General features: G+C 37.5%; 1 pseudogene; it reads right to left on the bottom strand.

The window, feature by feature from the left end:
• Window positions 1-32281: 32281 nt before the first annotated feature.
• Window positions 32282-33145, bottom strand: LOC118854412 (annotated as a pseudogene).
• Window positions 33146-72089: the final 38944 nt, after the last annotated feature.

A 72089-nucleotide genomic window follows, 5' to 3' on the forward strand; every position in this document is an offset into this window, starting at 1 on the left:
AACCAGAGGATAAAATAGAAATTGAAAGAATCCACCAATCACCTCCTGAAAGACATCTCAAAAGGAAAATTCCTAGGAATATTGTAGCCAAATTCCAGAGTTCCCAGATTAAGGAGAAAATATTGCAAGCATCCAGAAAGAAGCAATTCAAATATGGTGGAGCCACAGTGAGGATTACACAGGACTTAGCAGCTTATACTTTAAGGGACTGGAGAGCTTGGATTATGATATTCCAGACATAAAAAGAGCTACGGTTAAAACTGAGAATCACCTACCCAGCAAAACTGAGCACAATGCTTCAGGGAAAAAATGCACATTTACTGAGATAGAAGACTTTCATGGATTCTTGATGAAAAGACCAGAACTGAATAGAAATTTTCATTTTCAAATACAAGACTCAAGAGAAGTATGAAAAGATAAATAGGAAAGAGAAATCATGAGACTTATTAAAATTAAACTGTTTACATTCCCACATAGGAAGATGATATTTGTAACTCATGAGACCTTTCTCAGTATTAGGGTAATTGGAGGGAAGATAGATAGATAGATAGATAGATAGATAGATAGATAGATAGAGATATATAGACAGAGGGCACAGGGTGAGTAGAATATGAAAGGATAATAACTAAAAATAAAATCAAGGGGCGAGAGAAGAATGTACTGGGAGAAGGAAAAAGACCCAAGATCATAGCACCAGAAGGCCATAAATGCCAAGAAGGCACATCAATTTCTTTAGCTATCTAACTGTTCACTCCCTATTTTTTTAAGTGAGAAACTTGAATTTCCACTTTTTGTGTCTTTATTTTATATGTCAAAGGAGCTGCGATTTTGTTCATATATGAATTCTTGGTGTTTGAACACACTCTACCAAAATCAGACTAAAACCTATTACAATTTAATAGAGTTCATTTCTATTAATCTCATGAAAAACTTTAAGTCACCTTTCTGAGTAGCACCTTTTCCTTCCTCATCTGAAAAAAAAAAGATTATGGAGAAAGGTCAAGTTAAATAAATTCCTCTAGGCCCACATAAAATGTCATGATGGTCTCTTTCCAATAAGGAAAGTTATAGAACTATGGCTTAATCTTTTTCAGCCTCCCATTTCTTTTCACCAACTAAACAGAAGTGAGAGATCCAATTTAGAAAGGCTTTGGGAGAAGTTGAGTGAGGAGAAAGGGATTCTATAAATGAAAGGAACTGCTGAATGAAACTTAATTTATTTCACAAGGTAGGAATCCCATCTGCATTTTTCAAAAATTCCTTTTGTCTGACTGATTAATTCCCCCCCAGGTCTATTAGTGGTCAGAGGGAAAGTCTCCAGGATATGAAAAAAAAAAGCTACCTAGCAGAAAGACAAAAGACAAAACATGACAGAATAAACAATCCAGAATGAAGCTTTATAAATTAATTCCTTGAGTAATATTGTTAGTTTCTAATGTTTCCCACTACTATGAAACAGCGTTCTTCTTAGTCAAAAAATAAATCTTTATTAATGAGACTAAAGGATATGGTTATAGTTCTCAGAAACATACCAAGCTCTAGAGCTTTCCAATGGATAAAAAGTAATTATGTTCATTTTAGTTTTAGGAAAAGAAAACAGGAAAGCATATAATATCTATATTGCAATTAAATATCTTTACAAGATGTACTTCTTAAGAACAAATTAATTTCCCTAATATCATATTTTCTTTTTATGACAGATTGATTTGTCAATGACCATGGAATCAAATTCAACATTTTTGCTAGAATATGATTAATGAAAATGAAGCATCTACATTTTGTATAATAGGAAAATACCACTTGGGATAAAGAGTTATGGGAAAATTACTCATGTCGTTTACAAAGAGAAAAAGAATAATAAGATGTTTTTGTTGCCTAAAGGGAATATACACTTAAGAAATAGGAAGCCCAGTCCTGATGAATATCTGGCCACTGGACCCAGATGGCTTCGGGGAGAAAGTGAGGGTGGTGACCTTGTGCAGCCCTCCCTCACTCAAATCAAAGTCAACTGCATGTCATGCCATCATCTCCCTGATGTCATGGTCCTCTTTGAGAACGAAGGAAAAATACAAACTTCTAACAAAAGCTATTTACACTCATTGCCTCACTTCTTCTCCCATTCATTTTTTAACCCTTTGCAATCTAGCTTCTGAGTTTATCACTTGATTGAACATGTTGTCTCTGAAGTTACTAATGATTTCCTAATTACCAAACCTAATGGCCTTTGCTCAGTCCTCATCCTGCAGCCTTTCACACTATTGACCACATTTCTCATGTATATGCTTTACTTTCTGGGTTTTCTTAGCACTGACCTCCTTTTTCTTTATTCTTCTCATGCCTGCCTTACCTCCTTCTGGTAAGTCAACCTTGCTGACTCTTCACCTATATAGTACCCTCTACCTTGGGTGTACCCTAGACCATTGTCTCTCTTTATGCTCTCTCATTTGATAATGTCCTTAGTTCTCAGAGGTTTAATTATCATTACCATGAAGATGACTCTCCAAACTATATATCCAGTCCTACTCTCTCTTCTGAGCAGCAATCTCACATCAACAAGCATTTATTAGACATTAAAAAAAAATAATGTCCCATAGATGTCACAAACTCAACATAATCAAAACAGAAAGCATTATCTTTCCCCACAAATCCATCCCTCTTCCAAACTTAACTATTTCTGTTTAATGTATTGTCCAGTCACACATATTTATAGCCTCAGTATCATCCATGATTCTTTACTCTTACTTACCCCACATATCTGATCAGTTGCCAGAACTTATGATTTTTAACTCCATAGCATCTTTCTCATTCATAGCCCCTTCTATTTAACTACATGCCTCAACCCCAGTTCAAGCATTTATCTTTTACTTGGACCGTTGAAATGGTTTCGTCATTGGCCTTACTGATTCAAGTCTCTTCCAACTTCAACCCATTCTCCACATAGCACCAAAGTGATTTTTCCAAAGGGCAAGTCTGACTATTTTACTCCCCTATTCAGTTAACTGACTCCCTACTGCCTATAGGATTAAATATAAGCCCCTCTGTATGGCATTTAAGGCCCTTAACAACTCAGTACCAGCCTATCTTTTCAACATTTTAAACATTGTTTTCTTTCTTGAACTCTATGGCCCAGTCAAATTGGCCTTCTTAAGATTCCAAATAAATGACACTTCAACTCCCACTTTCTTGTTTTTGTAAAGGCTGCTGCCACTCCTAGAATGTACTTCCTCCTCACCTATGCCTTTTAGAATCTCTAATGTTCTTCAAGACTCAGCTCAAGTACCACCCTCAGCTTTGTAAATATTCTGTAAATGTGTACATGTGGTCTCTTCTGATAGGATGTAAGCCCCTTAAAGGGAGAGAGTGTCTCTTTAAGTATTGACTGATCTCCTTCCTGTCCAAGGGACTCTCAAAAGTTTTCTCCAGCACCATGATTCAAAAGCATTGATTCTATTGCTTTCAACTTTCTTTATAGTACAACTCTCATAGCCACACATGGCTACTGGAAAAACACAGCTTTGACTATATGGACATTTGTTGGCAAGATGATATCTCTGTTTTTTATTGTGCTGTTCAGATTTGCTACAGTTTTCCTTCCAAGGAGCAAGAATTTTTTAATTTCACGTCTGCAGTTGCTGATTACAGTGATGTTTGAGCCCAAGAATGTAAAATATGACACTGCTTCATTTCTTCTTCCTCTATTTGCCAAGAAGTGATGGGACCACTTATCAAGATCTTTTTTATATTAAGCTTCAAGACAGCTTTGACATTCTCCTCTTTCACCCTCATCAAGGGGCTTACTTTTTACCATCAGAGTGGTATCATCTGCATATCTGAGATTGCTGGTATTTCTCCCAGCAACCTTATCTCTGGCTTTTGATTCATCCAGTTTGGTATTTCATAAGATGTACTATGCATATAAATTAAATAAATAAGGTGACAATTTACAGCCTTGTGAAACTCCTTTTCCAATATTAAACCAATCAGCTGTTCCACGTTTGGTTCTAACTATTTCTTCTTGGCCCACATACAGGTTCCTTAGGAAACAAATAAGATGACCTGTTACTACCATGTCTTTCAAGACTGACCACTTTAGTGTAGACAATCAAGCAGAAGTATATTTTTTCCTGAATCTCTTTTGCTTTCTTTATATTCAAACAAATGTTGGCAATATGGTTTCTAGTTCCTCTGTCTCTCTGACCAGCTTGCTCTTCTGGTAATTTTTGGTTCACTTATTGCTGAGGCCTAGCTTACAGAATCCTAAGCATAACCTTTCTGGCATGTGAAATGAGTACAATTCTTCAGTAATTTGAACATTCCTTGGCATTGTCCTTCTTTAGGATTGGGACAGAAACCAATCTTTTCCAATCTAGTTGCCACTGTTGAGTTTTCCAAATTTACTGGCATATTGAGTGCAGGACTTAAACAACACCATCTTTTAGGATTTTAAATAGCTCAGCTAGGATTTCATCCATCACTTCCACTAGCCTTATTGTTAGCAATGCTCCCTTAGGCCCACTTAACTTCATTCTCCAGGATGTCTGGCTCTAGACCAGTAACCACCATGATTGTCAGTGATGTTAAGATCTTTCTTATATACTTCTTTTTGTGTTTTTACACCTCTTCTTAATTTCTTCTGCTTCTGTTAAGGCCCTACCATTTTGTCTTTAATTGTGCCCATTTCTCCATGAAATGTTTCCTTGATATCTCTAATTTTCTTAAAAAGATCTCTTGTCTTTCCCATTCTATCGTTTTCTTCTTTTCTTTGCATTGTTCATTTAAGAAAACTTTCTTATTGCTCCTTGCTATTCTCTGGAATTCTGAGTTCAATTGGGTATATGTTTCCCTTTCTCCTTTACCTTTCACTTTTCTTCTTTCCTCAACTATTTGTAAAGTCTCATCAGATAGACATTTTGCTTTCTTGCTCCTCTTTTTCAATGGTACATACCACAGTGGAAAAAATTAGGAGGTGAAAAACCATGCTAAGAGAAGGCAACTTTCCTAGAAAAAGCCTTTAAAGAGGTCTGGTCAGTCAGACTGAAGGGAAGTTTTCTATCCAAAAATTAATTTAGTGTTATGTACATAGCCAAAATGGACCTTCCCTGGAAATTTGCAAATTTTCTAACATCTTCTGTTTTTACTATACATAATTTTGACTGCATACTATACACAGGTTTAACTACACTGACATATCCCCTCAAACTCTTTCTAAGATCCTGGGAATCTGGAATTGAATTTTAAACAAGCTTACACTAGAAAACAAACTTCAATTTTGGTAATACTAGTTCAGTTCTGAGTGGGATTTGGAGAATGCATAATTTTCTTAGGCAGCTAAACTATTTATTTAAAAAAAATACCTTTTTTACCTTTTATATCCAGTTATTAATAGACACCAGGGGCAAAAATAAAAATTTAGAGGCAATTTGCCAAAGAAATAGAATGACTTATACTTGAAACAGGCACAATTAACTTTCAAGCAACCTTCTTCCCCTGGCTCCTTCCTTCTGATGGATTTAAACAGCTCCCTCAGCCAAAAACAGCTCTGGGGATAGATGGTTCAAGCTCTTCAGAATTTATAGCCCCCACTTTTTGGTCTAGTTTTGTTTGAGCAGCAAGTCTCTAATTAGGTGTTTACCCTAACACCTTAGCTAATACCCTTATCTGAAAGTGCCTTCTGCTATTTCCCACAAAACCCAGGGAGAAATGCCTTGCAGTATCTCCCTGCCAACCTCTATGTCTGGTTCTTTCCTTCTAGTAGCAATAAAAAGATTGTCAGAGGGAGGAAAAATTAGGAAGTCAGGGGAGGAGAGAAGGAAAGACATTTGGAAATGAGGTAAAGTTTCCTTTTACTCTGAGTTTTGATCTAAACCCTGTATATTTTCCCCCATCTAGTATCAATATTTGGTGCTACCAGCATGGCAAATAGCATTTGCAGGTGTCTTCAAATCCCTCCCCTATTTCAACAGGTAACCTTCATTCCCTAACTTCCCCTCCTCATGCCTTGGAGGTTTAAAATAATCTCAGTCTAGGTTCTCTTACTTATTAAACCTGCATTTAAAAAAATAATTAAAGAAACAAAACACTTTTTAACCATTCAAAGTTTAACCTTTACACAAAGTGGCATAGTAAAGTCTGACTTTGACCCCTAGATATTAAAAAGAGCAGCCCCTTTTGTAACATAAGTTTGTAAACAAACTCACTAATTTTATAGATGAGTAAACAGTCCTAGAGAGGATAAATGGCTTGTCTAAAGACATATGTAAGATTCAAGGTGTATTGCTCAAGATTTCTGGAATTCAAAGAAATCAACTTAAATGTGTGTACATATATACATAAACATACATCTGTATGTATATATATATATGTACATATGTGTGTAGATAGAAAGAAAGAGAAAGAGAGAGAGAGAGAGAGAGAGAGAGAGAGAGAGAGAAAGAGAGAGAGAGAGAGAGATGATAGATATAACAGAATCTTAAGGACCTGCTTCAATGCATCCTTCACAAAATGTGATAGGTAGAACTGACTGAATATTTGTGATGTGAGCTGACTAGAGTAGAGTAAAAGAAGTCACTTCCCTAGTCACAGTTACTATGTCTTCTATTAGTGAAGTCAAAATCTTAATATTTTTGCTACCATGTTATAGCAGCTCATTTTGAGCTTGCAGTCCACCAAAACTACCACATCTTTTTATATGCAGAATTGTCTAGCCATATTTCCCCTTCCTATAGTTGTCCAGTTGAGTTTTTGAGCCCAAGTGTAAGGATTTACATTTAGCCCTATTAATTTTGATCTCCTTAGACTCAACCTAACATTCTGTCCTTTTGATCATGTTGGATCCTGACTTTGTCTTCTAATTAGCCCTCTGACATTTTTGAAATCTAAAAATCTGATAAAGATGTATGTGTGTGTGTGTGTGTGTGTGTGTGTGTGTGTTTGATCAAGTCAAACTATTAATAATCAAATAGTATATTAATTAATTAATATAATTAAAACAGTAAAGGGTAAGGGAAAATAACTTTGAACTTCTCCATTAGAGACCTTTGTGTTACAGTCAAGACATCATATAATTTTAGATCTTTCTCACCACCACCACTTCACCCCTCCATCAAAATGAGCTTGTTTTTGTGTCCTACTCCCTTGGTAATTTTTTTAAATTATTCCAACCTTATAGAGATACAGCCTGGTAAATGCCTCTGTAGCCAAAGCTACCGAAAACCCAGAAAAGAAAACTAATCACCAAGTTTCTTAGTGCTGTCCAATGGTTCAGTATCAGAGTCTGATATAATTTTATTGGTGAAAATTCCATTAAAGAAAAGACATTACCATCTGCATTTCTGTTGTACCCTAAGGAATATGAGATCTTTCCAATTCACTTGTTGTCTTTTCCATTTGAATGTGAGTTGCTTGACAGAATGGATTTTCTTACTTTCCTATTTGTATCCGTAGCACTTAGCCCAGGACCTGACACATAGGAAGCACTCAATAAATGTTTATTGATTCCTTATTTGGTTCAAGTTTCAATTAATGAAAAGACTTTCATGTGTTAACCACCCCTATTTAATTCATGTATATTAAAGAATTTTAACAAACTCTGTCCCCTCATATTCATGAATTACACTTTCATGAAAAAAGTGAATGTGAGAGAATTCTTAATACTCCTGCTGTATGCATTCTCTTCAGAAAGAAGGAAAATGTGGAAGAAAGGCATTTGAAAAATATTCATTATAAACATGGCCAATATAAGCATAAAAGATTGATGAAAATTATTGTGTACCCTCTCACTGAACAATGCAATCTTCAAAGCTACATTAACTATAGCTTTATATTTCTTCTTATGTAGCTACATTTTAAAATAACCAAGTATAGCCAAGTCCAATTGTTTTTCTCAATCCTCATGCTCCACAAAATTTCAGCAGCCCTTAGGAGTGTTAACCACTACTTGCTTAAGAATACACTATTCTCTCTTGGCCTCAAACACACTACATTCTTCTGATTCTCCGCCTACCTCAGTAGCCCTTCCTTTTCTGGATCTAATTTCTCCCCCTACCCCCTTAATGTTGATATCTCCTGAAGTTCTGTCTTCCAAACTGTTCCTTATAGTTATATCCCTTGGAATTTCATTTCATTTTGCTACTCCAGCTGTTATCTCAACAGAAATAGATAGGCAAATTATATCCTATCTCCAACCATGATCTTTCTCCCAAGCTTTTACACTCATATTTCCAGCTGTTTACAGAACATTGCCATCTGGATGTCTCACCCCCACCTTGAACTCAACATGTCCAAAATTGAAACTTTGATCCTTTTCCAACCCTGCTCCTCTCCTTTTAGATCATTTTTTTTCCATTAATGACCCATATATCACTACTTGTCCATATCCTACTAGGAATTTTAGTGGCAGACATTCTCTGGTAATTATAGAGCATAGATGTTTTTTTTTCCTTCATACCTTTTGTTATTCAGTATCATTCTCTATTCTTTACTATCATCTCCCAAAACTGATCTGTTGCCAAGTCCTATCAATTTTACTTTCATAACATCTTTCCATAAGTTCCTTTCTCAACTCTAACATTGCCATCAGCCTGGTGCAGGCCCTCATCACATTATCTATGTACTATTTGCAATAGCCTAACAGTTAATCTTCCTGTCACAAGTCTCTTCCCATTCAATCCATCCTTAACTCAACTGTTAAAATGATCTTCCTAAAGTTTGGAGTTATCATGTCACCAACCCCCCCCCCAAAAAAAAAACCACTAGTGCCTCCATGTGACCTCTCAGATTAAATATAAAATTCTGTATTTGGGGGGCGGAGCCAAGATGGCGGCTGGTAAGCAGGGAATAGTGTGAGCTCCGTACAGAGACCCTCCAAAAACTTATAAAAAATGGCTCTGAACCAATTCTAGAATGGCAGAACCCACAAAACAGCAGAGGGAAGCAGGGCTCCAGCCCAGGACAGCCTGGATGGTCTCTGGGTGAGGTCTATCCCACACGGAGCTCGGAGCTGGGAGCTGGGAATGGAGTGGAGCAGAGCCCAGCCTGAGCGGCGTGGACCATCCAGACCAGAAGCCGGGCGGAGGGGGCCCTAGCGCCCTGATTCAGTGAGCTGCGGCAGTTACGAGATTTCTCAATCCACAAACACCAAAGACTGCGAAGAAGGTTACTGGGAAAAGCTGCGGGAGTGGAAGGAGTTCGCGGTTCGGCTTCCAGCCCCGGGGGCAGCAGAGGTGGGGCAGCTACAGCTGTTGTTACTTCTGGCTCCAGGCCCACCTGGTGGGAGGAATTAAGTGGCGGATCAGAGCAGGGGTGCACAGCCTGCCGAAGATCTAAGCCCAGTCCGGATTGGGGGTTCTTGGGGAAGGAGGAGTGCAGGTCTGACAGAGCTGGCACCTCCCCCCCAAACGTGGAACATAGAACTCTGTAATCTACAAGCAGTCATACCCCACTGAAAAACTCAAGGGTCAAGTTAGTTGGCTGGGAATATGGCCAGGCAGCGAAAACACACCCAGATTCACTCTCAGACTTTGCATTCTTTCTTTGCTGACAAAAAAGACCAAAACATACAGACGGAAGAAATTAATAAAGTCAAAGAGCCTACAACAGAAACCTCCAAGAAAAACATGAACTGGTCCTAGGCCATGGAAGAGCCCAAAAAGGATTTGGAAAAGCAAGTTAGAGAAGTAGAGGAAAAATTGGGAAGAGAAATGAGAAGGATGCGAGAAAACCATGAAAAACAAGTCAATGACTTGCTAAAGGAGACCCAAAAAATACTGAAAATACACTGAAGAAAACAACACCTTAAAAAACAGACTAACTCAAATGGCAAAAGAGCTCCAAAAAGCCAATGAGGAGAAGAATGCCTTGAAAGGCAGAATTAGCCAAATGGAAAAGGAGGTCCAAAAGACCACTGAAGAAAATACGACTTTAAAAATTAGATTGGAGCAAGTGGAAGCTAGTGACTTTATGAGAAATCAGGATATTATAAAACAGAAACAAAGGAATGAAAAAATGGAAGACAATGTGAAATATCTCCTTGGAAAAACCACTGACCTGGAAAATAGATCCAGGAGAGATAATTTAAAAATTATTGGACTACCTGAAAGCCATGATCAAAAAAAGAGCCTAGATACCATCTTTCAGGAAATTATCAAGGAGAACTGCCCTGATATTCTAGAGCCACAGGGCAAAATAGAAATTGAAAGAATCCATCGATCGCCTCCTCAAATAGATCCCAAAAAGAAATCTCCTAGGAATATTGTTGCCAAATTCCAGAGCTCCCAGATCAAGGAGAAAATACTGCAAGCAGCCAGAAAGAAACAATTTGAGTATTGTGGAAGCCCAATCAGAATAACCCAAGATCTGGCAGCTTCTACATTAAGAGATCGAAGGGCTTGGAATGCGATATTCCGGAGGTCAATGGAGCTAGGATTAAAACCTAGAATCACCTACCCAGCAAAACTGAGTATCATGTTCCAAGGCAAAATATGGAGTTTCAATAAAATAGAGGACTTTCAAGCTTTCTCAGTGAAAAGACCAGAACTGAATAGAAAATTTGACTTTCAAACACAAGAATCAAGAGAAGCATGAAAAGGTAATCAAGAAACGGAAATTGCAAGGGACTTACTAAAGTTGAACTGTTTTGTTTACATTCCTACATGGAAAGATGATGTGTATGATTCATGAGACCTCAGTATTAGGGTAGTTGAAGGGAATATGCATATATATATATATATATATATATATATATATATATATGTGAATGTGTATGTATGTATGTATCTATGTGTATATGTATGCATGTGTATGTATGTATATGTATGTGTGTGTTTATATATATGTGTGTGTGTATATATATATATATATATATATATATATGTAAAAGAGAGAGAGCAGACACAGGGTGAGTTGAAGATGAAGGGAAGATATCTAAAAGAAATAAAATGAAATTAAGGGATGCGAGAGCAACATACTGAGAGAGGGAGATAGGGAGAGATAGAATGGGGTGGATTATCTCGCATAAATGTGGCAAGAGGAAGCAGTTCTGTGGGAGGAGGGGAGGGGGCAGGTGAGGGGGGATTGAGTGAACCTTGCTCTCATCAGATTTGGCCTGAGGAGGGAATACCATACATACCCAATTGGGTATCTTACCCCACGGGAAAGGAGAGGGAGGAAGATAAAAAAAAAATAAAAGGGGGGGGATGATGGAGGGGAGGGCAGATGGGGGTGGAGGTAATCAAAACAAACACTTTGGAAAGGGGACAGGGTCAAGGGAGAAAATTCAATAAATGGGATGGGTTGGGAAGGAGCAAAATGTAGTTAGCCTTTCACAACATGAGTATTGTGGAAGGGTTATACATAATGATACATGCGTGGCCTAGGTTGAAGTGCTTGACTTCTTAGGGAGGGTGGGTGGGAAGGGAAGAGGGGAGAGAATTTGGAACTCAAAGTTTTAAAAACAGATTTCAAAAACAAAAAAAAAAGTTTTTGTATGCAACTAAAAAATAAGATACACAGGCAATGGGGCGTAGAAATTTATCTTGCCCTACAAGAAAGGAAGGGAAAAGGGGATGAGAGGGGAGGGGGGTGACAGAAGGGAGGGCTGAATGGGGAACAGGGCAACCAGAATATAAGCCATCTTGGAGTGGGGGGAGGGTAGAAATGGGGAGAAAATTTGTAATTCAAACTGTTGTGAAAATCAATGCTGAAAACCAAATATGTTAAATAAATAAATTTTTAAAAAAGAATAAAACCTAAAAAAAAAAATCCTGTATTTGGTTTTCAAAGTTCTTCATAACCTACTCCTGACCTTTGCAATCTTCCTTCACCTTACTCTCCCCTTCCCCCTCGCTACCTCCCTACCTATTCTGAAATCCAGTGACACTGGCTTCCTTGCTTTTCCCAATACAAGACTTAATCTCTCTACTTCAAGCATTTTAACTGACTGTTCTACATACCTGGAATACTCAGCCTCCTCATCTCTGCCTCCTGGGTTCCCTAGCTTCCTTCAAGCCTCACCTATTGTGCCAAAAGAAATAAGGGAAAAGATGTTTTCAAAGAGACACAGAAATATTTGTCCAAAATGATACAATGTCAATTGAGCAGAATTCAAAAAACATTTTATACTTTAACATCAATATTACAAAAACAATTTTGAATACATATAAACTGATGAATAATGAAGTGAATAAAACCAAGAGAATGATTTATACAGTAACAAATAACATCAAGAGATTTGAAACCTTTTACCAAACCAGAGGCTTAATGATGAAGCATCCTTTCTACTTCCTAACAGAGAGGTGGTTGTCTCAAAGCACAAAATGAGATATTTTTTTCCAACACAGCCAATGAGGGTATTTGTTTTGCTTGACAATGCAAATTTGTTACAAGAATTTTGTGTTTTCTCCCATTTTTATCCCAATGAGATGGAGAGTAGAGAGAGATAAAATAGATTTCTGTGAATTAAAAAAAATTATAAAAAAGGAAATTCCGTTTGAGAAAATTCCCCTCCCTGATGCATATCCACAGCCATATTGCAACTTCCAATCTTAAAGAATTTCCTGGGAACAGAAGTTATGCTTTAGCCAAGGTCACACAGTCAATGTGTGTCAGAGATGGTACTTAACCCTAGCTCTTCCTGACATCTAGTCTGATTCCCTATTCACTACATCATACTGCTTCTGAATAGAATATACACTTAATAACTGTATAGTGAGGTGTCATATTCTTACTATGGTTAAGCTCAATTCAGCAACACATTTTTGCACCTAAATTTTGAGATTCTAAATTTAAAACTTTATGAAGGAAACTAGGAAATATAAAATAACATCTATTAGGAAAGATAATCTTTTCACTGTTACAAAAATTTGAGATGGGACTACGTGCTTTGCTACAAAATAACTCTAAAAACCAAGTGGACAACATGTGTTATTTTGGGGGGGGAAGGGGTTGTTCTGTTTTTTTGCCAAAGCAATCTGCAAAATCTACTCACAACTCAGTAAAATGATCAACGGAGGCTTCAAAGTGCCATTCACCCTGCTGTGTAGAAAGATTTCTTTGACGGTCAGACTGTTCTGACACTGCATACTGAGCAAAGGTATCAATGAAATACACATCCAATTTATGGAACTAACTTCCCAACACTGCATGTTGCTTAGAGGCAAAAACCCAGCATTGTCCACCTCTTACCTAAAAATGCTTCCATATATATGCTAAAACAATTACACATATGTTTTGATCAAGGAAAAACAACAGCAAAATTCCCTAGTGTAATTCTTTGAAAATGTCCAGTATTTACAATATTTACTTTTGTAAAGTACCAAACCATAACCCAGGTGTTCCAAACACTATTGAAATCCCACTTTCATGTTTTGTGGCCTTAGGTTGTTTGAAAGCCACAGAACACAAATTCAGGTAGGTTCTTCTAAATTGAAAATGATTCGAGATCAAGCCCAACAAAATTCTAATAGAACATAAGCTCCTTGATGCCAGCAATTATTTCATCGTTGTCTTTGAATTACCAGCACCTGGCTCGTGACCTGGTACAGAACAGGTGCTTGGTGTATGCATGGATGACAAGTATTCTGTTATCCAAGGAACAGTCAGCAAAGTTTCATCATCAGATGGATAGCCTCCAGGTGATGATGATTTTTAAATATCTACTAATGAACCTGAAGAGGCTGTATATCTTCGTATATGATGGGACTAACATACACCACGGATTAGCTTTCCCTGAGAAACTGGAACCTGATTGTTGTCTGCCTCCCTTGACACAGCTTCCTTTTCACCTAAGGGCATGAAAAGTCCTGTCCACGTGGAGGTGAGCCCCTTCAGCTTGGTTGATGTCTGAAGACTATTAGAATCACCACACACCCATTCTTGTTGATCAGACTGTTTCCATGGCCCATGTCTTTAAAAGCCAAATGCCACTGTAACCTTGTTACATATCCTTGCAATAGTCATGGTAAAGGAAACTTTGTGTTAACTGTTCAGTAACTTACAAGGGCCTCTTTTCATCTCCAAATCAATCCTGAAATAACAGGGTACTGGTGTGAGGCTCAACCCTAAAAGCACGGATGAAGGAAACACCCACAGGGATGAAATCAAGGATATGTGAAGTACTGTAAGAAGGACTCACTTATCAAATCTTGAGATTAATGTTTCATCCAATAGCTTTTATATTTCTTTATCCAGGGACTATGGTTGGATTTGACATCAAACTATTAAAGAACTATTTAGATCCAGTCTTCATATAGTTTCAAATCTACCTAACTCTACTACCATATAGTTCATATATCTCCATCTGATCTACAAGGACTGCATGAGAGACTTGGTCAAATGCTTTGTTGAAATCCACATGTACTGCATCTATGACATTTCCCTGATCTATGTCTACCAACCCCATTGCAAAAGAAAACAAGATTAGCTGGTATAAACCTCTTTTTGATGATGTCATGCTGCTTTTTAAAAAGTAATCATTACTTCTTTTTCTAAATGTTCATAAATCATCCCTTTTAAGAATTGTAACAGAAGTAGAAGTCAAGTACGTTCACCTGAACTGGAAGAATTTAATCAATTTTGGAAATCAGGACAACATACATTTTCTGAAATTGTAAGTTCTTAGAATAGAGGAGACCACATATGAAATCCAGTCCTGTTTCAAATTCTTCCTACAAATAAATTATGGTGACTAGGTATATAATCAAAAGAAAATTAGTAAATAGAATGATTTTTAATATGCCAAATTATTCGCTCAAAATAACGTGGGAAGTTGTCATAGCTTCAGAATACATTAAAAGAGATTTTAAATTAATCAAGACATCCTACAATTTTTAATAACTTTCTGTAAATGAGAGACCTCTTCCATCCCCTAACACAATTTCTAAAGTGTTGAAAAACTGTCAAGAAAAACTTCCATATTATCATGCTATGTAAGTATCTAAAGCCAATAGTAGATTTGCTTGTGTGAGCTATTTTAGAATGTTCACAGGTACCATGATATTATATATCAATGAAAAGAGGGAAAGAAAATCAAACATAGCTTAGAATTGAGAATAAAAAGGAATCTTAAAGATCGCCTAGTCCAACTCTATCATTTTTCTGTACAAAAGAAAGAATGAAGTTCCTAAGGGTTGAACTGACTTGCCCAAGGGCACAAAGGAAGGAAAGAATGTTTTCAGGCAAATGCTTCTGCCAATTCAACTAAACAAATGTTTATTAAGCACCTACTATGTGCATAACCCTGGGCTTATAAGATAGATGGACATGATAATGATGATGATGATGATGATAGTAACTCACATCGATATATCACTTTAAGATTTACAAAGTACTCTTCGCATGAGACTTTAAGAGGCAGCTCATTTTAAATTCTATACTGGTAGTCAGGAAGACCAGAATTCAAATCCCATCTCTGCCACTTACTAGCTGGGTGACAACAGAACAGTTATTTATCCTCTCTGAACACCCATTTCTATATTGGTAAAACAAAAGATAACAATATTTGCATTATCTATCTAAAATGGTCATTATGAAGTTAAATGAGATAATGTATGCAAAGTACTTTGTCAACTTAAAACTTCTTTACCTGTCTGTTATCATGATCATCATTCAGTAAGTTGGCCAAGGCCATCATGGAGTAAGTAACATCTTCTTTTGTACCTTCACATTGGCTGGGATAGTTGTTATTTTTTTATTTCTCCCCGCCCCCCCCCCCCGCCAAAAATAAAAGGTCATGAAACTATCTTGGAGACTTACATGGTACAGGACACTAAGGCTCCTCCCCTTTACATAGTTTTGGGTCACCTAAGTACAAAAGCCAAACCCACAAGGCATCAGGAACTCCTCAAGCTTCTAACTGGCAAGACCCCATGGCGAATTCAAAGGAAGAGAAGGTACAGCCAATTTAAGCATGGTTACATTTTTGCCTCATCTCCGTTCCCTGTTACTGTCATATGAACTTCATTTGCTTAAATTAACCTCATTTTGTTAGGTGTTTGATCATCTGACCTAACTTTGTTCCATTCCCAAACCTGAACCACTAGATAGGCCCAAGTCAGGCTTGGCCCAGAACAGCAAGTAACTAGTAAGTGTCAGGGCCAGACTTGAACCTAAGTTTTCTGATACCATGTCCATCGTCCTTTCCACTACACCATGCTGCAAAGACAGCACTATATAAATGTGAGAAATATGAACTGTTATTATTTGTAACTTTATTGCTTTTCTCACTCCTAGAGGGAAGAGGGAAATATTCCCAGCCACATGTCTGCTACTGAAGCAGTCCTAGAGGGTCCTTGGGGAAGTTGTTTGCGAGGGACAGGAACAAATAATGCTTCAGGAAATGTACATGTCTATATTCACTCCCTCTGGCAACACCACTTGGGATACATACAAATATAGGTATATTTCAGAAGGACTTCCTATAAACACTGAAGTAGATGGTATCCTTCTAGACCTTGTTAAATCATTCCAGGGAAGAAAATCCAAGTATGCTTTGCTGGGCACTTAGGCCAAGATCTTGGCTTTAAGGTAATTTGTCCCTAGCTGTATTTCAGTTATAATTCTAGCCAGCATCAATTGTTCAGTTATTTCTCCAGCTTTTCTATGCTATTATCATTGAATAGATTTTTCTTTTATCTGTGGGGAGAAAAAGCAGGTGTTCCTCTTCATTATAATTTCAGTCAAATACACAGGGGCTTAAATTAAGGAAAAGACTTTTATAAAATGGAAACTTTTTCTTAGTCCTCTAAAAAATCTTAAGGTTAAACCCAAATGGCTTCAATGCAAAAGTGATTTTTTTTCCTTTGAAAAGTTAAAGAGAAAGCAATTGAATTCCAGACATCTGGATAAGTCATACTCTAGGTTGTTGAGTTGTGTTTGGCTCTTTGTGACCCCATTTGGGGTTTTCTTGGCAAAGATATTGGCGTGGTTTGCCCTTTCCTTCTCTAGCTCATTTTACAGATGAGGAAATTGAGGCAAACAGAGTTAAGTGACTTTCCCAAAGTCACACAGCCAGTAAGTGTCTGAAGCCAGATTTGAACTCAGGAAGATGATGAGTCTTTTGGACTTCACTCTCAGCAGTCTATCCCCTGTACCACCTACATACTCTGTAACATGAGTTTTAATGCTGGTGCCAATGCCAAGTTTCAAACTGACCCATTCCTCCACTTTTCTAGTCCGGGATACCCAAGCACAACACTCAGGAGCTGAAAGATAAGTGGAGTTGACATTCTTCTCTCTGAATGAGGTTCAGAAGCCTGAAGAATGCTTAAATATGTGCTACTGAAGTAAAAGTAATCGAAGTTAGAATATATTTGGGGGAGATGAGAAGGGTAAGTAGTATGTACATACCACCCTAACCTTAGCATCTTCTTAGTTCAGGTTTGAGGTTGGGACAAAATAGATCACTTCAAGTCACTGAACATTAAACAAAGTAAGAGGTTTTCTTTGCCCTAACACAGCATGGATACATCACTCATGTCTATCTGGAAACTTATCTGACCAGTCCACCGTCACAGTAGGGCAACTAGGCACCCCCAAATCTGAGAAGCCATGACTACACTTGTCTCAGGTCCTTTATTTTCCCACCTGGAAGCTGAAGCCAGTCAGGGTTTCTCAGAGGGAGGAAGCTGTGTCAGGGAATACCAGAAAGCTGTGTAACGAAAATGCTGGTACCAGCCCAAGGAGATCAGGAAATAAGTTTTAATCATTATAAATTCTACCTCAAGCACACCTGTTCTCGAAAGTGTTGTTCAAGAACCCCTGAGACCCTTTCAAGTGAGTCTGCAAGTTCAAAACTATTTTCACAATAATACTAAAATATTTTTATTTCTAAGACATTGCAATTCAATAACTATAACCCACAGAAACAAAAGTTTTTAAGAGGCGTCTTCAATAATTTTAAGAGTATAAAAGGAACTCCTGCTCTATAACATCTGTCACATACATCTCCTTTCTATGAACTCAACCACCACCCCTAGTTAAGACACTTATCACCTTTCTCCTGGGCTATTGTAATAGCCTCCTAAATTATTTCTGACCTCAAGTTTCTTTCTTTTCCAATCCATCGTCTACAAAGCAACTAAACTGATTTTTTTTTAAATGCAATTTATTTATTTAACATATTTGGTTTTCAGCATTGATTTTCACAACAGTTTGAATTACTAATTTTCTCCCCATTTCTACCCTCCCCCCCACTCCAAGATGGCATATATTCTGGTTGCCCTGTTCCCCAGTCAGCCCTCCCCTCTATCACCCCCCTCCCCTCTCATCCCCTATTCCCTTCCTTTCTTGTAGGGCAAGATAAATTTCTACGCCCCATTGCCTGTGTATCTTATTTTTTAGTTGCATACAAAAACTTTTTTTGTTTTTGAACATCTGATTTTAAAACTTTGAATTCCAAATTCTCTCCCCTCTTCCCTTCCCACCCACCCTCCCTAAGAAGTCGAGTAATTCAACCTAGGCCACACATGTATTTTTATGTATAACCCTTCCACAATACTCATGTTGTGAAAGGCTAACTACATTTTGCTCCTTCCCAACCCATCCCATTTATTGAATTTTCTCCCTTGACCCTGTCCCCTTTCCAAAGTGTTTGTTTTGATTACCTCCACCCCCATCTGCCCTCCCCTCCATCATCTCCGCCTTTTATTTTTTTTTATCTTCCTCCCTCTTCTTTCCTGTGGGGTAAGATACCCAACTGAGTATGTATGGTATTCCCCCTCAGGCCTAATCTGATGAGAGCAAGGTTCACTCATTCCCCCCTCACCTGCCCTCTCCCCTCCTCCCATAGAACTGCTTCCTCTTGCCACCTTTATGCGAGATAATCCACCCCATTCTATCTCTCCCTATCTCCCTCTCTCAGTATGTTACTCTCTCATCCCTTAATTTCATTTTATTTCTTTTAGATATCTTCCCTTCATCTTCAACTCACCCTGTGTCTGCTCTCTCTCTTTTACATATATATGTATATATACATATATACATATATATAAACACATATATATACACATACATACATATACACATAGATATATACATACATACACATTCACTTATATATATACATAAACATATATATACATATATATATGGATATTCCCTTCAACTACCCTAATACTGAGGTCTCATGAATCATACTCATCATCTTTCCATGTAGGAATGTAAACAAAACAGTTCAACTTTAGTAAGTCCCTTGCAATTTCCGTTTCTTGATTACCTTTTCATGCTTCTCTTGATTCTTGTGTTTGAAAGTCAAATTTTCTATTCAGTTCTGGTCTTTTCACTGAGAAAGCTTGAAAGTCCTCTATTTTATTGAAACTCCATATTTTGCCTTGGAACATGATACTCAGTTTTGCTGGGTAGGTGATTCTAGGTTTTAATCCTAGCTCCATTGACCTCCGGAATATCGCATTCCAAGCCCTTCGATCTCTTAATGTAGAAGCTGCCAGATCTTGGGTTATTCTGATTGGGCTTCCACAATACTCAAATTGTTTCTTTCTGGCTGCTTGCAGTATTTTCTCCTTGATCTGGGAGCTCTGGAATTTGGCAACAATATTCCTAGGAGATTTCTTTTGGGATCTATTTGAGGAGGCGATCGATGGATTCTTTCAATTTCTATTTTGCCCTGTGGCTCTAGAATATCAGGGCAGTTCTCCTTGATAATTTCCTGAAAGATGGTATCTAGGCTCTTTTTTTGATCATGGCTTTCAGGTAGTCCAATAATTTTTAAATTATCTCTCCTGGATCTATTTTCCAGGTCAGTGGTTTTTCCAAGGAGATATTTCACATTGTCTTCCATTTTTTCATTCCTTTGTTTCTGTTTTATAATATCCTGATTTCTCATAAAGTCACTAGCTTCCACTTGCTCCAATCTAATTTTTAAAGTCGTATTTTCTTCAGTGGTCTTTTGGACCTCCTTTTCCATTTGGCTAATTCTGCCTTTCAAGGCATTCTTCTCCTCATTGGCTTTTTGGAGCTCTTTTGCCATTTGAGTTAGTCTGTTTTTTAAGGTGTTGTTTTCTTCAGTGTATTTTTCAGTATTTTTTTGGGTCTCCTTTAGCAAGTCATTGACTTGTTTTTCATGGTTTTCTCGCATCCTTCTCATTTCTCTTCCCAATTTTTCCTCTACTTCTCTAACTTGCTTTTCCAAATCCTTTTTGAGTTCTTCTATGGCCTGGGGCCAGTTCATGTTTTTCTTGGAGGCTTTGGTTGTAGGCTCTATGACTTTGTTGTCTTCTTTAGGCTGTATGTTTTGGTCTTCTTTGTCACCAAAGAAAGAATCCAAAGTCTGAGACTGAATCTGGGCGTGTTTTCGCTGCCTGGCCATATTCCCAACCAACTAACTTGACCCTTGAGTTTTTCAGTGGGGTATGACTGCTTGTAGATTACAGAGTTCTATGTTCTGCGTTTGGGGGGGAGGTGCCAGCTCTGTCAGAGCCGCACTCCTCCTTCCCCAAGGACCCCCAGTCCAGACTGGGCTTAGATCTTCAGCAGGCTGTTGCACTCCTGCTCTGATCTGCCACTTAATTCCTCCCACCAGGTGGGCCTGGAGCCGGAAGTAACAACAGCTCACTCCCGCAGCTTTTCCCACTAACCTTCTCCGCAGTCTTTGGTGTTTGTGGGTCGAGGGGGTCTGGTAACTGCCGCAGCTCACATATTCAAGGCGCTGGGGCCCCCTCCGCCCGGCTTCTGGTCTGGATCGTCCACGCCGCTCAGGCTGGGCTCTGCTCCACTCCGTTCCCAGCTCCCAGCTCCGTGTGGAATAGACCTCACCCAGAGACCATCCAGGCTGTCCTGGGCTGGAGCCCTGCTTCCCTCTGCTGTTCTGTGGGTTCTGCCGTTCTAGAATTGGTTCAGAGCCATTTTTTATAGGTTTTTGGAGGGACTCGGGTACGGAGCTCACTCTAGTCCGTGCTTACCAGCCGCCATCTTGGCTCCGCCTCCCAACTAAACTGATTTTTAAAGCACAAATCTTAACATGTCACTCTCTACCCAATAAAAACTGGAGGATCTCTATTACCTTTAGAATTGAGTACAAAATCCTCTGTCTGGCATATAAATTTTTCTACAAACTCATTCCAACCTACCTTTCCAGGCTTATCATGCACTACTCCATTCCTATAATCTAATCTGTGAGCCAGCAGAACTTGGCCAAGGTTGGTCATGATTCATTCAGTTATGTATTGTTGTTGTTGTTTTCTTTCTATTTACATTGTTTTGAGGTTTTTTATTTTATTTTATTTGTTTTATTGAGCCTGAGTGGGTCTCCCTGTCTCTCAGGCAGTGAGCGAAGCAGCTAGTGATAGGCCCAGCCTTATTACCGACTGGCTTATGAAAGCTTTGACCCACTCCATTTCCAGCATTGGCTACTTCATTCCTCCATTAGACAGTCTGGGACCTTCCTCCCCATTGCTGCAAAATCACCATATTGGTGCCAGAGCTACTACAGAAACCTTCAACTTAGCCCACTGTACCTCAGAACTAGAGAATTCAAAAGATCTACCAGCTTCCAAAAATTAGAGATATACGTCACCATGCCCATCCCATTTTCATTGCTATAGTCATTTTATACATGTTTTCCAAGTTACCCTGATATCATTTTGCATCACTTCATGCTTCTCATGCTTCTTTGTATTCTTCATAGGTGTCATTTCTTATTGGCATAGCATTATATCACAGCATTCATGTGCTACAATTTTTTTTCAGCCAAAATAATGGGCTGATTTTCTTTAAACAAAAAAGATTACTCAACTGATTTTGGGTTTGCCTAGACTTCCATTCAATTGTATAGGGGACGACTAATGAGGAAACTCCCTTGTCTAATGCAGATCAGCATCCGTTATGCAACTTACAGTCTAAGAGGGTTGCCTAGGGACTTGGAAGTTAAGTGACTTGGTCATGGTGACAAAACTAGTAAGACTTGAACTCAAACCTTCCTGATTTCTATACCAGTTCTTTCTCTCTCTACCATTCCTCATTTCTTTTCCATTCCACACTAGATCAGGGAATGCCATAGACATCATGTGTTTGAATTTATCCAGCCCCACACACAAACTAGCTTTGTGACCCTAGTTAAGTCACTTACTGCCTCGGTTTCCTCATTTGTAAAATAAGAATAATGATAGGACCTACCCTCCAGGGTTGCTATGAAGAATAAAAGAGATAATATTTATAAAGTTATTTGCAAACATTAAAGCAATTTTTAAATGATGGTTATTATTATCATTACCATTATTAGTTCAACAACACATTTGACAAAAGTCTGAGAAATATTCACTTCTGTTTGTGTACTTATGTACTCAGTATGAGCTTTGAAGGAAATATAGGCAGGATGGTAATACTGGAGTCAGTAGGGACCTGGGTTAAAATTCTGCCCCTAATCCTTGCTCATTCTGTTACTGTGGCCAAATTATTTCACCACTCAGCCTTAGATATTTGGCCAAGGTGACAAAGCTATGAATCCAAATCTTCCTTCTAAACCAGCTCTCTCTCCACCATTCCATAATGCCTTTCATATTACAGTAGATCAGGGAAAAGCTGTAGACATTAAATATTTGAATTTATCCAGCCTGTTTTCCCATCTGTAAAATGGGAGTAATGATACTTGCAGGATTTACCTTGTAGGGTTGTTGTAAATATTAAATTGGATAGTATAGAAGGAATTAGAAACCTTAAAATACTGTCTAAATATTTATTTTATCATTATTATTATTATTATTAGTTAGTGAAGCTGTTCTATCACCTCTCATGTGTTTCCATCAAAACTAGACCTTTGTAACAGTCACAGTTTTTGGCAACTGTGTTCAAGCCACGATGCTGTATTAGGCTAAATATAACTATGTTTCCCTAAACAATTAAGTTACTGGCCACTAACCAGTCTGATGGACTAGGGTTTCTATACTGTAGAAATAGTATAACTTAGTTTCAATTAAGGTATTTTTAAAAGCTTCTGTGTTTAAGCATTTAAACCTTCACAATCTGACTCCATTAATTGTTACAAATTAATTACCCATTAGTCCCTACATATATTCAATGACCTAAGCAAACTGGCTTCCTTGATGTTCCAGGGACAAAACAATCTATCTCTTTTCTTTGCCTATGGAAATGCTTTTGCTCATCCCTAGCATGCTCTCTATCTTCAACACCGCTTCTTGTTACCCCTATCTGCCAATCAAAATGCTGTCATATACAAGATGCCTTTCCTCCTTCCCCCGGTTTCTAGTTTCCTACTCCATAAAAAGTGACTTTTTATATACATTTTCATTTACGTATCTGTGTATGGGTTATTTTGCCCAAGTAGAATTCTTAGCAGGGGCTATTTAGATTTTGTATACGCAGTCCCTAGCACGGTAACTGACACATTGTATGTAGACTCTCATGAAGTGCTTGTTGTTGAATAAATTGAGTATCTTTTGTGCATATGATATCCTTGAAACCCTAGCTGACCCTCAAAACTGAGCTCAAATGCCACCTCCTCCATGAAGCCTTCCATGATTCCTTATCAGAAATATTCTCTTTGTCTTTAGACTTCACATAGCACTTTATTTATACCTCTCATATAATTCATTATGTCTTATTTTACATTACAGTCTTCTATATGTGACTTGTCTCCTCTAGTACATTATTAATCTCCTTTGCAATTATGATGTTTTCCTAGTGGCTAATATTCATCTTGCATATAGTAATTAACACACTTGTTGAGAAATTTGGACTGGATGACAGTTCAGTTAGGTGGACTTGGGACTTGGTTAAAGCCAGACTACAGGAAGGTATCTAGTGGTGTGTGTCAGGGCCCTGTCTTCAGTTCTGTTCCTTTTGACAGTTTTACCAAAGATTTGCATGAAGATAGATAAGATATCAAACTTTCAGATGACACCAACTGGGTGGACAATATCTTTAGAGTCAGGATAAAACGAAATCTTGACATACTAGAATTATGGACTGAATTAAGCAAGACGAAATTTAACAAGATAAATGTAAAGTCCTGTATTTGGGATTTAAAAATAAATTTAACTTTAACAATTTAATTTAACAAATTAATTTAACAAGATTGAGGAACTTGACTTAGTCAAAAATATACTTGTCATCTACAGTATAATAGGAGAGTCAGAAAACTGATGTGATCCTAGCCTATATTATTGGAAAGTGTCCAGAACAGCAGAGGTAAGTCAACTGTACTCTTTAATTGTCAGACAAAACTAGCTGAAGTATTATGTTCAGTTCCGTGCACACATTAGAGGAAGGACATGGCAAATTAGAATGCATCCAGAAATGGATGGCCAGCGTGCTGAGGGCACTTCAAATTATAGCATATGAATCAGTTGTAAGAATTGTAGATGGTTGATGGAAGTCTAAGTTGGGGAATGACTACAGTCTTCAAATCTTTAAAGGCTATCACCTGTAAGATTAGACATTCTATCTGGTACAGAGGGTAGAACTCATATTGGCAGATGGAAGTTATAGGGGAAAAGATTTTGATTCGATGTAAGGATGAATTTCTTAATAATTACAACTATCCAAAGGATAGTTCTGGAGAAAGCAATTTCTTTGATAAGCACTGACTGATCACTTGTAAGGCAATTATAGAGGGTTTTCTGCTTTGAGATGGAATTGGAAAAGATGACCTCAGAACAAGATGTCCCTTTCAGCTCTACAATTCTGGATTCACATGTTGGAAATAAGTAGAAAGATAAATTGTACTACGGTTTACTCTGTTAAGGCTAACTGATGAATGTTTTCTTTTTGACAGCACTAAGACCTCCTATTGAAAACATTTTTTAAACAATATGGAAAGTAAAGATGACAACGGGTTAATCATTGCTAGATGTTCCCAGTTGATCCATATGTTTATTCTTTAAAAGTTTATTAAAGATTTTTCTTCTCACATTAAATTCCTTTCCCAACACCCAACACCCCAATGGAACCTCCCCTTCTAATATTAAAAAAACAGCAAAAATCAATTGGTTAACCATGTCTGACAGCTCATACCACATTCTGTCTCTATTCTGTTTCACTCTGTCTCTAAATACAACACTGCAGTACTTTTCTACCTAGTCTGAGGCAGGATGTAAAATCTCCTCATCCCAGAATGCTGAGGTAGGTATGCTGATTTTCACCAAACATCCCTGGTGATATGTGGACAGGGACCACTGAGCCCCCAGTAATCATGAATCAGGGTCCTGGGGTAAGAAATACCTGTTGGAGTTACTAGTCTAAGATCCACAGGGATGTTATTCCCTAGTCAAGACATCTCAAATCCTGCCTTCTCCAGGAGGCCTTTTACTAGTGTTTTCCCCTCTGAGATTACCTTCCATTTACTCTGTATGTATGTATCTAGTTATTTACATGTTTTCTGCCCCACACTCTATTAAAATGTAAGCTCTTTGAAGGCAGTGGCTGGTTTGCAACTTTTTTTGTATTCCAAGCTCATAGCACAATGTTTGGTACATAGTAAGAGCTTAATAAATGCTTGGTGACTATTTAACTGTTCATTTGAGACTGAGCATTGATCAGCTAATACATATAACACAACCTCTGTAGAAGACATAAATTCTCTGATTTTTTTTTTCAAATAAATTCACTCTGCCAATATAGAAAAAGCAATATCCCTCAGGTAACTGGCAGCCCAATGGATAGAACGTTGAGCCAGGAGTCAGGAAAAACTGATTTCAAATATGGACTCAGACCCCTACTAGCCATGTGAAACTGGGCAAGTCACTTAACTGCTGTCTGCCTCAGTTTCCTCAACTGTAAAATGGGAATAATGATAGTACCTACCTCTTTGGTTTTTGAAAGGATCACATGAACTAATATCTGTACAGGACCTGAAACATAATAGGCACTAGGAAAACATACTTCCCAGAGTCAGATATAAGCTTAACTTAAAAAGAGAAGACTATGTCTAAGCAGCTTGAAAATGGTTCAAGGCATTATCTAATTGGAAGAAAAGGAAATTTTCTACATTTCCAAAAGAGCCAATAATGATAGACTCTGGCTTGGGAGGCATCTCAGACATTATATAATCCAATCTTCACCTGGACAGAAATGCCTATTTCAACACCCTCAAAAAATGACCATTCAGCCATTGCTTGAAGACCTCCAGTAATGGAGAATTCACTCCTTCATAAGGTGGTCTTTCAGAAAGTTCTAAATTTTAGGAATGTTTTCCTTTTTCCAAGTCACTGGTACTAAACAAGAATAGTGATTATGTGCAGCAAGTTCTACCCTCATAGACAAAGTTGAATTACCTCTTTAACTTGAATTCCTGCAACTCACTTCAGGAGAGAAACTTCAAAGGATTTTACCCTTAAAAAATCTAAACAAAGCTAGATATGGTTGCATACAACTGAAATTCCTTCCTACCAGAGAGGCTGAGACTGGTGAGTCTCTTGTGCTAGGGAGTTCTAAACTGCAGTAGGTTAAGCCAATTGACTGTCTGCTCTAAATCCAGCAACAATATGAACCTCTGAGATTAAGAGGTCACCAGGCTGCCCAACAATAGGTGGATCAGGCCAGACTTGAAACAGAGTAGGCCAAAACTCCTGTACTGGTCAGTAATGGGACCAGGCCAATGAGTAGCTTCTCCACTTTCAAATCTGGGTGAGAAAGGGAGGCCTGATCTCAAAAACAACAACACCCTTCAATATGCCTAGTCTGTTCCCTTTTCTCTCTTTCTATGAGTATGGAAGGCACTTATGTATGTCAAGGGGAGAGAGAATGTAGAGAAAGGAGGCAGAATGGAAGCTTATGTTTTAACTTGTTGATAAGAGCATAAGATCACAGACTTAATCTTGGATGGGAACTTGGAGGTCATCTAGTTCATTTTCCTCACTATATAGATATTGGGTTGATATATATTTAAAAAAATAATAAAACACAGTTGAGACAATTTGTTCTTCCTTCCCATTAGTTCTACATTTCAGAAGGTCATCAGTGGTTTTTTGCCTGCCCCTGGCAAAGAGTTTCCCAGTGCCTCAATTATTTAAGTCACCCACATCTACTCAGGACATTGAAGACTATAGCCCTATCTCAGTCCAAATGTGTTGTAGTCATTATGAGCATTCTTTTCATGTCAGTGTGAGAATTTTTGAAAGAGAGGAAACATCCAGCTCCCAATTACTTGCTGCCCTTTTTTGTCTAAATAAATGGCTGTCAATAGGATTTTCTTTCCTAGTGACAAGTTAAAGTGTACTGAGAGGGACTGTCTCATTTGAAGACATTTATCTTTTCTTAAAAACTAATTGGCAGATCATCATTTTGAAATGATATTTTATAGACATAGCAAAGAAAAGTTGACAATGGAAACTTTCTTATAATAATCAGTTTTCCTGTTTGAATAAGGATGACTCTGATTCTCTTGGGTCTTGATACATTTTAGCAGTGGACTGAACAGATATCATGACCAAAAGACCCATTTGAACATCTTGACTTCTTGTGATTTATCTTTTATTTAACTGGGAATTATTTCAAATAATTCTTACTTGAGGAAGCATCATTTCCTGTTCAAATGGAGGTAATTAGGACAATATCTCCAAATAAGCAGAAAAATCTTTGCCCTATTTTCTGGGCTTGGAAGAACCTCATGATTCCTTGTTTGGAGAGAACACCAGAATACTGCTTAGTTGAACATACCCTCCCCCCCCATGCAAAAAACAAACTGAATGGCCTCTGAAGCAGATCATTTATGAATGGAGTTCCTATCAATCAATAGGCATTTGTTTTTTAATTTTTTAATTAATAAGCATTCATATTCTTTCCCTTCTACCCCCTTCTCAGTTTAAAAGAAGGACAAAACCCTTGTAACCAAAATGCAATGTAGCATTCTTTATCCTCAGTACTCTAGAGTTATGGTTGGTCATTACTTAACAGCATTTATTAAGGCTACTATGTACAAGGTACTGTAATAAGCCTTGGAGATACAAAGACAAATGTGAAATAGTCTCTGCCTTCAGAGAGTTTACATTCTATTAGACAAACACAATTATGAGTATTCATAGAACAGTTATAAAGAGAATTAATATAAATAAATATGAAGTAGTTAGGAGGAGGTTGAGAACTTGTCATTGAAGAGTAGGAAGGATCCATGTAGAAGATGGTGCTTGAACTGAGAAGAAATTTATGATGTTGATTTGAGTAGGACTGCATTCCAGGCATGAGAGATGGCTGTTGTCAAAGATTTTAGTTCAAAGATAGGATTTGGAATGCCATAACAGAAAAAGCCAGGATTTGGGCTTTATTAAAGTGAGGAGTAATTTCCAATAAAGCTGGAAAGATAGCTTGGGAACAAATTGTGAAGAGGATTAAATGCCAAACAAAGGAGTTTATATTTGATCTTAGAGGCAATGGGGAGCCATTGACTGGAATACAGTGAGTGACATAGTCCAGTCTCTAGATAAGGAAGATCACAGTCAGTTGTGTGACAGATTAGAGTAGGTGAATTATGAAACAGGAGCAGATATGCCCAGTTCTTTGGGTACTCACCAGAAATGACCACAATGACAGTGAGAAATGGAGCTGCAATCAATCACACTTTGATAATCACAGAGGGTGTGGGGACAAACCATACAGAAAGTATAAAGACAATCAGTGAAAGGGGCATAGAGACAGATGGCTTTGGGACAGGTGATATGATGGTGAAGGAAGGAGGGCAACATGAAGAAGAGGATGGGGGGGGGCGGAAAGCAAGAGTATTTTGCATGTAAAATGAATTAGAATTGAGAGCACTAGGCAGCATGGACCCAATGTAGATAGAAGAGGGCTGGGGTTGCAAGCAGGAATTTAAGGTCTCATTTTATAGGCTTTTGATTGGGAAGGAAAGAGACTAACTCTTCTAATCTGTGCCGTCTTGGGATTGGTTCATTAATATATCAAAATCATCTTGAAGTTGCCAGTAGAACTTTAAAGTTAACTTGTCCACATCATTTCAAAATTATCATCACCATTTGGTGACCTGTAGGTCTTACTGCTAATGTTAAGAACCTGTCTAAGATTCACATACCATTGAGCCAAAAGGCCCTGACAGCAGAGCCCAAATGACTTCCTTTGATTCAGTACCTATTACCATGGTGTTATTTTTGGTTAACATGTGCTGCACTTTGTATATTAGGCCCCTTTAGGACAGTTTATACCTGACTTCCAGGTTCCCCTTTGTTATCTTATTTCATGATATTGCCACTTTATATCAGCTACTTGCAAACTTACTAACAAGAAGTGGGGGCGGTCAAGAGGACCAGAACAAGATACAGTTTTAACACAAGAGGGAAAGGCAGAAGGCAGGGAGACTACTTAGGAAGTTATGGCAATAATATAGGTGAGAGGCGAAAGTGGGTGTGGACTAAGGTGGTGGCTGTTTGAGTAGAGAGAAAGGATTGAATATGAGAGATGTGAAGGAAGAAATGCTGTGATTTGGCAATTAATTGGATAGATGGGGTATGAGAGAATGAGGAGTTAAGGACAACACCAAAGTTGCAAAATTACAAAAAAGTTGCAAAGTTATAAAATACTGGAAAGATGATGGTACCTTTGACAGAAATAGGACAATTTGGAAGAGGCATAGTCTTTGGGGGATATATAATGAGTTCAGTTTTGGACAGGCTGAGTTTGAGATGTCTTCAAGATATTCAGGTTTGAAATGCACTTGGCAAGTAGTGATCAGCTCATTGCTTTGTCCAAAGTGTCTGATTTGTTTTGCGGTGAATTGACTGTGTGTTTTGGAATTATGTAGACATACTCTTAATCATACTTTTGGGCAGCCCTATATAGCTATACAAAAGGGGATAAAATCTATAAGAACAGACTATACATGCTTCAAGCACATCCTAGATGAGAAGGGAATAGTCAGACTTTTGTAAATGATTTTTACAAACAAACATCTTAATGGTCACAACTGACCAGAAGTTGTTGAGAATATAAAATCCTGTGCCAATGAGTCTTCTTCAGAAAGTATTTGATTTATAAGGTCATAGAATCAGATCTGCCAGAGTCCCTGGAAGTCACCTAGACCAAGTCCCTTATATCATAAATGAAGAAACTGAATCCCAGAGATTGACTTAACTAAGTAAGCTCACATAGGTACAGCTACTGACATGTAATAAGTAGATGCATAATAAATGCTTATTGATTAAGTGACCTAAGTCTTCTGATTCTAAATCTCCACCCTTTCCACTATACCATCCTGCCTCCCTACTTGAAGGGCTGTTATGTGGAAGAAGGATTAGGTTTGCTTTGCCCAGAGCACAGAAATAGATGTAACCTGCAGAGAAAGAGACTTAATATAATGTAAAGAACAATTTCCTAAACTTACATGAGGGAGCACTCTGATGAAATTAAGAGTCTGTCTTATTCCATTCAAATCAGAGAATATTTATTTAATGCCATCTACATAAAAAGCATTCTTCCAGGAGTCAAGAATATTAAAATAATGGTCCCTGCCCTCAAGAAACTTATATTCATTGAGAACATATCTAAATAAAATACCTGGAAATGAAACCACAATCTTCCTTGGTACTACAAAATTTATTCTATTACCTTTACGCAGATGAACTCTGTTATATTCCTCCCCTCCCACCAGATCTACCCCTAACCTTTCAATTGACTACTCTCACCATTCCAACCTTCACCTGTAAGTTCAGAGAAAAGTTGCAATTTTACTTTGCTTATGGCTAGTTACTTGATATGCTGGTATGGATATCATATTTCTAGTACATTAGCTAAATTGCATTTAGAGTCTTTTTATATAAATGCACATAATCTTTGGAACATTATCCACCATGTCATATAATACCTAGATGCATATCTAAGCTGGTAGGCATTTAAGTTATCTGTCTGAGGAGCAGGTAAGTTTCTCAAGCACTCAAGGGAGATATGGAGGACACAGAAAGTGAAAGCTAGATAACAGAATGGGGAAAAAAATGGATTCTCACCTCAGATCTATTCAAAAGCAATGAACTGCAGTGGGAAAAAAAAGCAGATAGATTAAATTGAATGTCTTAACAAGAGCTAATCAATTGATTTGCTTGAACAGCAAGGTATTGACCAGAAGGTGAAACTCCAGAGGAAGTTTAACTAAATACACTGATGTCTTTTCTCAGCTGCTTTACTGTCTCATTTCCTATAGATATGTGTAATGTGAACTGTTGCAACACTGCCTATATAAATAAGAACTATGTTCTTTTGAAAATTATGAAAGGATATATTCACAAAATCAATACAGTCATATTGAGCCACTGGTACATGAATAAAATTTTCTAAAAAGTTGAAATATATCCAAGATGGTGTGATGGATAGAGAACTGGACTTGGAGTAAGGAAAACCTGGGTTCATATCCTGCCTCAGACACTTATTAGTTTTGTGATCCTAGACTAATAACCTAATTTCTCTGGGCCTCAGCTTTCGTGTCTGTAAAATAAGATTGGACTTCATCATCTGTGATTCTTTCTGTCTCTAAACTTATCATGCTATGCTTTCTTTGAGGCTGGGGAATGAAAAATAATGGAGGCTCTCTGGAGATTTTTTTTGAAAATGGGAAATCTATTTTTTTATGATTACTACTTTATATTTTCTTATTTAACATTTTATTTTTCCCAATTACATATAAATACAATTTTAACATTCTTTTTTTAATTTTCCAAATTCTCTCCCTCCCTCCTTCCCTGCCCTCACTGAGAAGGCAAGCAATTTGACATAGGTTATACATGTGTAGTCATGCAAAACACATTTCCATGTAAGTCATTCTATGAAAGGAAAATAAAAAATAAAAAACAAGAAAAATTTTAAAGTAACAAAAAAGTATTTTTGATCTGCATTCAGGCTCTACCAGATCTTTTTCTGGAGATGGACAGCATCTTTCATCATAAGTCCTACAGAATTTTCTTGGATCAATATATTGCTGAAAATAACTAAGTTGTTCATGGTAGCTCATCATATGTTACTGTGTACAATGGTTTCCTGGTTCTGGCCATTTCACTTTGCATTAGTTCATGTAAGTCTTTTTTTATTAAAATACTGAATTTATTTCACATGTACACTTTGTTTCCCCACCATTTCCATTTTTCTGACCACCGCTACTACTATGCCCTATCATAACATTCCATACATACTTAAATGAATCAAACAATGGAGTTCCATCTTTGAAAACTAAATAGGCATTTTGGACAACACACTCTTAGCAAAGTAATCTGGATGCCATTCATCAGATGTGATACGGAAAGTTCTCACTCTGCATTATAAGAAGGACAGCCAGATATCAACTGTTACAGAAATAAGGTGGACAATTTTAACAAACTGTTCAAACTTATTTTCTTAAAGACATTTCCTCCACAGCCAGAGATCTTGAATGGCCTCCTGATCAGACACCCTGAAGGAATTCTTTACATAGTTGATAAATTTGCCTTCCACTTTTGGGAGGCAGCCACCCTTTTCAATGCTTGCTTGCATTTTTGCTTTAATATCCTCTAGAGAAGTAGGTCCTTTGGGAGTCTTGGGAGTCTTGGGAGTCTTGTCCTGCTTTTTGAAGGATTCTTGACCTTTCGATTTTGGCGGGGATGGCTTTGAATCTTTTCCATTCTGGTTAGATTTTCGTACATTTTTTGCTGCAGCATCATGAACTGGAAGGGTCTTTTCTCCACTTTCCTCATCTTCAATGTCATCATCATCTTCTTCATCATCTTCATTTTCATCAGACAGTTTTACCTTTTTCTGTGGAACCTTGCTACCAACTCCAGGAGAATATCATTTGCAAGACATATTTAAGAGTTTCACATCATCTTCCTCTTTGTCATCCGATTCTGCATCTTCCTTCAGTGCTACTAGGTGCTGGCCACTCACATGTGCAAACCCTGAACCACATTTCAACTGCAAAACTACTGGTGGTGTAATCTCAAAATCACCTAGAGAAATTGTAGGGCTGCGCAGACATTTTCACAGATGCCAGAGTTACTTTAATTGGATTGCCTTCATAGTTCAATGCCTCTGCTTCAATAATATGCAATTCATCCTTTGCACCAGTCCCTAAACTCACAGTCCTCAATGACAACTGGTACTCATTTTCATCATTATCTACTTTAAAATGATAATCTTTGTCGCCCTTTAGTTCACAATTGAAGAGGAAATTCTGGGGCCAGAGGGGGCTCATATCCATTTTCATTCAGTCCTCCATTTGAGTAGTGATATTGAGGAGAGCAGAGCAGTGTGGAAAGGAAAGCATCAAGGTGGATGGGCAGAATGGCTCTGGCTCCCAAGGGTCTCCACTCAAGACAGAATCACACTGAGGGAAGCCATATAAGTATTTTCTTGTTTTCCAAGAGCATCCCGCTCATCATTTCTTAAATAGTATTCCATCACAATCACAATCATATGCAACAACTTGTTCAGCCATTCTTCAATTTCCAATCCTTAGCCACCATTAAAAGGGCTACTATATTTTTGTACAAATAGGTCATTTTCTTTTTTTTAATCTCTTTGGGATACAGATCTAGTAGAGTTCCAAATTGCTTTCCAGAATAGTTGAATCAGTGCATGACTTCACCAATAGTACATTAGTGTTTTAATTGTCCCACATCCTCCAATATTTGTCATTTTCCTTTTCTGTCATATTAGCCAGTCTGACAGGTGTGAGGCAGTAGTAGCTTAGTTTGCATAATTTTCATTTTTCTCTTCAGTTTGGAGCATGTTTTCATATAACTATAGATAGCTTTAATTGCTTTGTCTGAAAACTGCCTCTTTTATATCTTGGCCATTTATCAATCGAGGAATGGCTTTTTTCTCTATAAATTTGACTCAGTTTTCTGTATGTTTGAGAGATGAAATCTTTATCAAGAAACTCACTGTATAAAAATATTTTTGCAGTAATGAATACCAACTATGTTTGTCCCTCCATCCTATTTTCCCCCTATTTAGCCTACTCTCTCCCTCCTTTTACCCTGTGTATCAGTAAGGCAAAATTCATGACCTTGAGGATGACCACGAACATGCCTGTATGGTTCAGAATTGCAAAGTATGAAAAACTATCTAGGTAGAAGGCAGAGGAAGTATAACATTTATTTAGACACCAGAGTATCAAATGCCAAGACCAATGACTCCAATTCAATCTAGCAGTAATTATATTCCAAAACCAGTAAGCCCACCTCAATGTAGCAACAAGAAAATTATAACACAGTATTATAGCAAGGAACCAAGTCATCCTGTTACCTTCCCCCTGCTAGGGCCTTCCCATAAACAATCACTCATGTATCCTAACTGTCTGCTTGCCTGCATCCTCTCCCACAGTTCTGAAAGCCCTTGCAGTTCTCAGAGTCCTTGCAGTCTCCTGGATTCTCTGGATTCTCAGTTCTCCAGTCTCTTGGTGCTGTAGATTCTCAGCTCTTTGATCTTTATAACTCTCTGCTCTGCACTCTTTGCTCAACACTGGCTCTCTCAAAGTCTGCTCTTTAATGCCCTCTTGATATCTGCTGCCTCGTTGTCTTCTTGGTGTCTGCTTCTCACACTCTGCTTCTCTCACACTCTGGGCTTTCTATATACAGTCCAAGCTGGCATCTGTTTGGCTAGAACTCAAGTCTCTGATTGGCTGAATTCATGCACATCTGATTGGCTAGAATTCAGTGCATATACAATTGGCTTTGGTCTTAGCACCTCTCCTTAAGGCCCTGAGGGTTTCACACCTCTCTTGACCTAATTAGCAAAAGAGTGTGGGCCTGGGGCCTCCCACCTAATAAGTAAAGGATGTAAGTAAAGGCCCCATTGAATGGGCAGGGAAGATCTTTAATCACATTAACACCACACCCTGTCTATTCTCAAAAGTGTTTTGCTTCTCACTTTTACTTCCCCCCCCCACTGCCCTCCCTTCTATCAGCCCCTCCCCCTTCACTTATTCCCTTCCCTTCCTACTTTCCTCTATGGTAAGACAGATTCTTACACCCAACTGAGTGTATATTATTCCCTCTTTGAGCCAATTCTGATGAAAGTAAGGTTCATGCACTACCCTACCCAGTTCCCCCATTTTTCCCTCCACTGTAAAATCTCTTTTATGTCAAATAGTTTATCCCATTCTACCTCTCCTTTTCTCTTTGTCCCAGTGCATCTTCTTTCACATCCCTTAATTAATTTTTTTAGATAATCAGACCATCACATTCAATTCATACCTCTGCTTTCTGTCTATGTGTGCTCCTTCTAACCGCCCTAATAATGAGAAAGTTTTTAGGAGTTGTAAATACCATTTTCCTATGTAAGAATATAAACAGTTTAACCTTATTGAAGGCTTTATGATTTCTCTTTCTTATTTACCTTTTTATGCTTCTTTTGCATCTTACATTTGAAAGTCCAATTTTCTGGTCTTTTCATCAGGAATGCTTGAAAATCCTCTATTTCGTTGACTGTCCATTTTTTCTCCTAAAGGATTATGTTCAGTTTTGCTGGGTAAGTGATTCTTGGCTGTAATTCCAATGCTTTTGCCTTCTGGAATATCATATTGCAAACCCATTTGTGTTTTTATGTAGAAGCTGCTAAGTACTCTGTAATCCTAACTGTGGCTCCTCCGTACTTGAAGTGTTCCTTTCTGGCTGCTTGCAAGATTTTCTCCTTGACCTGGGAGGTATGGAATTTGCCTATAATATTCCTGGGAGTTTTCATTTTGGGATCTCTTTCAGGAAATGATTGGTGGATTTTTTTTCAATTTCTATTTTACCCTCTGATTCTAGAATATCAGGGAAGTTTTACTTGACAATTTCTTGAAAGATTAAGTCTAGACTCTTTTTTTATCATGACATCAGATAGTCCAATAATTCTTAAATTATCTCTCCTGGATATATTTTCCAGGTCAGTTGTTTTTTCAATCACATAGTTTACATTTTATTTTATTTTTCCATTCTTTTGATTTTGCTTGATTGTTTCTTGATATCTCATGAAATCATTAGCTTCCACTTGCCCTGTCCCAAGTTTTAAAAAAATATTTTCTTCAGTAGGCTTTCTACCTCCTTTTCCATTTGGCTAATTCTACTTTTTAAGGATTTCTTCTCCTCAGTGAATTTTTGTATATCTTTCTCCATGTGGCTGATTCTGCTTTTCAAGGCATTCTTTTCTTCATTGGATTTTTGTGCCTCTTTTACCATTTGGAGGTATTATTTTGTACTTTCTTTACCAAGCTATTGACTCTTTTTCTCATGGTTTTCTTGCATCATGCTCATTTTTCCTCCCAATTTTTCCTCACCTCTCTTCCATGGTTTTTAAAATACTTTCTGAGCTCTTCCATGGTCTGAGACCAATTTATATTTTTCTTTGAGGCTTTGGATGCAGAAAGTTTGACTTTGTTGTCTCCTTCAGACTGTGTTTTGATCTTTCTTGTCGCCATAGTAACTTTCTATGGTCAGAATTTTTTCTGGGTTTTTTTGCTCATTTTTGAGCCTATTTCTTGACTTTGAACTCTCTGCTAAAGTGGGGCTTTGCTTCCCAAGTGGAAGGGGCACTGTCTCAAGCTTCAGGATTTTTTGTGCAGCTGGGGGATCTGTGAGTTTTGGGCTCTTCCAAAGTAGCATGATGTAGGGAGAGGTGTGTTTCCTACTCTCCTGTATTATGTACTGGTTTGTGAGCAACCATAAGCACTCTTTTAACCCTGGAATTATGACCAAAGTCCCTTCTCCCCTGTGGACCACAAGCTCTACTGTTCTAGTGCCCCCCATCACACTGGGGCTAAGACCCAGGAATGCTACCCTGATCCAAGTAGAGGCCTGCCTCTGGTGCCAGCAAAGAGACTTCTGTAAATCTCCTTCTGACTTGTTGTCTGATCCCCTTACTGTAGGTGTCTGGAAACTGCCACTGCTGCCACTAATTCAGTCAGCCTGAGACCTGCTCTTGGTTTGCTGGGGCCTGGTCTGTGCTGGTGTGGCCTGTGGTATACTGCTCTCCTCTCTCTCCCAGGTTCAACAGACCTTTCCTGCCAAACTTCTGAATTGTCTTAGCCTGGAAAATTGTTTCAGTCCTTTTTGTGGGTTCTGCTGCTCTAGAATTTATTTAAAGAAATTTGGAGGGGTTTGGGGAAAAGCTTAGATGAATCCCTGCCTTTGCTCCACCATATTGGCTTTCTTCTTGCAAATCAAAAAATTTGAATCACTGATGTAGCCTTCATATTTTCTGATTCATCATACAAAACTTCAAAAGCTTCCACTGGGGTGAGGCAGAGAAGAGAATAATTCTAACAACAGGGAATTTATTTGCTTTCACATGCTATTTCCCACTGGCCAGTCTTTCATTTTGCAACAGTCAGTCTGTAAGTCTTCATTTCTATGTTCCTTTTGACTCCAAAGGCCAACACAGTCATCTGGACTGTGTTTTGCTCCAATTGCACACATCTCTACAGTTTCACTATGTTTCAAAGGTAAAATACACATAGAAAATTAGTGTATGCCTGTACTTTCCTTCCATTTTTCACTATAATAACTCAGTGATGTCTGAAGTTATATGACTCTCTGATAACTTGAAAAATGAAAAGCTTTTTAGATGAATTACTTGGTATTTTGCACATAGAAAATACCAGGTGTTCTCTATGAATTCAAGCCAATATTTTCTTCCTTTGACTTGTGTGGAAACAGGAAATGGTCTTTGTTTCTATTATAAGCAAAATGTTGTCTTTTTTGGTGGGGAGAAGGGAGGAGAATAAACTGCTAATGTACCTTTTTAAAGGCTGTGCTTTCTTATATATAAGCTGTATCATGATTTTTAAATGAAAAAAAATGATCCCTTCCTTTAATAATATTACCTTAGCCAAGAAAACAATATGACTACAACAATGTAAATGGAAATAATGAAAATAACAAAAACAAACAAAAACCCACCACAAAAAAACAGAACTTTAACAGTAATTATAATGACCAAATTTGGACTTGGAAAAGAGTTAAGAAAAGGAATCTCCCTTCGTTCTTTTCAAAAGTGGGGGACAATGGGTATGGGACACTGAATATAATATTGTACTTGTTTGATATGTTGATTAGCTTTACTCCAATGTCTGACCAAGCTCTAAATGCTTCACATTACCTGCTTCAGCTATCTTCATGGCTGTCAAAACAAATATTCCCATGCTTGGGATAGATACCTCCTATCTCTCCAATGGGTTTGAGGTCTGTGGTGAGATGAATGAAAAATCTGAGAGACATAGTTTCTGAGTAATTAATAATCAATTTGTTAATTATAGCTAGCAAATAATCAATAAATTGATGTTAGTGGTTTCTCTTGAACCAATGCGCCTCGTGGAGGTTAATTGAATAAATACCTTTGGAAAGGGAGTTGACCCTGATGGGCGTAAATCACCTCTGATTGGTTAAAAATTAATGAGAGAATGAATATTATTATGAGTGGTGGGCTTATCCTAATGAAAGGGTGGGGAATATGACTCTGATCATGTCACTCTTGGACAAGGAGACTTCTCAAGGCAGATCTATTCTCCACCCAAATCCTACCTGAGTAGACCACAATGGGTTGGAATTCATGGATGGTTTGGGTAGGGTAAAGTCTTTGGGCAAGGTCAAAAATATCCTTGGGAGACTGGGCTTTCAATGAGGGGAAATGAGTCCCATATGTAAAACTGGTTATTAATATGATAAGAAAGCAATCTTTTTTCAGTGGGTTACCCTCAACCTGGTTTAGCCAGTCTTCTGATATAGTTTTACTGGGGTATAGCCATTGCTCATTCCCAGTTGTCTGGACTTTTTTCTGGCCTTTTGTCTTCAACAACTCTGGAAGAAATAGTGAGTCTAACAACTTTTCACAACACTGCCTCAATTAAATCCAATTCATGGCAAGTCAAAACATCACCTGTGAGGTCACTGATCCTCTTCTAAAAGGAAGGACAAACAAGAAGAACAGTTTTACTGAACTATTTTTTTTTCTTTTTCTTTTTTATCCTTTGATATCTGAATAGGGAATGGAAAAGACACTTGGAAATATAAGTGATGGAGGGGGAAAAACAAGATATCAATAACAGAAAAAGAAAAACAAGGAAATCTCCCTTCAATGTTAAATCAAGAGAGGTGTCTAAGCTCCATCCTTTCTGAGTATTAAAATGGACACCAGTTTCTTGTTAAGTTGCTATTATGGATTCATAGCTTCATAGAGAACATTACTCCTTTGATTCTCTCCTGACTGTGGAATGAATTTCCATGAACAATGGCAGGGGGATCCATTGTGCACTGCTACCACAGAAAAGGGATGGCTGATATGATGACGATTTGTTTTTTTCTTTTCCCAGTTTAAATGTGCTTGTGTGAGGTTATTTTTTTCAGGCAGCAATTAAAGGACATTGAATTAAAAGTAATAAATGAGACATTCTTTAAAATCCACGAGCTTTCAATTATTTGTCCTAAAAGTGATGTGGAAATATCAACAATTCTTGGGGATGGGAGAAGAAGAGAACCAGTTGTGTTATCATTAATATAGATAAGCTGCTTTGGTATCTATTAGTTTCTCTCCTGTATAAGTTTTTTTTTTTATGTAGGTAGGGGTCAGACTGATGTTTATATTGTGAGTTTTTTTTTCCCTTTGGGTTTTAAAATATGAAACACTTTGAAAGTCACTTAGAATTCATGCATATTGAAATATCGAGGTAAATCTTACCAAAATCTTTGCAAATGGAATACATTCATTTAGGTTTTTTTTGTTAAAAATCAAAGATTCGCAGGCATTAGATACCAATGCACTATAAATTCATGCATAGGAAAATCTAGATATCTGTTGATTTTCAGACAATTTTTCAAAAGCAAGACAGGAATTCCCTATGGGAAAATAAACTCTTGTACTTTTTTTGGCACAGATAAGTCTGTCATTCTCTAATGCCAGATTTCACATTAATTATCCCTTCATTTAAAAGAGCTAAAAGAGCATTCAAATGTTTTTATGACATACCATGAAGCCATGATTTATTGAAAATATTTGTCCATGCTTTCTAAGCCTTTGATACTCTCTCATAAGGTGCTGTTTGATAACTATTTGTTGAAACCACTTAGAAATTTCGATATATCATTGTACTTTTTTTGGTATACAGATTACCAAATCTTACTTTCAGGATGGATACAAGTTAGACACTTTGCCCTGAAATAATTTGTACCCTTCAAATGAACAAAGAATCAATTCAAACCAAAAGAAGAATTTACTATGTGTGAGAGGAAGGAGGGAATATGAATGTGAAAACAGCATTATCATTGGATTCAGGACTTTATAATCAAGAAGGGGGAATAAAACAAATATAACTACAATGAAATCATAAATGTTATCATTGGTGGGGCAGAGCCAAGATGGAAGAAAGAAGCCAGAAAATTCCCTGAACTCTCCCAGATTTCCCTCAGAAATAATGTTAAATCAAGCCTCAAACAGATTCTCAAACAACTGAACCCACAGAAAGATGGAGTGAAATAATTTTCCAGCTTAAGATAACTTTAAAAAATTTCTGGAAAGGTCAGTTTCACCTGGGCAAAAGGGGAACACATCCCAGAGGAAATGGTGTTCAGGCAAGCCAGCAGGAGGCTCCTAACTACAGCACAGACCAGCAACCAAGGCCCCTTAGTTTTGCTTCAGCAGACCAGCAATGAGGCCCCCAACCTCAGCACAAGAAGGCACATTGTAAGCCCAGGAAACCCAGCACAACAGGTACAAATAGGCCAGGCCACTGCCAGCTCAGTGGACAAGCTACAAGCACTCGAAGACCTGACATGGAAAGCCAGTGACCAGGACCCTGGCCCCCATCATAAGAACCTTGGGATAGTGGTTCCTGTGCCAAGAAGAAGAGTTCAAGTTTAAAAGTCATGTAATAGACTGGCAAATGAGTAAGAAACAGAAGAGAGCCCTGACAATAGAAAGCTACTATGATGACTGGGAAGATTAAAACACAGACTCAAAGAGGACAATGAGACAATGATGTCAAGATGCCTACATGTGAAGCTTCAAAGGGGAATATAAATTGGTCTCAATCCCCAAAAGTCCTCTTTGAAGAGTTCAAAAGGATCTTAAAAATCAACTAAGAGAGGTAGAAGATAAACTGGGAAAATAAATGAGAGTTATGAAGGATAATTATGAAAAAGGAGTTAACAGCTTGGAAGAGGAAGCACAAAACCTGAGTAAAGGAAAAAAACTCTTTAAAAAATAGAATTGGAAAATGGAAAAAAAAATCCACCAAAGAAAACAATTCCTTTAAAAGTAGAACTGATCAAATGGAAAAGGATGTACAAAAGCTAACTGAAGAAAATAATTCCTTAACAATTAGAATTGGGGAAGTGGAAGCTAATGACTCTGCGAGACATCAAGAATCAGTCAAACAAAATCAAAAGAAGGAAAAAAAATAGAAGAAAATGTAAAATACCTCATTGGAAAAACAACTGACCTGGAAAACGTATGCAGAAGAGATAATTTAAGAATTATTGGTCTACCTGAAGGCCATGATCAGAAAAAAAGCCTGGACAGCATCTTTCAAGGACTTGTCAAGGAAAACTGCTCCTGATATCCTAGAACCAAAGGCTAAAATAGTTATTGAAAGAATTCACTGATCACCTCTTGAAATAGATCCCAAAATGAAATCTCCAAGGACTATTGTAGCCAAATTCCAGAATTATCAGGTAAAGGAAAAAATACTACAAGCAACCAGAAAGAAGTAATTCAAATATCAAGTAGCCACAGTCAAGATTATTCAGGACTTAGTAGGTTCTACATTAAAGGATCTGAGGGCTTGGAATATGATTTTCTGGAAGGCAAATGAGTTTGGATTACAACCTACAATCAACTACCCAGCAAAAGTGAACAAAAATTTTCAGGGGGAAATATGGACATTCAATGAAATAGGGGACTTTCAGTGGGGCAAAGTCAAGATGGGGGAGTAAAAGTAGGGATTTGCTTGAGATCTTTCCCCACCCCCTCCAAATACCTGTAAAAATGACTCTAGACAAATTTTAGGGCATCAGAACCCCCCAAAAAGACAGTGAAACAAATTTCCAAGCCAAGACAACCTGGATGGTGGATGAAAAAGTCTGTTGCACAAGTCTGGGAGAGGAGCGCAATCCAGTGTGGGCCATATCAGCATAAACTGGGCCCCAGCAAACCTGGAGCAGGCCGCAGGGGACTGAATCACTGGCAGCTGAGGGGGTCTCCAGACTTCTCAACTCACAAACGCCAAATACAACTTAGAAGGTCAGTGGAAAAGGTCTGTCAGACCTGGGTGAGAGAGGAGCACAGACCAGCCCTGGCCAGAGTGCAGCCCTAAGGTGGTAAGGGCAGCTGCTCCCAAAGCTCGCAGCACACAGACAGTAAGGGGATCAAACAACTGATCAGAAGATTACAGGGATCTCTTTGCTGACATTGAGGCAGGATTCTGTTCCTCAGTCCATACTTGGATCTGGGTCAAAGTGCTAGGTGGCAGTCCTGGGGCAAGGAGAAGCACTGGCATAGCAGAGCCTGTGGCAGCAATTGAGAGGGAACCTTCCTCATGTTTCCTGTGCAGAAAAGAGTGCTTGTGTTCACTCACTGACCAGATCACAGGCCAAGAAAGGAGTAAACACCTCTCCTTAGATCATACTACTTTAGAAGAACTAAAAACTTACAGGACCCTAGAAGTATCTCTGAAAATAGCTGCACAAAACCCCTGAAGCTTGGGACAGTACACCCTCCATACTGGAAGCAGAGCCCTACTTTAACAAAAAGTTAAAGTGTCAGGTAATTGTCTGGGAAAATGAACAAACAGCAGAAAAAAATCAGACTATAGAATCTTACTTTGGTAACAAAAAAGATCAAAACATACACTCAGTACAAGACAACAAAGTCAAAGCTCTGACATCAAAGCCTCCAAAAACATATAAATTGGTGTCAAACTACAGAAGAGCTCAAAATGGATGTTGAAAATCAAGTAAGAGAAGTAGAGGAAAAATTGGGAAGAAAATTAGAATGATGCAAGAAAATCATGAAAAAAGAGTCAACAGCTTTCTAAAGGAGACCCCACCAAAAAAAAAAAAAACTGGAGAAAATAACACTTTAAAAAATAGACTAACCCTAATGGCAAAAGATACCCAAAAAGTCAATGAGGAGAAGAATGCCTTAAAAAGCAGAATGGGCCAAATGGAAAAGGAGGTCCAAAAGATCACTGAAGAAAATAATTCCTTAAAAATTAGAACAGAGCAAATGAAAGCTAATGACTCTATAAGAAATCAAGAAATTATAAAACAAAACCAAAAGAATGAAAAAGAGGAAAATGTGAAATATCTCATTGGAAAAACAACTGACCTACAGGAGAGAGAATTTTTTTTAAAAATTGGATTATCTGAATACCATGATCAAAAAATAAAAGCTTAGACATCATCACTTGAGGAGTTATTGAGGAAAACTGGCCTGGTATTTTAGAATCAGAGGGTAAGATAGAAATGGAAATAATCCACCAATCACCTCCTGAAAGAAATATCAAAAAGAAAATGCCCAGGAATATTATAGCCAAATTCCAAACCTGCCAGGTCAGGGAGAAAATATTGCAAGCAGCCAGAAAGAAACAATTCAAGTACTGTAGAACCACAATCAGTTAACACAAGATTTAACAGTTTCTACATTAAAGGAGCAGAGGGTTTGCAATATGATATTCCAGAGGTCAAAGGAGCTAGGATTAAAACCAAGAATCACCTAGCCAGCAAAACTGAGCTTAATCAATAAGGGGGAAAATTTGAAATTCAGTGATGTAGATGAAAATTATGCATTCTTGGGAACCCAGAACTAAGCAGAAAAAATGACTTTCAAATACAAGACTTGAGAGAAGCATAAAATAGAAGCAGGAAATAGAAATCATAAGGTACTCATTGAAGTTGAACTGTTTACATTCCTACATTGAAAGATGATATTTGTAACTCATGAGACCTTTCTCACTGTTAGGATAGTTGGAGGGAATTTATATGGACAGAAAGCCCAGGGTGAGTTGAATATGAAGAGATGATATCTAAAAAAGTAAAATTAAGAGTGAGAGAGAAATGAACTAGGAGAAGGAGAAAGGGAGAGGTAGAAGGTGTAAATTATCTCACATAACAGAGGCAAGAAAAGCTTTCACAGTAGAGGGGAAGAGAGGGGAGATGAGAGGGAATGAGCGAAACTTACTCTGATCTAATTTGGCTTAAGGAGGGAATAACATACACACTCAATTGGATATGTAAGTCTATCTTACCCTATAGGAAAGTAGGGGTGAAGGAGATAATTGGGGAGGGAGGAAATAATAGAAGGGAGGTCAGATTGAGAGAGGGGTTAATCAGAAGCAAGCACCTTTTAGGAGAAACAGGGTCAAAGGAGAGAATAGAACAGCAGGATAGGATGGAGAGAAATATAGTTAGTCTTTCACAACATAACTGTTATGGAAGTGTTTTGCATGACTACATATGTACAACCTATATTGAATTCCTTGCCCTCTCAATGAGGGTAGATGGTGAGGGAAAAAGGGAGAGAATTTGGAACTCGAAGTTTTAAAAAAAACAAATGTTAAAAATTGTTTTTCAATACAACTGGGAAACAAGATACACAGGCAATGGGGTATATAAATCTATGTTACCCTACAGGAAAAAAAGAAGGGAATAGGAATAAGAAAATGGGAAGCTAGGAGGGAGGGTAGATTGGGGAAAGGAGTAATCAGAAGGCATGCCATCATGTGGGGCGGGGAGGGAAGAGATGGGGAGAAAAATTGGAACTCAAAATCTTGTGGAAGTGAATATTGAAAACTTAAATAAATAAATAAATTGAAATGTGGGTGGGGGGAAAATATGAGGTAGGAAAAAAATAGGGGACTTTCAAACTTTCCTGATGAAAACACAAGAGCTGAACAAAAAATTCAAATCTTCAAATAGAAGACTAAAGAGGAACATAAAAAGTTAAAAAAGGAAGGAAAAAAAAGCTTGCTATCAATTAAGATTTAAAATACTTTCCCTACATGGGAAGATAATACTTGTAACTCTTGAGAACTGTATCTCTATTAGGGTAGTTAGGACTATACATAGAAAGAAGGTATGTGTATAAGTTGACTTTGATTTGATGTTATAAAAAAATTAAGAGCTAAAAAGTTATTTTACTGGGAGAAGAGCAAAGGGAGAGGCAGAATAGGGTAAATTACATCACATGAAGAGGTTCAAAACACCTGTTACAGTAGCAGGAAAGAAGGGAAGGAGGGAGTAATGTCTGAACCTTATTTTCATCATATTTGGCTCAAAGAGGAAATAGAGTACATGATCAGTTGGGTATAGAAATTTATCTTACCCTATGGGGAAGTAGTAGGGGAAAGGGGAAAGAAAAGGGGTGGGGCAATAGAATGGAGGGGCTGGTATAACAACAAAGTTGCTAGCAGCTGCTGTGGGGGTATAAGACCAATAACACCAGCACACAGGAGGCCTGCTAGCACAGGTTCTTTGATTCACTTTTCTAAGGAAAGCAACTTTAAGAGGTTTACAATCTCATTTTAATTAAACATACATATATAATTCACTTAGTTCAGGGGGAAAAGTCAGCACCCTGAACTTCAGAGAAAACACAAACAGAAATTACAAGCAGAAATTATATAAATGGCAAATAAACACAAATCAACAGACAGGCTTCTAGATATCTGACCAAGATATTACACACATAGTTACCAGAGAGTGAAGCACCAACACCTGGGTTTTTTAAAGTGGGGGGGGGGGTCATTAATGGCTGCCCAGAGTCTCCACACAAACACTCTTCCAATGAGTGAGCCCCAAAAGGAAACTGCAAACCTCAGAGTATATATACCCTACTTAGGGCCCTGGAGCTTAGCTCCTACTTAGCAAAAGGGTGTAGGCCTGAGGCTTAGCATTTACTTAGCAAAAGGGTGTGGGAAAGATCTCTAACCGTGACTAGCATCACATTATATATATTGTTTCCAATCAGACTCTTGATTCAAACAAAGGCAATACTCAAAGGCACTTGATTGCCTTTGTGCTGAGAAGCACTCTAAAACAAAAGACAACAAAAATCCCACTTTGCTAGCCATTATAGCTGGTCAGAAGCAAAAATCTGGTGAGAAAGAATAGGGTGAAAGGAGAGAGTAAAATTCAAATGGGGAAAAATAGGATCAAGAGAAGTACACAGTTAGTAATCACAACTGCAAATGAATGTGAATAAGATGAGTTCTGCCATAAAATGGAAGTGGATAGCAGAGTGGAATAAAAACCAGAATCCTATAATATGGTATTTACAGGAAACATATTAGAAGAAGAGAGATACACACAGACTAAAGGTAAAAGACTGGAGCAGAATATGTCAAGCTTAAAAAAATCAAGAGTAGCAATCCTCATCTCCAACAAATCAAAAGCAAAACTAGATATAATTAAAAGAGATGAGAAAGGAAACTACATCTTGCTAAAATGTACCATAGGCAATGAAGGAATATCAATGTTAAACATATATGTACCCAGTGGTATAGCCTCCAGATTCTTAGACGAGAAGTTAAGGGAATTAGAAGAAATAGACAGCAAAACTATAATAGTAGAGATCCTCAAACTCCACCCCTTAGAACTAGATAATGTAAGCACAAAATAAACAAGAAACAAGTTAAGGAGGTGAATAGAATTTTAGAAAAGATATGTAGACCTCTGGAGAAAATTGAATGGGGATAGAAAGGACTATACTTCAGCAGTACATGGCACCTACACAAATATTGACTTTGTATTAGTGCATAAAAACCTCACAATCAAATCAGAAAGGCAGAAATATTAAGGTCAATATGGGTACATGGTTTAGACATAAGGGATGATACCATCAGCAAATTAGGAGAGCAAGGAATAGTTTATTTGTCAGATGTATAGAGAAGGGAAGAATTTATGACCAAACAAGAGATAAAAGAATACAATTTTCATTTTTTTGTTTTTTTTTTCTTTCTCATGGCTTTTCCCTTTTGTGCTGATTCTTCTCTCACGACATGACTAATACGGAAATATGTTAACATGATTGTACACGTATAACCTATATCCGATTGCTTGCTGTCTTGGGGAAGGTTGGAGTAGGTTGGTGGCACAGTAGATAAAATGCTGGCCCTGTAGTCAGGAGGACCTGAATTTAAATCCAGCCTTAGACATTTGACACATGCTAGCAATGTGACCCTGGACAAGACACATATAGGAGGCCAGGGGTCTTCGTTTTGGTACCAGGCAAGAGGGGAGAACTGAAGGAGGATCTGAGGCCAGAGGCATTATCCCCCATACTCTGGGACTAGAGCTTATAACAACAATAAGCTGCTTCAAAAGGGGGAAAAATGAGCAGCAAGCATAGGAGATAGAACCCAACTACAAAAAGTTACTATTTGGAATAAAGAAGACAGGGGTTCATCTTCAGAGGAGGTTACTGAAGCAAAGAAACCCTCTTCTACCCCAAAGATTAATATCAAATGGCCACCTGCCCAAAAAGAATTCATAGGAAAACTTTTAAAAAAGACTTTAAAAGTCAAATGAGAGTGATTGAGGAAAATCTTTTTTAAAATATCCAAAAAAATACAAGATTATGAAAAGAAAATCAACAAACTAGAAAAGGAGATTCAGAATTTTAAGGAAGAATATAGGTCCTTGAAAATTAGAATTGGGCAAGGGGAAGCCAGCTAAGTTATCAGAAACCAAGAAATAATTTTTAAAAAGTTAAAGAATGAAAAAATAGAAGAGAATGTGAAGTATCTCATAAGAAAAACAACTGATCTGGAGAACAGATCGAGAAGAGAAAACATAATAATAATCAGACTACCTGAAAGCTACAATAAAAAAAGAATCTTGATACAATAATACAAGAAATAATTTTTAAATGTCCTGAAGTGTTAGAACAAGAAGGGAAAGTAGAAATAGAAAAAAAATACACTGGTGAAAGCAATCTTATGGGGAAAGCCTACAGGAATATCATAGTCAAATTCTGAAAGCCCCAGCTCAAGGATAAAATATTATGAGCAACAAGAGGGAAAAAAATTCGAATATAATGGAGGCATAATAAGAATCACACGAGATCTACTAGTGGTGACACTAAGAGATCACAGGTCTTGGAATATTATGTTATCAAAGAGCAAAAGAACAGAAGCCGAAGCTGAAAATATCATGCCCAGCAAAATTAAGCATAATTCTGAGCAGAACAAAAACAGATATTCAATGAATTGCCAGACTTTCAGGATTTTGTTGGGGAAGAAAAAACCTGAACTTAATAGAAAATTTGACATACAAGATCGAAGAGAAATATAAGGTACACATCAAAGACTAATTACAAGGAACACAATAAGGATAGACTGTTTACTTTTTATATAAGCAAATGTAAAATGTGTGTCTAAGATTGTTATTAGTAAGTGGATAATTTGAAAGAAAGATTGGGGTAGGCCTGAGTATGATGTGACTCTAAAAAGTAAAACCATTTATGAAGTTTTTTTTTTTCCCTAAAATAAAATTATCATCTACTATTTGTAGGTGCGAGAGGAAGAACTGACAGAGAAGAATTAGATGGGGGAGGAGGGATGATAGTTCTGGAACCCTACTCTCATCAGGAATGAATTAATATCTATCTAGAAGGGTATAAAAGTCTTCTAAATTCAGAAAGAAATAAAAAGCTAAGGGGATAGGCAGAGGTGAGACAATAAGGGAGGGATATTTAGAGAGAACCCTACTCACATCAGATCTGGGTTAAAGAGAGAATATATACATTTAGAAGGGAATAAAAGTCTACTAAATCTATAAAGAAATAAGAGAGTGAGGGGATAGGATAAGGGAGGGGTATCAAAGGGTATCTAGATTAGTGGGAATGAGATAAAGAGGGAATAACACATATTTGGAAGGCTATAAAAGTCTTCTAAATTTAGAAAGAAACAAGAGAGTAAGGGAAAGTGTGGGTGCAAGGCTAAAGGAGCGAATCTTTGGGGAGGGGTTAGCTTACATAATAGGCAGACAAGGCAGTGGGTAGAAGTAAAGTAGAGGAGTCAGGAGGGATAAGACATAAAAGATACAAACATAAAATAAAGATCAGGAGTAGAATTTATTAGGGAAAAAAGGCAGGGGTGGTAATCAAGATCTTAGACTAAGTTAAAGCTGAAATAGATTTAATCACAAGAGAAAAATTGAAAAACTATCCTATATGTCAGCCATATTAATCAATAATGTTTTAGGTGACTTAAAATAACTAGACAGTATAAGATTGGAATATTGCTGTGGTGTAGAAAATAATGAGTTGGTGTACTTAGAAAAATATGGAAAGACTGGTTGTTATGAAAGATATGGTCGGCTAAAAAACTCACAATGAAGCAAAGAAAAGATGGACAGCTCTGAACAGAATGTGTAGTATTTATTATATAGACTTTTTTGAAATGGAAATTTATTGCTATATATTTTGAATCCTCTCTTACATTCTGCTGTGCACATGGCAATGCTTTTTTTCTTTTCTTATTTTGTATTTAAGTTTATAATGTTTCTTTTTCTTATTGTGTTTTTAAGTTCAAAATAAATTAATAAAATGTGACATTGGATGACAGACAGTCAAAATGATTTGTCTATTATTTGTCTATACAATAGCATCAAAAGAAAGAGTATTGTTATTTTTTTTTATTAAAGTCCAAGATATCAGAAAGGTAAAAGGTCCCCATAGTCACAAAGGTGCATAGTCACTGTGATCAATGTTATGTAAGCATTACCTGTTCAGCTTGCAAATTAAGGGATATGTGGATGAGTACAAGGTCATAGGTCCAATGGCTGATTGGCCCATTAGCTCTGCTCTGGTTCATGGCTATACCTCTAATCCTCTCAAAGGCATGCTCCAGGACAGGATGGAAAATGACAATAGGTTGTTGCCAAATCAGGGGAAAATTACAAACTTTAGGCATGAGTTAGTGAATTGAGACAGAAATCCAAAAATGTATTATTCAAGCCAAAATGAATCTGGGGCTTGAAATATATGTTGTCTGTGTCTATGTTGATTATGAATGTTATAACATTAATCAATGAAACATTTTCTCACCATATATTAAGTACTACCTAAGAGTAAGGTAAATATTTTTAGATGGTTCATTAATTCTTTCATACAATTGAGGAAGAGCACATTGAGTTTGGAAACATAATAATGGGATACATTTTACCTTAATACTCTAAAAATAAAATATAGCTTCCCATCAAGATTGTTTCTACATGGAATGACCTAATGAGAAACCAAATAACCAAACTAATATTTTTGGATAAACACTGTTGATTAATCAGCCAAATTATCTGTATACTGATCCATCCCAAGTATTGTTGGGAAAGTCATAGGATTATTGTATTTAGAGCTGGGAGGAAATTTAGAGATTACCTTGCCCACTTCCCTCATTTTACATTTTAGGAAACAAGTAGTGACTCCATACCCAGTGTTCTTTCCACTATGTGAAAACATAGTAGCTCTTTAGTTATTCCTGTAGCATAGAATTTCAAGGTTGGAAGGGACCCCTTTGGCCATCAATTTCAACTCACCCCTAAAAGAGAATCTGCCCTACAACAACATGCCTGAAAAGTAAACAACCAGCCTTGGCTTAAAGATCTCCAAATAAGGGAAAACACATTTTCTCTTAAGGTTCTAATTGCCTTTTATAGCTCTAATTGGATGCTTTTCCTTACATCTAGCCTGAACTTGCCTTTTTTTCAACCTTCATCACTTTCTCCTGGATCTGCCCCCTGGTACCAGCCAGAACAATTCTAATCTCTCTTCCTTGTGACAGCCCTTCAGACACTTGAATACTGTTATTTGTCCCCACCCCTAAACTATCTATTCTCCAAGGCACTCCGAATTCCTTAATCTGTATGGCAAAACCCAAGCCTTTCCCCTTCCTGGTTGCTCATCTGGATGTTTATCAGCTTTTCAATGCCTATCCTCAAATGTGCCACCTAGAACTAAACACAATGGTCCATGTGTGATCTAACCAGAGCAGAGAAGAGCAGGACTATAATCTATTCCCAGTAGTTGTCCTTCTTTTAATGCACCTCCTTATTTTTTTTCTAAATTTAGATTGCATTGCACTAAAACTGTATCTTTTTTTTCAGAAAGCCATGCCTTTCCTTGCTTATACTTGTGAAGCAGCTTTTGATAAGCCAAGAACAAGACTTTATTTATCCCTATTAAATTACATCTATGTTTCTATATGTCTGCTCATAGGCAGGCATTTCATCTTGGCATTGTGTAGGCAAAGCATCCGTTGATTAACTTTTTTTCTACTTCTTATTGGGCTATTTGACATTATAAGCATACAATAGCAGAGTTTATATTGAACAACTAGCTTTATTGATCTGGCTGTGAGAAAGAGACAGAACTATTAAACATTGAATCCAACTATACATATAAATAAAACAAGCCTGATGTATATATAGATTTTAAAAATTCCAATTTTCTTCCAAATCCTATAATTTATGATGAACATAATGTCTCCAAATCAATCAATAAAGCATTGGTGAAGCCCCTGATTTATGCCAGACACAGTGCTAGATCTGAGAGATACAAAGAAAACATAGAAATAATCCCTGCCCTCAAACTTGTATTCTACCATCATAAAGTTCAATCCCTGTCTTCTAATGGTCATTTGAAGTAATATAAGGAAGCAGAATTTCAGACAGAGACTAGACTTGGAAATTAGACATTTGGAATTCTTGTGATGCACAAAGAAAGGATAAGTGATAAGTTTATGTATCTTCTGATCAAATTAAATTCTCAAACTTCACTATAGAGGAAGGAGAATTTTAGTGACACCTGACAAGGCCAGACTCATTTTTTGGCAATTTTCTTTAAGATTAATTAGGAAATATTGCTGGGGTCCTCATCAAAATTTTATGGTGTGCTGTTTGTTTATGTTTTTTCAGAGCATCATTTTGGCTCTCATTAAAGCTTCTGAAAAAAAAATTCTAGGGCACAGTGGGAACATTTAAACAAGATAATTTTTTAAAAGAATTTAATTTCCAGCCATGATATCTTATTTTCAGATTTCCAATTGAAGGCACTGTTTCTATTTGTTAGGGTCCAGGGTAGTAATTTCATTTTCACTGGCCTTCAGGCCACTCCAGGTAGACAAATGAACTCATCTGAACCATGGATTTTAGTTCTGAAATTCAAATGTCATTTTGCTTTTCCAGTAGATAGAATAGAAGCATTGGCCTGAGAATAGATGAGGTATGATGATTTAAAAGCCTTGTATTCATTCTTGAAAAAAAGTCATATAATGAATTCAGAAGTTAAATATAAGCATTACCTGCTCAGCTCACTGATGAGGGGGTAGTGTGAATGAGTACAAGGCCATAGGTTTAGTTCCTGATAGGCCCATTAGCAACGCTATGGTCCATGACTGCACCTCTAATCCACTCAAAGGCATACTCCAGGGCATGATGGAAAATGACAAGAGTGTGTCTGAATCAGCATAAAACCAACCCTACACTCCTGGATAGAAACTGCTCTCCAAAAGATAGCAAATTGCTAGTAGCATCATTTTCATATGTGAAGGAGAGAGCACATTTAGGAACTCTGAAGTGTCCAGTGTTACACATGTGTATAAACAAGCTATATGCAGAATAAAAAGAAAGTAATGAACAGAGGGAAGGCACTGGTATTGAGGGGTTGGAGAAGACTTCCTATCTATAGGAAGAGGTTAGGTGACTTGGACAGGATCATACAGCAAGGAAGTGTTAGAGGCAGGTTTGGAATTGAGATTTTCCTGACTCCAAGGCCAGTGCTCTATTCTCCATGCCACCTCGTTTACCTTAAGGAGTTTGTGATATCATTGCATGGGCACTACCTCTGCAAAAATATTCACTTGTCTCATTTTTAACAGAGAAAAAAACTGGAAACATCCAATAATTCCAGTTGGCTAAGAAAAAATAAAGACAGAGACTAGAGTTGGGATTTCAGCACTGTAGAAAACTCCTAGATGAAGAAACTTCTTCTTATCAATGCAGGTCACAGTTTATCGGCAGCTTACAGTCTGAGATTTGAGGAGAGTGCTGACAGATAAAGTAACTCGCCCACAGTCTGTCAGAAGCAGGACTTGGACCTAGCTATTTCTGCCTTCAAGACTAGCTCTCTGTCCATGACACCACATTAATTTCATTGACCAATATTGCTCTATAAAAATGACAAATACGAGGAATACAAAGAGATGGGATAACATATATGAGGTGAAACAAAGTAATAGGAATATTAGAAGTGGAATTGCACATTATTTACTCCCATATAAATGCCATAAAGGCAACATAACTCAAGAGTAGATAAGTGAATATGAAAGGGAATACAAGGCAAATAAATTGCCATGGTAATTATATTCTAAATTTTTATATTACATTTTTACCCTAATAGAAAAGAGTAATGAATTTAGATTCAAATGATCCAGTTTTGAATACTAATGGTATAATAGAAAGAACAGCCTGGTTTAGCATAGGAAGATCTAAGTTTGAATCCTCATTCTATGTCTTACTTAGGTGTATAGTCTCAGATAAGGCCCTTAATCTCTTTGAGTCACCATTTCCTAATCTGTAAAGTGAGGAAGTTAGAATAAACAATTTCTAAGATACCTTGATTCTATGATTAAAAGTAACTAGTGTTTTGAGCTTTTTAAGTTCAGATTTGATTTTGACTCCCTTTTTACTAGATAAATTCCAATGGCCCCTACTACCTTCAAATATAAAATATATTTGGCTTTAACCCTTCAGTCAGGCCCCAACCTACCTTTCCAAACTTCTTTTTTGTTAATGTTTTCATCAATCAGCAAAAATACACCCTTTTTTCCTCCCATCCCACTAGCACAATTAAGAAAGAAAAGCAAATTCCATGTTAGAAACATGTCTAGTCAAGAAAAACAAATTTCTGAACTGTCCATGTCCCTCCAACTCCTGCCATACCCCCAAATATGTGTGGTTCATTGGTGCTTAAATTCTTTCTTTCCAACTGTTCATAGGATTTTTTTTCTTTGACCTGGAAACTTTGGATTTTGGCCATAATGTTCTTGAGTATTTTAATTCTGAGGTTTCTTTTGTTGTGTAGAAAATAACAGCAAGATGAAACCCAGGCTTCATGATCAATTTAAAGTGTGGATTTATTGATCAAGCAGGAGACTACCTGGAGTATGCGCTCAAATCAGACAGTCCTGAACTGAGGGATTGCAAGGCTTATAAAGGCAAAAACCACAATTACACAATTAGGGAGGGTGGCTAGCAGAAGCAATGACGTAAAGAAGCAAAGAACAGCCATTGGTTGGATCCATATCTCAGGGCTGTTTTGGGAATATGGCACAAGGGTACAGGGGTGCAACCATCTTGTGACTTGGGGGTCCCTCCCAGGGTGGTCAGTTTCCTAGAACACGGTGGAGAGTACAGGGTGGAGGGACATGCAAGGGGCAGTGGAATTCCCCAGAACAGGGTCATGTTCTGGGCAAAGGGTGGGGGACATCTGTACCCCCTGCTTAGTCAGCTATGTTCTGGGTGGAGGGACCTAGCTTGGTCAGCAGAACAGTTGCACCATAACCCTGGGTGTGGGGACCCTATTTGGTAACAGGGTGGTCCCTCCTTAAGATAACTTGTACCCTACTCTGGAACTGGCTGATGTAGAGAGAATATACAGAACGCTGATACAGGAGAGGGAACTAGCCTTGGGCAATCTACCCAGAACTGTGCCTTAAGCTGTTTCAAGCCATTACAGGGTGTGGGACAGAAACAAAGACAAGAATATAAAGGGGATTAATGGTGGGCTCTAACGGGATTAATAGTGGGCTTCTAAGGGGATTAATAGTGGGCTTCTGTTTGGGTGTAACACTTTCAGGAGGTAACTGAAGGATACTTTCAATTTCTACTTTTGCCTCTGGTTCTAAAGATATTTAGGAAGTTTTATGATTTCTTGAAATATGACATCAGGTCTTTTTTGGTCATAGCTTTCAGGTAGTCTAACGATCCTTAAATTTTCTCTCCTCAATCTGTTTTCCAGGTTAGTTTTTTTCTACTGTGAGATACCTTAAATTTTCTTCTTTTCTTTTGTTTTTTGACTTTGTTTTAATATTTCTTGTTAACTCATAAAGTCATTAGCCTCTATTTGCTGCATTCTAATTTTCAAGGGGTATGTTGCTTGGGCAAGATTTCATGCCTGTTGTTCCAAGTTCTTAATTACCTTTCCAATTCTTTCTTCCATAGGTCACGTTTTCTTCCTCTAGAAATCTCTTTTAATTTGTTTTTCTTAAAGTAACTTTTTTAACTTTTGCTTTTTATCTCTTCCAGAATTTCTAATTGAATTTGGGCTCAAGGTATCTTTTTCTTTGAAGCTTTACTTGTGGATGTTTTTTAGTTGTCTTTTCTAAGTTTGTGTCTTGAAGATTCCTGTCAGTGTAATAGCTTTTTTTATGGAGGGCTTCTTTTTGTTTGTTCATTTTTTCAGCCTACTTCATGACTCTGGACTTTATATTACAGCCAGATTCTAAAACTTTCTGGAGTTAATGTCTGGGATGATCCTACTACTTTCTTAGAGTTTTAAGTATTATGTTAAACTAAGCATCTCTGGGACAACTCAGGTTGGGGACCTGCAAGTTTTCAGTGCTCCCAAAGTGGTCTAACGCAGAGCAAAAACTGATTAATTCCCCTAATCTCAGCACTGCAATTTCCTCACCTGGGCAACAAACCTGTTGGTTTGAGTAACAGTTTGAGCAACAAACCTGTGGGTTATCTCGTGTTCAGTAGAATCTTGTTGAACTCATCCACTATTAGCCAGCTGGAAAGCTTTGCTGCTTCGAAGTGACAAAAGGAAAGGCCTTCTCTTTGGTCAAGGAATCTTTCCTCACTTATTCCTCTACAGACTTCAGAACAGGCTAGAAGACAGAACTGAGACACTTCTCTCTTCCTGGGGTCAGAACCACACAGCTGCTGCTTGCTTTCTGAACCTTGCTGAGCACATTGCAAGGGCCATAGGGCCTTCTCATCCTAGAATGACATTCCTAGACACAGGTCTTCTCCTCTGCTTGAACTCTCCTCTGCTTGATCTATGATGTGGAACTGTATAGTAAGCAACAAAGATGCCTGCCTAAGTTTAGACATGTCTATGCTAGATCAGGGATCTCTTCTTTCCTTGGCGCACACACCCAGAAACTCCATGTGTGGCCCCTCCTGATGAGACCCCATCCCCATTATCTATAAAACTTTGTCTCTCTATGCTTCCCTGAGATGAAAAAGTGACTCTCTATGAGGGGAAGCTTGTTGTATTTCTTCTTTCTCCTCTGACACCTTGGTTCCACCTCAAACCTTATTATATATTAATGCCCTTTCTGAACTCTGTAGTATATATAAACATACCATCTGACTCTCAGTAATCCATCTGCTATCAGTTGTTTCAATCATGTCTTACTCTTCTGACCTCATCTGGTGTTTAATCAGCAAAGATACTAGAGTGGTGTGCCATATCCTTCTCCAGCTAATATAGATGAGGAAACTGAAGCAAACAGAGTTAAGTGACTTGCCTAAGATGACACAGCTAGTAAGTGTCTGAGGCCAGATTTGAATTCAGGAAGATGAGTCTTTCTGACTCCAGGACTAACATTCTATCCACTATGCCACCTAGCAAGTAGGCTATTAAATTTTACAAAATATAAATGTATTGAACATCTATTTCCAAGAGTTAAGGAAGGTTGAAATTCAATTTGTCAATTATAAACACACTTTAGAAGTGAATGCTTGAATACCATCCCTAGGCTAAGATCAAGATTTTGCTCACAACACTGCTTGCTAAATCATTTTGCTTCTCTGGGCAATTTCTCATTATGCTTCAATTCTCCCTGAACATTTTGGATGCAAAACCCAGTGTGCTGGTGGTATCAACCAGAAAATGTGAAAGCATGTTGCCCTGTGAATGAATGGAAACCTTTTCCTATTAAAATTTGTGCTAATTTGCAACATTATGAAATGCCTTTCCAGGGGTGTTATGTGAGTATGGACAATTTCCCTAAGAAATAATACTAAATCTTACATGGTAAAATGTTGTTTCTCAAGTACATATAAACAGAGTGATTATAAAACATTACTAATCTAATCAAAACCTGAATAATTCCTCTAATGTAATATAGATATGTAGGGGGGTTTTGGTGTGCATTTTTTTCCTTTCACAAAAAACACAAAGCTTTCGTTTTATCTGCTTTAAAAATGAGAATAGGAAACAGAAATTATTCATACCAAATATACAAATGCTAAAAAAAATATAGTTCAGTTCATCTTATGGCTTAGGGGCTAGGACATGGGATAGTTAATGAGGAAGAAAGAAGCAGAGCACTGGAAAGATAGAAGACGGGAGAGTTATTAGAGGGATATGTAGAAGAACAAAAAAGAAAACTAGATATATGCAGAGGGAGAAAGAGATGAAAGTATATCCAGGGGGATAGATATATACAGGAAAAGCAAGAAGTAGAGGAAGAGAGAAAAAGGGAGGCAGATTCAGTAAATCCTACTTAATGTAATGATATATTCCATCCTCCTGTTCCCTTGGACATACTCCATAAATCAGTTAATCCACATTTTTAGTTCTCATTTATAAAGTGCTTTACACTTTACAGCCATGGGTTCTAACCTAGAGTCCATAGAACCCTTGATTTAAGGGGATCCATGAACTTAGGTGGAAAAATATGTATTTATTTTTAAGAACTGAAATTTAGTATTTCCTTCAATTATATAAAAAAGAATATTCTGACAAGGGATTCCTAGATTTGATCAGGCTGCCAAAGGGGTCCATGATACAAAAAAAGTTAAGAATTCCTGCTCCCCATGCAACCTAAGTGTTATCATGCTTATTTATAGATGAAGAAAAAAGAAGCTTAGAAAAATCTGACTTAATTGTGAAACATATCATACAGGAAAGCTGTATAATAATGATGCCTCCTGCATATAAAGGTACCTGATGCTTCTATGTATCAAAAGAGCTCATTAGGATTAAATCTGTAATTTATAATCAGCATCCAAATACTGTAGAGCATGCAGATTTTTAATCTTAACAATGAAAATACATTCAAATGTCTAATGTCAATGCAAACTGGATAGAAAACAAGCCAATTTAACAGTTATTAAGTACTTGCTCTAAGTTCAAAGAAAATCACCTATGTTTACCTTCAAGAACCTTACATTGTGAGAGGATTCTGGGAAGGTGGCAGAGTAGGTCAGAAAATTTCAAGCTCTCAAGATACCTGCCCCCAAAAAGAGATAAAATAGCACCTTAGGGCAAAGTGTGGGCTAAAGTAAATAAGAATGGGGCTACAACTGGGGTCTTCCTGACACAATTCAAGATGATCAGAAGAAAAATCCCAAGATGAGGTTTGGTCCCTGTGAAGAGGAAATACTTCCAGGCTAGGGTCCAGTTAACAACAAGTGGCAAGCCCTAGGGATAGCTGGGTTAGGAGGCAGTCTGGGCCGGAGCCACTGGAACTTTTACCCTGGAATAGTGAGAGGAGTTGAGTGTCTGAGACAGGGAAGATTGAGGGAACCTCTACTGATAAGGAACACCAGATCCAGCTGTGCTGTGGAGAGCAGGAGCAAGAAGGAACCAGCACATGCCCAGTGAGTGCAGAAGCAGTGAGGCACAACACCCCTGGCTGTGGGCACTTACAGGAGGCTGGAGGTTTGGTTTTCATTCCAGGCTGGAGGGAAGAACTCAGATCTGGGACCAAGAGGCACCATCCTCCATAACGCAGGGCTAGAGGTGATTGCAAGAATTAATCTGTTACTACCAAAAAAAAAATGCACAGACAAGGAGAAAGAATCTAACCATAGAAAGTTATTATGGGAATAGAGAAGAAGAGTGTTCATCTTTAGAGGAAGACACTGAAGCAAAGAAACCCTCTTCTTCTCCAAAGAGTAATGTCAAATAGTCACCTGCCCAAAAAGAATTCATAGAAGTTTAAAAAGACTTAAATTTGACTTAAGTGAGAGAAGCTAGGTAAGAAATAAGGCAAAAGATGACCTAGTTTGCCTACTCAAAAAAAAATTAAACTGGGAGGAGAAGACCCTTAGGTTTTCTGGCCAGAACAGGAATGAGTACTATTTATACTCTGAGCCATCAAAACTTAACCAGAAAGGCTTGAGCTAGGAACCTATCAGTGAAAGCCAGAGTGATTGGGTTTAAGGCATGGTCGAGTAGCTCCATTTGAATCTCAATGTGCCTCAAATCTGGACAGATGGATATAGATATATTTTTATTTGTGTGTATGTATACATAATATATACATAATGTATATGCACATATATGTACATATACATCATATGTACATATAATACATATATACATATACCCACATATATATTTACATACACACTCAGGTAGTACAGAAACATATCTTACACAGCAGGGATATAGGAGGGGAAGGAATAAGAGAAATGAGGGCAATAAAAGGGAGGGAAATTAAAAGAAGGCAGTGGTCAAAAGCAAAAGGGATAGGATGAAGAGAGAGAAAATAAACAGAAGAAAATAGGATGGAGGGAAATGCAGAGTTAGTAATCATAGCTGTAAATGTGAATGGGAAGGACTCACCCATAAAATGGAAGTAGTTAGCAGAATGGAATAAAAATCAGATTCCAACAAAATGTTGTTCACAAAAAACATACTTGGAAGAGAGAGAGAGAGAGAGAGAGAGAGAGAGAGAGAGAATTAAAATAAGTGGCTGGAGCAGAATCTATTATGCTTCAGCTGAACTTTAAAAAAAGGCAGGAATAGGAATCATGATTTTAGACCAGGGCTGTCCAACATTAGGTTTTTATTGAAACAATAGACAATATATTTTGATATGCCATTTTAATGAGAGCTCTGTGGTAGCTCAGTTTTGTTTACTAAAGCATTTATGTAAATTTCTATGCTTGTAAGCAGGCCACATAAATCATACTGTGGGCCCCATGTGGCCTGCGGGCAGCATTTGGGACAGCCTTCATCTTAGACAAAGCAAAAGCAAAAATAATCTTAATTAAAAGGGAGTAATTAGGCAAACTACATGTTGCTACATAGGTAACATAAATAATGAAGTAATTACAACACTAAACATATATACACAAAATGATGGGGCATTCAAATTCTTAAGGGAAAAGTTAATTGAAATACAAGAGGAAACAGACAGTGGAACTATAATAGTGGGGGACTTTTATTTTCTTCTATCAGAGCAAGATAAATCTAGTCACAAAATAAATAAGAAAGAAATAAGAGAAATTAATGGAATCTTAGGAAGTAAGATATGATAGACTTCCAAGAAAACTGAACAGGAATAGAAAGGAGTATACTTTTTTTCGGTTGTACATGACACCTTTACAAAAATTGACCACGTATTGAGACAGAAAAACTGCACAACCGAATGCAGAAAAGTAGAAAAATTAAAGGCCCCATTTTCAGACTACACTGCAATAAAAATTATATTTAAGAGAGGGCCATGGAAACATAGATTAAATGTTAATTAGAAACTTTGTTGTTGTTGTTCAGTTGTTTCAGTCACATCTAACTCTTTAACCCCATTTGGAATTTTCTTAGGAAACATGCTAGAGGGGTTTGCCATTTCCTTTTCCATCTCATTTTATAGATAAGGAAAAATGAGGCAAACAAAGTGACTTGGTCAGAAGAGTCACACAGCTAATGTCAGGGGCCAAATTTGAATCCAAGAAGATGAGTCTTCCTGACTCTAGACTTAGTGTTCTATCTATTGTACCACCTAGCTGCCAATTGCAAACTAAACAATCTCATCTTAAAGAATGAGTAGGCTAAAAACAAATCATAGAAATAATAAATAACTTCACTAAAAAGAATGGTAAGACAACATTCCAAAGTTTGCAGCAAGAAACCAAAACAGTACTTAGGGGAAAATGTATCTCTCTAAATACATACATCAACAGAAGAGAGAAAGAACAGATCAATGAATTGGATATGAAACTAAAAAATAAATAAATAAATCCCCAATTAAGTATTGGGATTAAATTGGAAGTCCTGAAAAATCAAGGGAAAAATAATGAAATTGAAAGTGAGAAAACCACTGAACTAATAAATAAAATTAGGCACTGGTTTCATGCAAAAAACAGTAAAAAAGATCAACCATTGTTTAATTTGATTTAAAAAGAGAAAAGAAGGAAGCCAAAGGAGTAGTATCAAAAATGAAAAGGGTGAATGTACTATCAATGAAGATTAAATTAAAGCAATTATTAGGAGTTATTTTGCCCAATTCTGGGCCAGTAAAACTGACAATCCAGGATAAATGAATAAATATTTACCAAAATATAAACTTCCCAGATAAACCAAGAGGACATAGAACACTTAAATAACCCTATAGAGGAGATTATGGGAAGTGAAAGAGATTATTTTGATTAGATGAAACTTTAAAAGGTTTCATACAAACAAAACTAAGGCAGTCAAAATTAGAAGAAAAACAGAAAACCAGGGTGGGGTTGGGGGGCTTTGAAACAAATTTCTCTAATAAAGGTGTTATTTCTCAAATATGTAGGGAAGTGAGCCAAATTTACAAAATAAGAGCCATTCTCCAACTGATAAATGGTCAAAGTTTAGGAACAGGAAGTTTTCAGAAGAACAAACCAAAGCTAGCCATGGCTGGTTGTTGTCTGTCATTCCCAAGAACCAAAATGACGTCACTATGTTGGGGTAAAGGGACAGTGTGTGTGACTGTGGTTGGTCAGACCAATATGAACTTGGATGGCTCTACCACAGGTCCAGCACAAATAGTCAACATGAACACTTGAAATGTTTCTAAATTTGCTCATCTCATGTTTCTTTTGATCTACTGCAATTCTGCTTTGCTTACAGAGCACAGTGCCTTCTTTGATGTAAGCAAGTCAGTATGTTCTATGTCTCAAAATTGATTCCAAAGTTCTTCAGAGAAACCTCGAGAGTATCTTTGCATTGCTTCTTCTGATCTCCATGTGAATGTTTGCTTTGTATGAGTTCTCTTTAAAATAGTCTTTTAGGCAAATATATTTTTGATATTTGAACAACATGGCCAATCCATTGGACTTGTATCCCCTGCACTAGAGTTTAAATGTTTGGCAGTTCAGCTCGAGAAAGGATCTCAGTGTCCTGTACCTTATCTTGACAGGTGATCTTCAGACACTTTCTAAGACAATTCAAATGGAAGTGATTGATTTCCTTGCATGGCACTAGTAGACTGTCCAGATTTTACAGGCATACAGTAATGTGGTTGGCACAATAGTTGTATAGACCTTCAGTTTCCTATACCTCTTCTCTTCCACACTTTTCTTTGGAGCCACCCAAGCACTGAGGTAGCTCTGGCAATGCTTGTGTCAACCTCATCATCTGTGTGTACATCTCTGCAACATATATTGCCAAGGTAAGTGAACTAATGGACAGCATTCAAATTCCTCCAGTTGCTGTAACCAATGGTTCCATGAATGGCAGGTGCAGTGCTGGCTGGTGTTTTCTTGGTGTTAGTTGTTAGGCCAAAATTAAGACAAGCAACAAAGAATCAATCCATATTTTGTGGTGTCTCAGCCTCAGAGGCTGCATTTAGTGCTAAACCATCTGCAAACAAAAAATCATGCATCAGTTCACCTTCCACTTTAATCTTAGGTTATAGCCATTTCTAGTTAAATAATTTACTCTCAATGTGGTACCTGATCTTGATGCCATTTTCCTCTATGATGAAGGCATTTGACAACATTATTGAAAACATCATGTTAAAAAGTGTGGGAGCCAGCACACATCCCTGATTCACTCCATTGGTGACTGGGAAAGCATAATAGCATTGTCCATTATTCAGAACCTATGCAAGCATGTCATCATGAAAACTTATCTACAATACTGGTGAACTTCAGGCAACCAAATTTTGCCATAGTTTTACACAACAAGCCCTTACTACTGATAGTATCAAAGGCTTTGGTTAGATCAGTGAACATTGTGTTCAGACCTGTTTTCTGCCCCTGTCAGGCAGCAAACACCATATCAACCAACCTTTGGTCTTTTCTGAAGCCACACTGACTCTTGGGTAGATGACCAACTTCCAGGTGAAGGATCAATCTATTAAGGAGGCAATGACTAAGTGAGAGAATCCCACCCACCCCCTCATGATTGTCTCAGAACAATCTATTTTGTTTACCTTTATACAGATGGGCAATGAAGGCATCCTTGAACTTCTGGGAAATAACCTCCTCTTGCCATATATCGGAGAAAATTTCAGTCACCTTTTGTTTGAGCAATGGACCCCCTGCCATATAAATCTCATCTGGAATATAGCCAGAACCAAGCACGTTGCCACATGAGAACTTAATGGCATTCAAAAATTCTTCTTCAGTTGGAAGTTTGTCGAGAGAAATCTGAGTTATATGATCAATGGCCTTGATTGATTGATTAATGATGGTCCATTGAGAACACTATAAAAATGTTCAGCCCATTTATCCATGATCGTGTCCTTATCACTAATCAATGTGGCTTCATCAGTAGTTGAGATGCACCATAGATCTTTGGCCCATAAATAGCCTTCAGAACATCATAAAAATACTTTGCATTGTTACTATCAGCATAAAACTGAATTTCACCTGCCTTTTTACAGAGCCAAGAATCCTGTATCTCTCTAAGCTTCACTTATACCTTACATTTGATGAAGTTGAATGCTGCCTTCTTAGAGACACACAGACCACCCTGCAGGCAAATCCTGTGGAGCTCTCATTTTTCATTTAGCAGCTTTTGAATTTCCCCATCATTTTCAGCAAACCAATCTTGGTTTTTGTGAATGTTCTTGCCCAGATGAGTAAATGCTATGCTGTACACCAAATCTCTGAAAGCTACCCCCCTCCTTTTCTGCTTCAATGTTGCCAACCATGTGTTGGCTCAATGTTCTCTTCAAGTTAGCAAACCACTGTTCATGGTCAGAGAGGTGCTCTAATCTGTTGATATTAAGGCTCCTGGTAGTTGTCTTGCCTGGGGGCTGCTGTTTTTGTTGAGTGTGAATGCTTAGCTTGGCAAAGATAAGTCTAGGTTCATGCCAGCACCCTGTGCCACACATCAACTTTGTCACTCGCGCATCCTGCCTGTCTCTTCTCTTTACAATGATATAGTCTATTAAATGCCAGTGTTTTCTGTGAGGGTGCATTCACAAAGTTTTATTGCATTTGGGCAAACAAAAGACAGTATTGGTGATGAGACACGTAAGTCTTCAACAGTGACTATTATTGTTCCCAACTCCATTTCTCCCAAGGACTTCCTGTTATGTCTGATAATAATCTGTTCCTACTTTTGCATGTAGGTCAGAAAATTCCAAGTTCTCTAGAGTTCTCCCACAAATGAGATAAAATAGTGCCTCATGGCAATCATAGAGTGGTAAAAATCAATAAGAGTAGGGGCAGAAGAGTGGTCCTCCTGGGACAATCAGAGAGCACCTGAAGAAAAATCCCAGGATGAGGTTTGGTCTCTGTGAAAAATAAAAACCTCCTGACATGTTCCACTTAAACAACAAGCAGCAAGCCTTGAGGTTAGCTGGGTTAGGAGGCAGCCTCAGCCCCAGCTACAAGAACTTTTACCCCAGGACAGTGAGGGGAGTTGGGCTTCTCAGCTGGGGAAGATTGAGGGAACCTCTGCTGACAAGAAATGCCAGACCTATCTGTGCTGCAGAAATGTCTTCCTGGGTGAGAAAGAACCAGCACAGGCCTGGTGAGTGCAGAAGCAGTGAGGCAGAAACGCTACTGGCTGTGGGTACTTACAGGAGGCTGGAGGTCTTCGTTTCAGTTCCAGGCCAGAGGGTAGAACTGAAGGAGGATTTGAGGCCAGAGGCACCATCCCCCATACCCCAGAACTAGAGGTGATTTCAAAAGAAATAAGCTGCTACAAATTAAAAAAAAATTATGAGCAAGTGAAGGAGAAAGAATTCAACTGTAGAAAGTTATTATGGGATAGAGAAGACCAGGGTTGATCTTCAGATGGAATACTGGAATGAAGAAACCCTCTTCTACCCTCGAAGAGTAATGTCAAGTGGTCAACTGCCCAAAAAGAATTTATAAAAGAATTTTTAAAGGATTTTAAAAATCAAATGAGAGAGATTAAGGAAAGACTAAAAAAAATAAGAATAATCCAAGAAAAATAAGATTATGGAAGGAAAGTCAACCAATTAGAAAAGGAGATTCAAATTCTTAAGGAAGAAAATGACTCTGAAAAACAAAATTGTGCAAGGGGAAGCCAGCAAAGTCATAAGAGACCAAGAAATAATAAAACAAAATATAAGGAATAAAAAAAGAAGAGAACATAAAAATCTCATAAGAAAAGCAAAGGATATGGAGAACAGATTAAGAAGAGAAAACAAAAGAATAATCAGACTACCTGAAAGCTATGATAAAAAAGAATGTTGATACAATAATACAAGAAATAATTAAATAAAATTGTCCTGAAGTGTTAGAAAAAGAGAAAATAGAAATAGAAAAAGTCTACTCATCACCAAAAGAGATCCCGAGGAAAACTCACAGGAATATCATACTCAAATTCTGAAACCCTCAGGCAAAGGCTAAAATATTATGTGCAACTAGAAAAAAGCAACTTAAATATGGTGATGCCACAGTTAGTATCAAACAAGATCTAGGAACAGTGACACTAAAAGACCACAGGTCTTGGAACACTATATATCAAAGAACAAAAGAACTGGAGTTCTCTCTGAAAATATCATAAACAGCAAAGCTAAGCATAATCCTGAATGGGAAAAAAAACTTAATGAACTGGCAGACTTTCCGGATTTTATCTTTAAAAAACCTGAAATTTATAGAACATTTGACATAGAAATATAAGAGAAATATAAAGTACATAACAAAGACTAATTACAAGGCACTCAATAAAGACAGACTGTTTATTTTTCACATGAAAAAATGCTAAATGTATGTCTAAGACTGTTATTAGTAATTGGGTAGCTCATAAGAAAAAATGGGGTAGACCTGAGTATGACACGAGTGTAAAAATTAAAACCATTTAGGAACAGCTAAAAAGAATAATTATCTTATACAAATGAGTCGTGAGAGGAAGACCTAATATAGAGGAGTTAGATGAGGGAAGAGGGTATAAAAGTCTTCTAAATTCAGAAAGAAAAGATTGCTAAGGGGATGGGGACAGGGGAGACAATAAGGGAGGGATCTTTAGAGGGGAGGGTCAGGGAACAGGTTAAAGGGGGACATAGAAGGGCCTTTAGATTAATGGGAATGGGAGGATAAGGGAAGGAACCTTGGCAGGGCAGGGAAGGGATAGGTTAAGTAATAGAGGGCAAAGCAGCAGGTAGAAGTATAGTAGAGAAATTGGGGTGGGGATGGGGAATAAGCGACATACACAAATATAAAATAAAGATCAAGAGCAGAATTGGTTAGGGAAAAAGGATCAGGGGTGTTATTCATGATCTTGGACAAAGTTAAGGCTAAAACAGATTTAATCAAAAGTGAAAACTAGGGAAACTAAACTATGTGTCAGTTATATTCAGCAATGTTGTTTTGGATTACTTAAAATAACTAAGGAATTGGTGGACTCGGAAAAACATGGAAAGACTGAGACTTATAAAGGAAGAGGTTATCCACCCTCAGAGAAACAGAGGACAAATAACTATAGTACAGTCTTATATAGATGCATATGAATGTATACATCTATATATGAGTGCATATTGTAGATAGCTAAGTATGTATGTGTATGTACATATGTGTGTATGTATGTATCTATATGTGCGTATCTTTGTGTGTGTATGTCTGTATGTGTATGCATATATGTGAGTGTGTATATGTATGTATTTGTATAGATACAAAGATATAGATAAATATATTTGTGCTTAATTGTAGCCTTTTTGGGAATGGGGGGAGAAGGGAGGAAAAGAACAAAGAAAAAAGTGCATAGCAGAGAACAAAAGAAAGCTTACAAGGAAGCAAAGAAAAGATGGGCATCTCTCAACAAATTGTGTAGTATTTATTACATAGGCTTTCTTGGAACTGAAATGTATTGCTGTATATTTTGAATCCTCTCTCATGTTCTGCTGTGCACATGGCAATTTTTTTCCTTTTCTTATTTTGTATTTGTTTCAATATTTAAATTTATAATGTTTCTTTTTTCTTTTCTTAATATTTAAGTTTTAATAGTTAAGTCTAAAATGAATTTCTAAAAAAGAAAAAAATAAAGTCACCCAGAATTATAAACTTGTCCTTTCTTGGCACATTGATAATGAGGGTCTCCAGGTCTTCATAAAATTTCTCTTTGACCTCATCAGGGTTCATCATGGCATAAGCACACATACTGATGGTGGTGGTATGGCACTTTCTTGCAAGTAGGAATCACATTGTCATGAATCTGTCATTCACTGCTTTTGGTAGGCATACCAGCTTGTTGGCTAGCTAGTTTTGATTGCAAAACCTATGCCAGCTTCACACTGCCCCTGCCCCATCACTGTGGCCACTCCAGAAAAACATGTATCCAGTTTCAGCTTTAGCACATTGGCTTTCATTTGCCAGCCTGGTTTCACCCAAGGCTGCTGTACAGATGTGATACCTTCTGAGTTCTCTTGCAACAAGAACTATTCATCATTGAGTTCCACTGGATTTTACACTATCCATACATGTGCATACATTCCATGTATAAATCGTGAGAGGAATCATTTTTGCTTTTTTGTGTTTTGATATCAGGGTAGCATCCCAAGAAGGTCAGGGTTGGGTGAAGCAGACAATTTTTAGGGTGACTTTTCTAGCCCCTTCTTCATTCCAGGAGGTAAGCAAAGTGATCCTTAAAGAAGGCTGCTCAATGGAATAGTTTATTTGTCAGATATATGGATAAAGGAAGAATTTAGGGCCAAAGAAAATATACAAAGAATTACAAAATGTAAAATAGGTGATTTTGATTATATAAAAATTAAAAAAAAGTTTTGCACAAACAACCAATACAACCAAAATTAAAAGGAAAACAGAAAACTGGGGGAAATTTTTGCAATGAGTGTCTTTGATAAAGGCCTCATTTCTCAGATATATAGAGAACTGAGTCAAATTCATAACAATGTAAGTCATTCCCCAATTGATAAATGGCCAAAAGAAATGAATAGGAAGTTTTCAGACAAAGAAATCAAAGCTATCTATAGTCATATGAAAAATGCTCTAAAACACTATTGATTAGAGAAATACAAATTAAAACAACTCTGAGGTACCACCTTATACCTATCAGATTGGCTAACATGACAAAAAAAAGGAAAATTATAAATGTTTGAGGGGATGTGAGAAAACTAGGACACTAATGCACTGGTGGAGTTCTGAAATGATCTAACCATTCTGGAGAGCAATTTGGAACTGCGCCCAAAGGGCTACAAAACCATGCATACCCTTTCACACAGCAATACCACTGCTAGGTTTGTATCCCAAAGAGAATTTTAAAAAGGGGAGGGGGAGGACCTATTTATACAAATATATTTATAGCAGCTATTTTTGTGATGGCTAAGAACTGGAAATCGAGAAGATGTTCATCAATTGGGGAATGGCTAAACAAGCTGTAATATGTGATTATAATGGAATATTACTGTGCTATAAGAAATGAGAAGCAGGAGTATTTCAAGAAAACCTAGAAAGACTAAAATGAACTGATGCAAAGTGAAGTGAGCAGAACCAGGAGAATTCTGGGTACAGTAACAGCAATATTGTACATTGAAGACCTGTGAATGATTTAGCTATTCTTAGCAATGCTATGATCCAAGACAATCCCAAAGGACTCATGATAAAATATGCTATCTGCCTCCAGAGAAAGAACTGACACTGTCTGAATACAGACTGAAGCATGCTGCTTTTTACTTTCTTTCTTCTTACTTTTAAATTTATTTTATTTTCATTTCATGGAACAAAACAAAATATTTCTATAACACAATATAATACAAAAAAGATAATTGCACATGAAACTGCAAATTTACCATGTACAACTTGCTATTCTTTCCAAATATACAACAAAGTTATCAAACAAATTTCTTTTTTTCTTTTTTTTCTTTCCTCCCTCTCCCTAGAGATGACCACAATTAGATGCAAATAGGCATGCACACACACATACATACATATATGTGTGTATGTGTGTATGTATGTGTATATACTTGTGTGTATGCATGTATGTATATAAAATTATTCTATACACACTTCTATTTATCAGTTCTTTCTCTGGATGCAGAGAGCATCTTTCTTCATATGTGCTTTATTTTTCATTTTTGTATTTATAATAGACAAAATGACTTAGTTGCTCAAAGTCATTCTTAAAAGAAGATTTCTTTCATTCCTTTTTTATTCAGGTCTTCTTATACAAAACTAGTAATATGGAAATGTTTTATATAATTGCACATATATAAGCTATATCAGATTGCTTACTGTCTCAGAGAAAAGGAAGGGAGGGAGGGAGGGAGGGAGGGAAGATAGAATTTGGGACTCAAAACTTTTAAAAAAAAGTTTTTAATATTGTTTTAACATGTAATTGGGGAACAGATAAAATATTATACAAGCCTTTTAAAAAACAGTTCAGATACCCAGAGGGCTGCCAAATCCCACTACTGCTTCAGTCCAATGAGAAACCAAGCTTATTGTATGAGCCACCACCTCCCACACACACACATACCCCGTTCTCAATAGCATGGCTTCCTGGTCGTCTACATACTGTCAACAAACAAACATCCAGTTCCTTCATTCTATCCTCTATTTGCCTTCCCCAGGACACCACTACCAGGCCAATCATCCCATGTATTCACCGTCCTATGTTCCTAAATTACCCCTCGAATCAAAGTTATCATATTCTTAATCATCTGAGCAACTATTAGAAGAGAGTAATAAACCATCAGTAGCCACCTTCATTCCATTACCCTTCCTTATTCTACCAAAGTATCCTAGAATTTGTTCTACCAGCATCTCCTTCCAGTTTCTTGCTACTCTGCCCTTCTTGTCTCCTCTATGAGCCTAAGTTCCCAGCTTTGCCTGATGGGAAAGAAGCAAACTGTGTTTCTCTTTCCCTGCTCCCTGAAAACACCATGTTTTTTTTTCCTCATGCATGTTTAAGTATTTCCACTCCTAGGTACTATGACAAATAGGGGGATAGAGTATCAAAAAAGTGAAAATTTGTGGGTTTAAGCAAGTCTTATAAATTAATGCTGGTTCTACAAATTATTGTATGTATGTTGACTTCTAGAACTAAACAATGATCTTTCTTAGGTGCTCCTTTTATCTCAGTGCTTTCTTCTAGGTCCAAAGTACTATCCTTTCTGTTCCCTGTCTACCTGGCTGCATTGACAGGAATTTTCTTCACTGTGAGGTTGAGAAGAAAAGATAGAACCCAATGTGTCCTCTTCTGGGAACTAATTTTTTCATCTATTGCGGTTATGAAGGGGAATACAAGGACAAAAATGTGACTGCAGTTATGGGGGCCTATTAAGCAGCTCCCAGGCTAGTGTTTGACATTGACATTGGGTTCAGAGGGATTATTGGGTGTACAAATCATTCATTCTGGTGATCTTAGGGAATGGGTAAGAAAGCTGTTACAATGAATAGGACTTGCTCAAGAGTGACCTAATGAAGGAGAGGAAGAGAGAGTCGGTGTAGACAAGTGAGTCTTCACCTCAGAACATTAACTAATATCCTAAAATAGAGAAAAGTGGTATGAGAAAGGAGATGTTTCCTTAGCAGTAATGTTGTTCCTAGTTTTACCCATTCCCATCACCAAACCACAGAAGTGCTTATATCTGAGTAGCAATAGGGCAATCAAGGAACATAGATGGAAGGATAAAGTTTAGTCCCAAGAACTATTCAAATCTCTGAGAGAAGGGGAGAGACCAGAGTGCTACCTCCCCTAAAAAACCGGAAGATACTGAATAAAGGAAACTCAAGTCATCGTAGGGGCTCTTAACCTAGAATGATATTACTTTATTTGTCCTAAAAAAGAATACAGATTGAGAATAGAATTATGAACCATTATCTATGCACATTTATTTAAAGAAAACATCATGTCATTGTGGACAGAAAGTTAATCTTGAGACTTGGAAAACTTTGATTCAAGTCCACCCTCTGACATAGACTGCTAAGTCACTTACCACTCAATGCTCAAGTCTAAGACTATTAGGGGCAGAGAAAGTGGTAACCTGCATTAATAGAAGTAGTTTCCTCACCTGGAAGTCCCCTATACCAATGAAATCAAAAGTCTTTATCACTATTAAAAATTAATATTAAAAAGGCTTCATTTTGCTTTCATCCTACCCCATGTGTAAGGGCTATCTATCTTGCTTACCAGAGTCCTGAATTGTACTAAATTTATAGTAAGGCCTGAGTTCAAATCCTGATGCTTATTAGTTGTGGGGCCAAGGACAAGTTACTTAACCTTTCTAAGCCTTGGTTTCTTCATCTAAAAAATAAGGGTGATAATATCTATATTATTTTACTTATAGGATTTTTGGCAGTGTTCAAATGACATAATATGTGAAAAGTACTTTGGAAAAGTTAAAGTAGCAGACAGACAGCAGTTATTCTGACATTAGTATATTAACATTAGTATGTTAGCCTGTGACATAATTGATGTGGGAATTTCCACTAACAGAACAGCCAGAGATTTTGAACCTTTATTCTTAAAGAGTTCCCTGAAGTTCAGAGAAGGTAAGAGATTTGTCCATGGGCCCACAGAGTGTGAGTGTCAGAGGAGGATTGGAAACTAAGCCCACCTTACTCTATGGCAAGCACTACCTACATAGGACCATGCTGGTCTCCTTCCTCCTTTCCTCCCTTCTCTTCTTTCCTCCTCCTCATCCTTTCTTCTCCCTCCTCCTTTCTCCTTCTTCCTCCTCCTCTTTCCTCCTCATCATCTTCCTCTTTCCTCTTTCCTCCTCCTCTGCTTTTTTCTTCCTTCTCCTGCCCTCTCCTTTTTCCTCCTCCTTCCTTCTGCTTCCCTTTCCTCCTCCTCTTTTTTCCTCCTCCTCCTTATCTTCCTTTCAGATGGAACTAATTTTTTTGCTCTAGCTGTGTAACCCTTTCACCTTTCTCCAACTAAGCATTGAAATGTTAAGTTTCATTATATAAAAGTCATATCAATTACAGTAATTTTTGTTAACACCTTCCTCTTTATGCCTAATTAACATGTAGCATCGTAAAGATTGGGCATAAAATTAAAAGTGTCAGATTGATTGTGCTTCATTTAATTACAAC

This window comes from Trichosurus vulpecula, chromosome 6 (assembly GCF_011100635.1).
Source record: "Trichosurus vulpecula isolate mTriVul1 chromosome 6, mTriVul1.pri, whole genome shotgun sequence".
NCBI lineage: Eukaryota > Metazoa > Chordata > Mammalia > Diprotodontia > Phalangeridae > Trichosurus > Trichosurus vulpecula.